This window comes from Hylobates moloch, unplaced genomic scaffold (assembly GCF_009828535.3).
Source record: "Hylobates moloch isolate HMO894 unplaced genomic scaffold, HMol_V3 SCAFFOLD_1, whole genome shotgun sequence".
Lineage (NCBI taxonomy): Eukaryota > Metazoa > Chordata > Mammalia > Primates > Hylobatidae > Hylobates > Hylobates moloch.
Genome location: NW_026652276.1, coordinates 125,504,138 through 125,576,226, shown reverse-complemented (window position 1 = coordinate 125,576,226; position 72,089 = coordinate 125,504,138). Strand labels below are relative to the sequence as shown.

General features: G+C 39.7%; 2 protein-coding genes across 5 annotated transcripts in view; one reads left to right on the top strand and one right to left on the bottom strand.

The window, feature by feature from the left end:
* The first annotated feature begins 21,592 nt into the window (after window positions 1–21,592).
* On the top strand, window positions 21,593–61,519 carry STK17A (serine/threonine kinase 17a). 2 transcript variants are annotated; one of them, XM_058445415.1, is made up of 8 exons: window positions 23,404–23,585; window positions 28,367–28,476; window positions 34,216–34,428; window positions 46,563–46,707; window positions 55,691–55,817; window positions 59,939–59,987; window positions 60,076–60,255; window positions 60,852–61,519. In XM_058445415.1, exons 2-8 carry the CDS (start codon window positions 28,403–28,405, stop codon window positions 61,174–61,176), a joined length of 1,113 nt encoding a protein of 370 aa, XP_058301398.1. In that variant the 5' UTR covers window positions 23,404–23,585; window positions 28,367–28,402; the 3' UTR covers window positions 61,177–61,519. The 2 variants fall into 2 exon arrangements, with proteins under 2 accessions (XP_032614141.1, XP_058301398.1); XM_032758250.2 differs by lacking the exons at window positions 23,404–23,585; window positions 28,367–28,476 and adding an exon at window positions 21,593–21,934.
* Window positions 61,520–71,787: 10,268 nt separating this feature from the next.
* LOC116812506 (cytochrome c oxidase assembly factor 1 homolog) overlaps window positions 71,788–72,089 on the bottom strand; it is a 94,896-nt gene continuing 94,594 nt past the window's right edge. For 2 of the 3 annotated variants that reach the window (XM_032758247.2, XM_058445419.1), the window contains exon 6: window positions 71,790–72,089. This exon is cut by the window's right edge and continues 3,762 nt beyond it. The gene's annotated coding sequence lies outside the window, so the exon portion shown is untranslated. The other variant, XM_032758249.2, reaches the window with a different exon arrangement.

Here is a 72,089-nt window from a genome sequence, read left to right as displayed (position 1 = left end):
CACTGCACTCCAGCCTGGTGACAGAGCGAGGCTCTGTGTCCAAAAAAAAAAAAAAAAGAAAAGTCGAATTAATATAATTCAATGCAATTCCAACCAAAATCCAAGTAGAATTTTTGTAGAAATTGACAAAATGCTTTTTTTTGAAATGACAAAATTTTAGAATGCTGATTCTAAAATTTATATGAAAATTCAAAGAACCTAGAAAAGCCATAAAAATCTTAAAAAGAAAAACGAAGTTAGAAGACTGAATGTACTGACTTCAAGACTTGTAAAGCTACCATGATCAAGACAGTAAAAAGACAAATAAATCAGTGGAACAGTCTAGAGCAGCACTTCCCAACAGAATTTTCTGAGATTATGGAAATGTTCTATTCTTACACTATCCAATATGATAACCATTAGTTACATACAGCTATTGGCACTTGAAATGTGGCTAGTGTGACTGAAAAGCTGAATTTTTAATTTAGTTTTAATGAACTTAAATCTAATTTAAATAGCCACATGTAGCTAGTGGCTACCATACTGAACAGTACAGGAACAGACAGTCCCATAGTAGACCTATAAATAACATGGTGAAATGGTTTATAACCAAGGTGCCAAAGCATTTTCTTATGAAAAGGAAAACTTCTTCAACAAATGGTGCTGAAAAACTGAGTAGTGATATTTAAAAAAAAAAAAAAGGACAAAGAAACTATCTCACACACCATATGCAAAAATTAACTTGAGATAGATCCTACACATAAGCCTAAAACCTAGAACTAGAAACATAGAAGATAACAGGAGAATATCTTTGCAACCATGCAGTAGACTAATATTCCCTAGAAAGGACATAGAAAGCACTACCATGAAATTACAAATCGATAAACATTATTAAAATTTAAACCTTCTGCTCATCCAAAGATGCTGTTAAGAAAAATGGATGCACAGACTAGATGTATCTAGCAACAGACTAAATGAGAATATTTACAACACATGAATCTTCCAGAAGATTTACATATCAAATATATAAACAACTCAGAAAAAAACAATTTTAAATGTGCAAAAGTCTTGAACACATACATCATGAAAAAGATGTACAAATAGCTAATAAGCACATGAGAAAGTACTCAACAGCATTAGTCGTCATGGAAATACAAATTAAAACAATAATGTGGGGCCATTATACACTCATCAGAATAGCTAAAATGTTAAAACTCAGAGAATACTAAATATTGGCAAGGATCTGGAAGTCTCATACATTGCTGGTAAGAGTGTTAAATGTTATAGTTGCTTTTTGAAACCCTTTTGCAGTATCTTAAGAATATAATTATATATCTACCCTATGACCCAGCAATTCCACTTCTAGGTATTTCCCAAGAGAGAGGAAAACATGTCCACACAAAGCTTAGTAGAAGAATTTTTGCTTTATTCATAATAGCTCAAAACTGGAAACAGTCCAGGTATCCATCAACAGGAGAATGGATAAATACCATGTGCATATATTCTGTTCTGTGCATAGAACATAACACTACTCAGCAATAAGAAGGAACTTCTGATCTATACAATCACATGGACAAATCTTAAAAACATTATGCTGAGTAAACAAGATACAAATAGCACACTACATGGCATGGGCTAAACAATATTACTCAAAGTAATCAAAGCAATGTTTTAAAAGAATACAACATTATGATGGAGTAGATTTTATCCAGGAATGCAAAGATGTTCACTACATGTTCAGATGAGAGGTAAAAAATAATAGTATCATCTTAATACATACTTGGGAAAATATTTTATGATATTCAATACCCATTCATGATCAATTTTTAAACTGTGGTAACCTGGCCAGGTGCAGTGGCTCATGCCTATAATCACAGCAGTTTAGGAGGCTGAGGTGAGAGTTTCACTTGAGCCCAGGAGTTTGAAACCAGCCTGGGCAACAAAGTGAGACCACATTTCCACAAAAAATATAAAAAATTAGCCAGGCATGGTGGCATGCACCTGTGGTCCCAGCTACATGGGAGGCTGAGGCAGGAGGATTGCTTGAGCCTAGGAGGTCGATGAAGCCACAGTGAGCCTTAATCCCACCACTGCACTCCATCCTGGGTGACAGAGTGAGACCCTGTCTCAAAAAAATGTTTTATATATATGTTATATATCTATATAAATTATGTATCTATATAAATTATATTTACACACACACATATATACAGACATATGTACATATATACATACATATATTAAGAATATACTAAGAATAGAAAAGTATTTCCTAAACTTAGTAAGTTCTACCTCTCAAAAAACTTCACAATGGAGACCATTACTTATGCTGTTTCCATAGCCATTGCAGGGTAGAGAAAGGCTGACCTTTCCTGTCCTCTCATTTCCCAAGAGAAGATCATCAGAAACAACTTCCAAAGCATACTTGTTCATCTTGTTTTCTAATCTGATGTCTTCAGACCTCAGAACTGTAAATAGTAGAAACTAATCCTAGAGTCAACCCTGTGGGAGATTTTGTTTCTTCTTATCTTCCAGAGCTCAGATGGGTATTTCTAAAGGCACGTTTTTGTTAATAATTACATGAGAAGTTATGAGAGGAGATTCCATTCACCTATGCTGCTGATGATTCTTGAGACATTCAGACTCTTTTGATGATATTGATGGCAGTGGCAGGCCATCTGGAGCAGCCACTGCTATCACTCTGGCTATAGCAGGGAGGCAGGCCAGGGCTGCAGGCTCCCTGGAGCTGGAGGGTGCTGGGGACAAGTGTGAGCCCTGCCTTTTCTGAGTTGGGACAAGGAGCTCCCTGGGTGCCACTGCAGACGCCCAAACCATGGCTGCAGACCCAGGCCTCCTGTTCCCCCAGCTGTAGCTGCCCAAACTGAGGCTGCAAACCCATGCATCCTGGCACTCTTGGGGGCCCAGGAAGGCCCCCACTTGCCTTCACAAGCTCAGAAGTACCTGCTCCCGCTGCCTGGCTTCTCCCTGCTGTCAGCATTCACCCCAATCTTGAAGAAAAGTCTGGGCAGAGCCCAGGCATGATAAATGGCAGCAGGAGGCAGACAGGTCCCTAGGTAGAAGAGGACAGGTGCCCAGTGAAGCCCCACCTTTTGGCCAGGGAAGGCCTGAAGTCTGGGGGCTGGGTTGCTGCCAGTCCTGCAGACTGGAGGGGGAACTCCTGGTGCTTTTCCTGGGACAGCCCATGGCTGCCCATGGACCAATCAGCACTTCCCCACTCTGAGGCCCATAAAATCCCCAGGCTCAGCCAGAGCAGAGGACACTCTAGGACAACCAACTGCAGAGAGTAGCCACCCACCCCAGTGCCTCCTCCTCTCTGCTAAGGGCTGAATACTTGTGGAGACACCCGGGCTGCAGAAAGGATCTACCCACAGAGGGTCTCTGAGCTGTTCTACTGCTCAACAAAACTCCTCTTTGTCTTGCCCACCCTTCACTTGTCTGCATACCTCATTCTTCCTGGTTGCAGAACAAGAACTTGGGATCCACCAAATGGCAGAGTTAAAGAGCTGTTACACAAACAGGGCTGAAATATTCCCCTTGCTCACCACGTTGTGGATGAAGAGAAGGAGAGAAGAGCTGCAGCCTCTTGGGGAGCCCAGACCTGGGAGCTCCCCAAGCCAGGGCTGTGACTTGCTCTTTGGGGTCCTGCAGTGCCTGGCATCTTTAGACTTCCAGGCACCACTGTGTTCCCCAGTGCCACCTGGGGAAGCTGTTTGTAGTACACCTGGTCCAGCCACAACCTTACAGAGAGTGAGCGCCTATGCCAGCACCTGGAGCTGCCCACCCAGCTGCAGCAGCCAGCATGTCTGACTGTGCAGTGGCCAGACCCCACACTGGCTCACACCCTCCTTGCAGCTCCACATCTGACTCTCCCTTGGCAGAGATGGGATCCAGGCTGGTAGCATGAGCCAATCGCAGCCTGCCAGGCTGAGTGGGTGGAACGAGGCCAGTGGGCCCAAGCAAAACTCAGGCAAAGGCACCACTAGCCACAGGTTTCAGGCCAGAAAAGTGACACCCCAAAGATCCCATGACAATGTCGTTGCCTCATGCTAAAAGATTTCCTGTAGTAATTTACATAACAATAAATAAAAACCCCAAATATTACAGACAGTAAAATACCAGCAATATTACATTTTCAACCAATTCAAAGTGTTCCACATTTTCTTTCTTCAGCCAACATGCTCTCCTTTTAGCACTTTCATTGTAAAACACAAAATTGCAGAGAAGTTCACTCAGTCCATGAAAATGTTTCTTATACTTTTCATTAACTCTTCTACATGTATTAAGATATTTTGGTTTCTTAATCAGTAAACATATCAGAAGTCATGTATCACATTTTAACCTGGGAACTGAGTCACACATTTATCAGTCTTTCAAAGTTGATAGATGGTGATTTATCATTTCACTGGATTCCACAACATTCTCCAAACAGTTGACATGTAACATGGTGTAGCTGCTTCACTACTTAACATCCCAGATCCCCATGCCTTCAGATCATGACCCTCAAATGTTTGTGGATTTTTATTTAGTTTCACAATAAATCTCCTCACCAGAATTGCTGTATATAATTTTGATAGAACAACTGTCATTCTTTCAAATGCTCTCTGTTTTTGTTGTTGTATTGTTTTTATTTTGAGATGGAGTCTCACTCTGTCACCAGGCTGGAGTGCAGTGGCATGATCTCGGCTCACTGCAACCTCCGCCTCCCAGGTTCAAGCAATTTTCCTGCCTCAGCCTCCCAAGTAGCTGGGACTACAGGCATGCGCCACCACGCCCAGCTAATTTTTGTATTTTTAGTAGAGATGGGGTTTTACTATGTTGGCCAGGATGGTCTCAATCTCTTGACCTCATGATCCGCCCACCTCAGTCTTCCAAAATGCTGGGATTACAGGCATGAGCCACCGCACCCGACCACTCTCTGTTTTTAGAAAGGCTAAATGGCCAGGAAAAAAAGAGAAGAGATGACCATAGTAAGCTGCCTCTTTCTTACCTAAATTCTGAAAAATAGTTACTGAAAGATAATAGTCCAGTCTTATATTTGACCCAAATACTAACTTTGGCAGGAGAATAAGAAGTACAAATCAACTTTCTTTCTCTGACAGCAGATGTCAAAGGAAATCATGATTTTTAGCTTAATTACTGATCTCAAAGGCATACTTATCCTTGAAGGGCTTAGATCTGTAACTTGCACATAATTTCCCAGAACAGTACTCCGTTATTTAAAAATAACACAGGTTTGGACATAAGACAAACTTCAACTGGAATTGATGTGGGGCAAAGAGGTTGTGACTTAAGCCCCCAACAATAAATGGAGGGATAGAGAGTAGCTAGGTGGGGGTGAGTTGTGTTTAAAATAACCACAGTCCATGCCTGGCTGGCTGGACTGTGGAGTACTTATATTAAAAACAATTTTTATTTATTTTTTTTTACTTCTACAATAAAAGTAATATATAATCATTTAAGGAAATTTGGAGAGTACAGAAAATAAAAGAAAATTACTCAACAAAGCATAGTAAAAATGATTTCAAATCATTCTTTTTTACAGTTTTTGCAAAACCAGTATCGTCCAATGTTCTTAAATCCCTTTAAAAGTATTGCATAATGGCCAGGCACGGTGGCTCATGCCTGTAATCCCAGCACTTTGGGAGGCCAAGGCAGGCAGATCACCTAAGGTGGGGAGTTCGAAACCAGCCTGACCAACATGGAGAAGCCCCGTCTCTACTAAAAATACAAAATTAGCTGGGCATGGTGGTGCACGCTTGTAATCCCAGCTACTTGGGAGGCTGAATAAAGAGCATAGCTTGCACCCAGGAGGCGGACGTTGCAGTGAGCTGAGATCACACTATTTCACTCCAGCCTGGGCAACTAAAGAGAAACTCCATCTCAAAAAAAAAAAAAAAAGTATTGCACAATAACCTATCAGGTAAATATATCAAAATTCATTTAACCATTATCTTACTCGGATAGTAAGAGTATTGCATATTCAATTCAACCACATCTATTCATCAATATGACACATCAATATGAAGTGTCACTTATACACACTGAGGATATAGAATAAATGGTCCCTTCTGATCTAACTAGGAAGAAAGAAAGTATACACTTATAATGCAATTTGATAAAGATAAACTCAGGTTGATATTAAAACAGGTGGGCCAGGTAAGAATATCTGATAAAATCAGGTATAGCACTCTATACAGAAAAACACAGATCAGAACAACACAAGGAAACAAAAAGCACTTGGGTTTTTATCTTTCCAGTCTTTCTCCCCATTATCACTAACAATGGGCATTGAATTATCCTAAAAATCTTTGCCACTTTTATTGGCAAAAATGAAACCCCATTTACATTTCTCAAGGAAATATAAATTAAATTTGAACATTTCACTATAAAAAAAATCTTTTATTTTCTTTGACCTCTTTCTAATATAGTGTTGGCACACCTCTTATTATGTGTTCTTCATTTAGGGTATGATTTTTTCTATAATGCTTTTTGCTAATATATTTCCAGCTTGTTTGCCTTCTAATTTTGCATATAACATTTTTTGATGTGCCATAATTTTTGAATTATTAGGTAGTCAAATATTTTTCTTGGAGTTTTTTTCCACTGCTTTATTTCTTAGAAGTTACTTTTTCTTTCAGAAATCAGCTAATTGTCAAGGCCAGGCAAAGTGACTAATGCCTGTAATTCCAGCACTTTGGGAGGCCAAGGAGGATGGATCATTTGAGGCCAGGAGTTCAAGACCAGCCTAGCCAACATGGCAAAAACCTGTCTCTACCAAAAATACAAAAATTAGCCAAGTATGGTGGCACATGCCTGTAATCCCAGCTACTAGGGAGGCCAAGGCAAGAGAATCACTTCAATCCAGGAGGCAGAGGTTGCAGTTAGCCAAAATGGCACCCCTCCACTCCAGTCTGGGTGACAGTGAGACCCTGTCTCAAAAAAAAAAAAGAAAAAGTCAGCTAATTGTTATATATCATTTCTTTCTAGATTTTATTGTTTTTGTTTGTTTGTTTTACATTTAATGATTTAGAAGATTTGGGGCTTATTGTGGTTTCTTAAATATTATAACTCTATTTCAAAACTATTCTGCTATGTTGAGCTATCTTATTTCATACTATTTTTTTTTAGTGTAGAAAATATATAATTTATTCTATATGTAATTCAAATTCAAGCAAAACTAATTTATTATGTAGGTCACGACGGTGATTACTTTTGTTTTGCCTGAACGGTGGTTACTTTTACATAATTAGAAGAGATCTTGAGATTTCTTTTTTTTTAATTTTATTTTATTATTATTATACTTTAAGTTTTAGGGTACATGTGCACAATGTGCACGTTTGTTACATATGTATACATGTGCCATGTTGGTGTTCTGCACCCATTAACTCGTCATTTAGCATTAGGTATATCTCCTAATGCTATCCCTCCCTGCTCCCCCAACGCCACAACAGTCCCTGGAGTGTGATGTTCCCCTTCCTGTGTCCATGTGTTCTCATTGTTCAATTCCCACCTATGAGTGAGAACATGCGGTGTTTGGTTTTTTGTCCTTGTGATAGTTTGCTGAGAATGATGGTTTCCACTTTCATCTATGTCCCTACAAAGGACATGAACTCATCATTTTTTATGGCTGCATAGTATTCCATGGTGTATATGTGCCACATTTTCTTAATCCAGTCTATCGTTGTTGGACATTTGGATTGGTTCCAAGTCTTTGCTATTGTGAATAGTGCTGCAATAAACATACATGTGCATGTGTCTTTATAGCAGCATGATTTATAATCCTTTGGGTATATACCCAGTAATGGGATGGCTGGGTCAAATGGTATTTCTAGTTCTAGAACCCTGAGGAATCGCCACACTGACTTCCACAATGGTTGAACTAGTTTACAGTCCCACCAACAGTGTAAAAGTGTTCCTATTTCTCCACATCCTCTCCAGCACCTGTTGTTTCCTGACTTTTTAATGATGGCCATTCTAACTGGTGTGAGATGGTATCTCATTGTGGTTTTGATTTGCATTTCTCTGATGGCCAGTGATGATGAGCATTTTTTTCATGTGTTTTTTGGCTGCATAAATGTCTTCTTTTGAGAAGTGTCTGTTCATGTCCTCTGCCCACTTTTTGATGGGGTTGTTTGTTTTTTTCTTGTAAATTTGTTTGAGTTCATTGTAGATTCTGGATATTAGCCCTTTGTCAGATGAGTAGGTTGCAAAAATTTTCTCCCATTTTGTAGGTTGCCTGTTCACTCTGATGGTAGTTTCTTTTGCTGTGCAGAAGTTCTTTAATTAGATCCCGTTTGTCAATTTTGGCTTTTGTTGCCATTGCTTTTGGTGTTTTAGACATGAAGTCCTTGCCCATGCCTATGTCCTGAATGGTATTGCCTAGGTTTTCTTCTAGGGTTTTTATGGTTTTAGGTCTAACATGTAAGTCTTTAATCCATCTTGAATTAATTTTTGTATAAGGTGTAAGGAAGGGATCCAGTTTCAGCTTTCTACATATAGCTAACCAGTTTTCCCAGCACCATTTATTAAATAGGGAATCCTTTCCCCATTGCTTGTTTTTGTCAGGTTTGTCAAAGATCAGATGGTTGTAGATATGCGGCATTATTTCTGAGGGTTCTGTTCTGTTCCATTGATCTATATCTCTGTTTTGGTACCAGTACCATGCTGTTTTGGTTACTGTAGCCTTGTAGTATAGTTTGAAGTCAGGTAGCGTGATGCCTCCAGCTTTGCTCTTTTGGCTTAGGATTGACTTGGCAATGCGGGCTCTTTTTTGGTTCCATATGAACTTTAAAGTAGTTTTTTTTCCAATTCTGTGAAGAAAGTCATTGGTAGCTTGATGGGGATGGCATTGAATCTATAAATTACCTTGGGCAGTATGGCCATTTTCATGATATTGATTCTTTCTACCCATGAGCATGGAATGTTCTTCCATTTGTTTGTATCCTCTTTTATTTCATTGAGCAGTGGTTTGTAGTTCTCCTTGAAGAGGTCCTTCACATCCCTTGTAAGTTGGATTCCTAGGTATTTTATTCTCTTTGAAGTGATTGTGAATGGGAGTTCTCTCATGATTTGGCTCTCTGTTTGTCTGTTATTGGTGTATAAGAATGCTGGCCGGGTGCAGTGGCTCACACCTGTAATCCCAGCACTTTGGGAGGCCGACGCGGGTGGATCACAAGGTCAGGAGATCAAGACCATCCTGGCTAACACGGTGAAACCCCGTCTCTACTAAAAATACAAAAAATTAGCCGGGCGAGGTGGCGGGCGCCTGTAGTACCAGCTACTTGGGAGGCTGAGGCAGGAGGATGGCGTGAACCCCAGGGGGCGGAGCCTGCAGTGAGCCGAGATCCTGCCACTGAACTCCAGCCTGGGTGACAGTGACACTCCATCTCAAAAAAAAAAAAAAAAAGAATGCTTGTGATTTTTGTACATTGATTTTGTATCCTGAGACTTTGCTGAAGTTGTTTATCAGCTTAAGGAGATTTTGGGCTGAGACAATGGGGTTTTCTAGATATACAATCATATCATCTGCAAACAAGGACAGTTTGACTTCCTATTTTCCTAATCGAATACCCTTTATTTCCTTCTCCTGCCTAATTGTCCTGGCCAGAACTTCCAATACTATGTTGAATAGGAGTGGTGAGAGAGGGCATCCCTGTCTTGTGCCAGTTTTCAAAGGGAATGCTTCCGGTTTTTGTCCATTCAGTATGATATTGGCGGTGGGTTTGTCATAGATAGCTCTTATTATTTTGAGATACGTCCTATCAATACCTAATTTATTGAGAGTTTTTAGCATGAAGGGTTGTTGAATTTTGTCAAAGGCCTTTCCTGCATCTATTGAGATAATCATGTGGTTTTTGTCTTGGTTCTGTTTATATGCTGGACTACATTTATTGATTTGTGTATGCTGAACCAGGCTTGCATCCCAGGGATGAAGCCCACTTGATCATGGTGGATAAGCTTTTTGATGTGCTGCTGGATTCAGTTTGCCAGTATTTTATTGAGGATTTTTGCATCAATGTTCATCAAGGATATTGGTCTAAAATTCTCTTTTTTGATTGTGTCTCTGCCACGCTTTGGTATCAGGATGATGCTGGCCACACAAAATGAGTTAGGGAGGATTCCTTCTTTTTCTATCAATTGGAATAGTTTCAGAAGGAATGGTACCAGCTCCTCCTTATACCTCTGGTAGAATTCGGCTGTGAATCCCTCTGATCCTGGACTCTTTTTGGTTGGTAAGCTATTGATTATTGCCACAATTTCAGAGCCTGTTATTGGTCTATTCAGAGATTCAACTTCTTCCTGGCTTAGTCTTGGGAGGGTGTATTTGTCGAGCAATTTATCCATTTCTTCTAGATTTTCTAGTTTATTTGCATAGAGGTGTTTGTAGTATTCTCTGATGGTAGTTTGTATTTCTGTGGGATCAGTGGTGATATTCGCTTTATCATTTTTTATTGCATGTATTTGATTCTTCTCTCTTTTCTTCTTTATTAGTCTTGCTAGCGGTCTATCAATTTTGTTGATCTTTTCAAAAAACCAGCTCCTGGATTCATTAATTTTTTGAAGGGTTTTTTGTATCTCTATTTCCTTCAGTTCTGCTCTGATTTTAGTTATTTCTTGCCTTCTGCTAGCTTTTGCATGTGTTTGCTCTTGCCTTTCTAGTTCTTTTAATTGTGATGTCAGGGTGCCAATTTTGGATCTTTCCTGCTTTCTCTTGTGGGCATTTAGTGCTATAAATTTCCCTCTACACACTGCTTTGAATATTTCCCAGAGATTCTGGTATGTTGTGTCTTTGTTCTCACTGGTTTCAAAGAACATCTTTATTTCCGCCTTCATTTCATTATGTACCCAGTAGTCACTCAGGAGCAGGTTGTTCAGTTTCCATGTAGTTGAGCGGTTTTGAGTGAGTTTCTTAATCCTGAGTTCTAGTTTGATTGCACTGTGGTCCGAGAGACAGTTTGTTATAATTTCTGTTCTTTTACATTTGCTGAGGAGTGCTTTACTTCCAACTATGTGGTCAATTTTGGAATAGGTGTGGTGTGGTGCTGAAAAGAATGTATATTCTGTTGATTTGGGGTGGAGAGTTCTGTAGATGTCTATTAGGTCCGCTTGGTGCAGAGCTGAGTTCCATTCCCAGGTATCCTTCTTAACTTTCTGTCTCGTTGATCTGTCTAATGTTGACAGTGGGGTGTTAAAGTCTCCCATTATTATTGTGTGGGAGTCTAAGTCTCTTTGTAGGTCACTAAGGACTTGCTTTATGAATCTGGGTGCTCCTGTATTGGCTGCATATATATTTAGGATAGTTAGCTCTTCTTGTTGAATTGATCCCTTTACCATTATGTAATGGCCTTCTTTGTCTCTTTTGATATTTGTTGGTTTAAAGTCTGTTTTATCAGAGACTAGGATTGCAACCTCTGCCTTTTTTTGTTTTCCATTTGCTTGGTTGATCTTCCTCCATCCCTTTATTTTGAGCCTATGTGTGTCTCTGCACGTGAGATGGGTTTCCTGAATACAGCACACTGATGGGTCTTGACTCTTTATCCAATTTGCCAGTCTGTGTCTTTTAATTGGAGCCTTTAGCCCATTTACATTTAAAGTTAATATTGTTATGTGTGAATTTTGTCCTGTCATTATGATGTTAGCTGGTTATTTTGCTCGTTAGTTGATGCAGTTTCTTCCTAGCCTTGATGGTCTTTACATTTTGGCATGTTTTTGCAGTGGCTGGTACCGGTTGTTCCTTTCCATGTTTAGTGCTTCCTTCAAGAGCTCTTTTAGGGCAGGCCTGGTGGTGACAAAATCTCTCAGCATTTGCTTGTCTGTAAAGTATTTTATTACTCCTTCACTTATGAAGCCTAGTTTGGCTGGATATGAAATTCTGGGCTGAAAATTCTTTTCTTTAAGAATGTTGAATATGGGCCCCCACGCTCTTCTGGCTTGTAGAGTTTCTGCCGAGAGATCCGCTGTTAGTCTGATGGGCCTCCCTTTGTGAGTAACCCGACCTTTCTCTCTGGCTGCCCTTAACATTTTTTCCTTCATTTCAACTTTGGTGAATCTGACAATTATGTGTCTTGGATTGCTCTTCTCGAGGAGTATCTTTGTGGCATTCTCTGTATTTCATGAATCTGAATGTTGGCCTGCCTTGCTAGATTGGGGAATTTCTCCTGGATAATATCCTGCAGAGTGTTTTGCAACTTGGTTCCATTCTCCCCGTCCCTTTCAGGTACACCAATCAGACGTAGATTTGGTCTTTTCACATAGTCCCATATTTCTTGGAGGCTTTGTTCGTTTCTTTTTATTCTTTTTTCTCTAAACTTCGCTTCTCGCTTCATTTCATTCATTTTGTCTTCCATTACTGATACCCTTTCTTCCAGTTGATCGTGTCGGCTCCTGAGGCTTCTGCATTCTTCAGGTAGTTCTCGAGCCTTGGCTTTCAGCTCCATCAGCTCCTTTAAGGACTTCTCTGCATTGGTTATCCATTCGTCTAATTTTTTTTAAAGTTTTTAACTTCTTTGCCATTGGTGTGAATTTCCTCCTGTAGCTTGGAGTAGTTTGATCGTCTGAAGCCTTCTTCTCTCAACTCGTCAAAGTCATTCTCCGTCCAGCTTTGTTCCATTGCTGGTGAGGAGCTGCATTCCTTCGGAGGAGGAGAGGCGCTCTGCTTTTTAGAGTTTCCAGTTTTTCTGCTCTGTTTTTTCCCCATCTTTGTGGTTTTATCTACTTTTGGTCTTTGATGATGGTGACGTACAGATGGGTTTTTGGTGTGGATGTCCTTTCTGTTTGTTAGTTTTCCTTCTAACAGACAGGACCCTCAGCTGCAGGTCTGTTGGAGTTTGCTAGAGGTCCACTCCGGACCTTGTTTGCCTGGGTATCAGCAGCAGTGGCTGTAGAACAGCGGATACTGGGGACCTGCAAATGCTGCTGCCTGATCATTCCTCTGGAAGTTTTGTCTCAGAGGAGTACCTGGCCATGGGAGGTGTCAGTCTGCCCCTACTTGGGGGTGCCTCCCAGTTAGGCTGCTCAGGGGTCAGGGACCCACTTGAGGAGGCAGTCTGCCCATTCTCAGATCTCCAGCTGCATGCTGGGAGAACCACTACTCTCTTCAAAGCTGTCAGACAGGGACATTTAAGTCTGCAGAGGTTACTGCTATCTTTTTGTTTGTCTGTGCCCTGTCCCCAGAGGTGGAGCCTATAGAGGCAGGCAGGCCTCCTTGAGCTGTGGTGGGCTCCACCCAGTTCGAGCTTCCAGGCTGCTTTGTTTACCTAATCAAGCCTGGGCAATGGCAGGCACCCCTCCCCCAACCTCACTGCCACCTTGCAGTTTGATCTCAGACTGCTGTGCTAGCAATCAGTGAGACTCCGTGGGCATAGGACCCTCCGAGCCAGGTGCAGGATATAATCTCCTGGTGTGCCGTTTTTTAAGCCCGTTGGAAAAGCACAGTATTAGGGTGGGAGTGACCTGATTTTCCAGGTGCTGTCTGTCACCCCTTTCTTTGACTAGGAAAGGGAACTCCCTGACCCCTTGCGCTTCCCGAGTGAGGCAATGCCTCGCCCTGCTTCGGCTTGCGCATGATGCGCTGCACCCATTGTCCTGCACCCACTGTCTGGCACTCCCTAGTGAGATGAACCCAGTACCTCAGATGGAAATGCAGAAATCACGGGTCTTCTGAGTCACTCACGCTGGGAGCTGTAGACTGGAGCTCTCATACTGTATTTTAATATGTTAGGACAGTTCTCTCCTTATGACTTTCTTTTCCAAAAATGTTCTAGCTACACTCATTTGAATATTCTTCATGATGAACTCTGAGATAATTTTAACACCTTCCAAAAGACATATTTTTAAGACTTATTAGAATTTTATTAAAGATATTGATTTATTTCCAAAGAATTACAGAATCTAATATTTTCATCTATGTACCTCTATTGAAGTATTTGTTTATGTCTCTTAGAATAACTACATTCTTTAAAATAAAATATAAGTTTTGTGCATTTTTTGTGAGGGTCATTTCTGCATGCTTTATTTTCATTTTATTGCAAATGGAATAGTTCCCCATTAGCTTTCATATCTCATTGTTATTATGTAGGAATGCTATTGATTTATTTTTATTAAACTTAATTGTCCTTTAAACTATATTAATTTTAGTATTTTTCAGTTGATTCTTTTTTATTACATTTTACTTATTTATTTATTTTGTTTTATCTTAACATTTTCTTTTTTGAGATGGGGTCTCATGCTGTCCCCCAGGCTGGAGTGCAGTGGCACTATCCTGGCTCACTGCAACCTATGCCTCCCGGATTTAAGCGATTCTTCTGCCTCAGCCTCCGGAGTAGCTGGAATTACAGATGCCCACCACCATGCCTGGCTAATTTTTGTATTTTTAGTAGAGACGGGGTTTCACCATGTTGGTCAGGCTGGTCTTGAACTCCTGACCTCAAGCAATCCACCCACCTCGGCCTCCCAAAGTGGTGCGATTACAGGCATGAGCCATCACACCCAGCCCTTTTTTATTACATTTTAAAATAGCTTTAATAGAAACAAGGTTTCACTATGTTGCCCAGGCTGCTTTCAAACTCCTAAGCTCAAGCCATCTTCCCACCTTGGCCTCCCAAAGTGTTAGGATTACAGGCATGAGCCAGGTCCAGTTTATTCTTTTGGATATTCTAGAAGTAGAATATAGAATTCTCTACATTTAACAATTGTGACTATTCCTTCATTACCATTTAAATTCTTCCTTTCCAATATTAATGTCAGTGTGTCTTACTGCACTATTTAGGTTCTCAACTGCAACACTGAATAAGAGTGGTGATAACACGTAACTTTGCTGTGCCTCTGACTTCAACGATAATACTTCTGTAGGTTTTTTAGAGATGTGTCTTCTTAAGTTTAGGAAATTCCTGTCTATTTTAATCAGTCATGAGTGGGTATTGAATATTATGCGACATTTTTTCCCAGTATTTTCTGTCAACATAGATGAGAAGTAAATTGGCCAATTTCCACCTATTTGTGATTGTGGCTTTTGGTTGTGGTTGTTGTATATCAAAATAATAGATGACATTTGGTTTCTTCCTTAATTCCACTATGATGATAGGGCATACTCCATAGAATTTCAGTCCTTTAAAATTGTTGAAAAGTGCTTTACGACCCACTACATAATCAATAAATATTCTTTTTGCAGCAAAATAATATATATTCTGTAGTGCTGTATGTGTATCATGTCAATTTTGTTCATTGTGTTGTTCAATGCTTCTATGTCCTTTCTATTTTTTTCCCTGCTTGTTCTATCAGTTACAGCGAGGAATGTGTTAAAAACCTCAGGTTGTGATGGTAGATTTGTATATTTCTCCTTTTAGTTCTGTCATTTTGCTTCACATATTTCGATACTATCTTTTAAAGATAGCATTGAATTGATTCTTTTTTCACTAATACATTTTATCTCTTATAATACTTCTTGCCTTAAAATCAACTTTGTCTAATATTTTTATAGCTACACCCAATTTTCTATTAGACACAAAAGGCATACATAACCCAGAGATATTGCAGATTCAGTTCCAGACTACTGCAGTAATAATATCATAATAAAGCAAGTCACACAAATTTTTTGGTTTCCCACTGCATATATAAGTTATGTCTACACTATTCTATGGTCTATTAAGTGAGCAATAGCATTATGTCTAGAAAAACAATATACATACATTGTACATTTTAAATGAATGTATATGCAAAATAACATACATTAATTTAAAAATACTATATTGCTAAAAAGTGCTATGGATAATCTCAGCCTTCAGGAAGTTGTAATTTTTTTGCTAGTGAGGGGTCTTGCCTCCATGCTGATGGCAACTGACTGATCAAGGTGGTGGTAGCTGAAGGTTAGGGTGGCTGTAGCAATTTCTTAAAATAAGACAAATATAATGTTTGCCACATTGATTGACTCTTTCTTTCACAAAATATTCCTCTGGAGCACGCAATGCTATTTGATAGCATTTTACCCACACAGTAGTGATGCAGGATTTTTTTGCTACTTAGCTAGGCTCCTCCCCTGCATAAGACACAAATTCCTGGTGGCTCCACCCCCTTCCCCCAGTGCTTGTGGGCCTCCAGTCACTGCAGGCATGCTCAGGCAAGTCCCCTGTGCAGCTTCCCTTATCTGCACAAAACATCTGATGTAAACACTTGTGGGGCAGGTTGGAGATTCTCCAGGGACCCTTCCCCATCTGCCTAGGCCTTTGTCTGCCTCTTGCCTCTATCAGTAGGACTTCCTTCAAAATTGGAATCAAAATTGCCACCATTTTATCAACTAAGTTTATGTAATATTCTAAATCATTTGTTGTCATTTCAACAGTGTTTATGGCATCTTCAACAGGAGTAGATTCCATCTCAGGAAACCACTTTCTTTGCTCATCCATAAGAAGCATCTTCCACTGAAGTCTTGAGCTCCTCAAAGTCATCCATGAGGATTGGAATCAATTTCCTCAAATTCCTGTTAATGCTGATATTTTTACCTCCTCCCATGAACCATGAATTCTCTTAATGACATCTAAAATGGTCAGAAGATTTTCAATTGACCTTGCCCAGATCCATCAGAAGATTCACTATCTATAGCAGCTACAGTCTTACAAAATATATTTCTGAAGTAACAAGACTTGGAAGTCAAAATTACTCCTTGATCCATGGACAGCAGAATGGATATTGTGTTAGCAGGCATCAAAACAATATTCATCTCCTTGCACATTTCCATCAGAGCTCTTAGGTTGTTGGCACATTGTCAATGAACAGTAATATTCTGAAAGGAGTCTACTTTTTTTTCTGAGCACTAGGTCTCTGAACTGGGCTTAAAATGTTCAGTAGACTATGTTGTAAACACATGTGCTGTCATCCAGACTTTGTTTTTCCATTTCTAGAGCATAGGTAGAGTGGATTTGGCATAATTCTTAAAGGCCCTAGAATTTTTAGAATGGTCAAAGAGCATTGGCTTCACCTTAGAGTCATGAGCTGCATTAGCCCCTAACAAGGGAGTCAGCTTGTCCTTTGAAGCTTTGAAGCCAAGCCTGGACTTCTACTCTCTAACTCTGAAAGTCTTAGATGGCATCTTCTTCCAATAGAAGGCCATTTCATCTACACTGAAAACCTGTTGTTTCGTATAGCTCTCTTCATCAATTACTTGAGCTAGATCTTCTAAATAAATTCCTGCAGCTTCTACATCAGCACTTAACACTTCACCTTGAACTTTTATGTTATGCAGATAGTCTCTTTCCTTAAATCTCATGAATCAACCTCTGCTAACTTCAAACTTTTCTTTGGCAGCTGCCTAACCTCTCTCAGCCTTCAGAGAATTGAAGAGAGGTAAAGCCTTGCTCTGGATTAGACTTTGGCTTAAGGGAATCTTGTGGCTGGTTTGATCTTCTATCCAGACCACTCAAACTTTCTCCATATCAGCAAGAAGGCTGTTTCACTATTTTTATCATTCCTGTGTTTACTGGAGTAGTATTTTTAATTCCCTTCCAGAACTTTTCCTTTGTATTCACAGCTTGGCTAACTGGCTCAAGAGGCCGAGCTTTCAGCCCATCTTGGCTTTCTACATGCCTTCCTCACTAAGCTTAACCATTTCGAGCTTTCATTTCAAGTAAAAGACATGAGAATCTTCCTTTCACTTGAACACTTAGAGGCCATTTTAGGGTTTTTAATTGGCCTATTTCAATATTGTTGTGTTTCAGAGAATAGGGAGGCCTGAGGAGAGGAAGAGAAATGGGGGGCTGATTGGAGCAGTTAGATCACACACAACATTTATCAATTAACTTTGCATGAGTGCAATTCATGGTACCCAAAAGCAATTGCAATAATAACATCAAAGATCAAAGATCACGGTCCACCATAACAGATATAATAGTAATAATAAAGTTTGAAACATTGTGAGAATTACCAAAATGTGACAGAAAGAAATGAAGACAGCACATACTGTTGGAAAAATGGCACTGGTAGACTTGCTTGATGCAGGGTTGCCACAAACCTTCAGTTTGTAAAAAGTGTAATATCTGCAAAGGGCAATAAAGCAAATTGCAATAAAATGAGATATGCCTGTATTTACATGGCATAATTCTTTCCATCCTTTCAATCTTTCTGTAGCCTTTTATTTGAGGTGTCTCTTAGAGGCAACATATAATTGTTATTATTTTTTAATTCTGTCCATAGCATTTGCCTTTTAATTGGAGTATAGATCCCATTTATATTTAATATAAATATATTGTAAAAAAAACCCTCCTGTTTTAAAAAGTTTACCATCTATTTGCTTCTTTGCTTTTTTTTTTTTTTCTTTTTTTTTTTTTGAGACAAGAGTTTCACTCTGCTGCCCAGGCTGGAGTGCAGTGGCACAATCTCGGCTCACTGCAGCCTCCACCTCCTGGGTTCAAGTGATTCTCCTGCCTCAGCCTCCCAAGTAGCTGGGACTACAGGTGCCCGCCACCATGCCCAGCTAGTTTTTTGTGTTTTATTTTAATAGAGATGGGGTTTCACTATGTTGACCAGGCTGGTCTCGAACTCCTGACCTCAGGTGATTTACCCTCCTCGGCCTCCCAAAGTGATCATCTATTTGTTTCTACTTGTCTGTGTTCCTTTTTTTTCCTTTCTTGCTTCTTTTAAATATTTTTTATTATTCCATTTCCCCTCTTTTTTAACATGTTATTCATTATTTTTCTATTACTTTTGCTGTTATTCTAGAGATTATAATATTCATTCTTGATGTATTAAAGCCAAGTAGTTTTATCAATTCCTATACAATCCTAGGACTTTAGAACATTTTACTTTCATCTACTCTATCTCACTTTTTTTGCTATTATTGTGTATATTTTAATTCTACATATATTTAAACCTCACATGACATTATTTTTATTGTTCTATACAAATTGTGTTTATTTGTATCTATATATATGTATTTATATCTATCCATATATAAAAGGATTGATTGCTCTTCATTCCTTTAGATGTCTCCATGATTTCATTTGGGATTATATTCCATCTGCCTGAAAAACTCCTTTTGGAATTTCCTTTAAAGTAAATCAGCTGATGATCTTAGTGTTTCTTCATTATAAAACTGTCTGTATTTTATTTTCAATTTTGAAGATCATTTTTACGGGGTATATAATATAGGTTGACAAGTAATTTCTCCTAGCGCTTTGAAGACATTTGAAGGTGTTTAGGCTTCCATTGGTTCTTTGAGAATAAGCTCTTAATTTTATTGTTGCTCATTTGCAGATTATATCTCTGTTTTCTTTGCTGATTTTAAACCTTTTCTTTTTGATTTTGTTTCTCAGTAGTTTACAATGTGCCTAGATATGGTTTTCTTTGCTTGAAATCCTGCTCTATGTTCATAATGTTTCTTGACTCTGAGAATTGTTGTTCATTAGTTTTAAAAAATTTCCAGCCATTATCTTTTCAAATACTGCTTCTTTTCCTTTTTTCTCTCACCTCTCTTCCTGATACTCCAATTACGTGTGTGTTAGAATGTTTTACCACATATCACATGTGTTATAGTATCCTTTCTGAAATCTTATCTCTGTTATATAAAGTTCTTTTATATCTCTTGTATGTCATTTTGCATATTTTGTTTTGCTTATTAGCTTCACTAATTCTTGCTTAAGTTGTATCTCATCTGTTATTAAGCCCATAATTCTGTAGTAGTTTTAGTTAGTGTGTTTTTTTCTCCAATTCCGAAATTCCATTGTATTCTTCTTTGGAGTTTCCAGTTCTCTGCTGAAAACTCTTTATCTTGTAATTTAATTTCTTGAAGATATTTAACAGAATTATTTTAAAATCTGTCTTTAAACTTTAATATCTGGATCTTCTGTGTGCTTGTTTCTGTTTTCTTTTTCCCTTAGTTTTTAAGACAATTCTGTGTCCTTTGTTTAAATTAAGTTTCAGACATGGTGTATAAAATATTATATGGATAATGTGTGGCTCTGGATGATGCTCTTTTTCTCCAGAGAGAATATTTACTGCTGCCATTTGAAGCTGGTTTTCAGCCCTTGGGTCTACTTCCCTTTCATCCACGCCCCTAGGGTACAGGCCTTTGGAATCCCAGCTGAAAGCCTAGTTACTTACCAGCCCCTCATCCTAAATAGGCCCTAAACTCCAATTTTTTTTTGTCTCCCCAACCCCATGAGATGACTGAAAGCTCTGCTTACTTTCTCACTCTTTCAGCCATTGCTCTAAAATCATCAAATACCTCATGGGAAAAGTGGTGGCTTTCTGAGCTGCCTATCTTTCCAGGATTTCAGTCATCCAAGTCCTTGCTGGGAGAGAAATTTTTTAACTTTTGTCAACTTTTCTATTTTTTCTTAGTGAGAATGTTGAACACAAATAAACTAGTATATCAGTGCCAGAAGCAAAACTCCACTGAGACAGTTTGAGCAGAGCAGTGGCGTGATTTGGTTTTGATTTTTAAAAGATCACTCTCATTGCCTTGAAAATGAACTATGTATGCGGCATTAGGGAGGAAGAAGGATGGAAGCAGGTGGTTCAGTTAGTAAACTATCATCACAATAATCCAGATAAGAGATAACGGTGGCTCAGGCCATGATGGTAAGGTGGAAATAGAGAGAAGTGATCAAATGCCGCATCTAGTTTGAAGGAAAAGACAAGAGGGTTCACTGACAAACTGGAGATGGGCATGAGAGAGGAATCAATGCTCATCCCAAGATTTTTGGCCTGAACAGCTAGAAGGAAGGAGATGAAGAAAACTGAGATGGGGAAAGCTGGGTAGGAGTGCATTCATGAAGACCAATCAGCAACTTACTTTTGTGTATGTTAAGTCTGAGATGCTAATTTGACATCTAAGTGGAGATGCCAAATGCATAGTCAAATACACCAGTCTGAAGTTCAGGGAATATTTGGAAGCTAGAGATACAAATTCTGTAGTCATGAGCATATAGATGGTAATTAAAGTCGTAAGACTGGATGAGAGGACCTCGAAAGTAAATATAGAGACGACTACAGACAATATAATAGTGTCTATTTCATAGGGCTGGCGTGCAGGGTTAATAATATTTATACAACTCCTGCCTCCAGACCCCTCGCCCGGTGTACGGAGATCAGGATCTCATCACCCCTCCCCACCACGTGAAGTCCTGCTTACAGCTCAAATGCCTTTTATTAACCGAAGTGCCTCCAGACCCCGCCCCTCCTCACCACGTGAAGTCCCGCTTACAGCTCAAATGCCTTGTATTAACCGCCCCCTCCACGCGCCGCACCTGTTGACTCTCAGACGCTCAACAGGTGCGCAACTCTGCTAACGCAGTAGGCTGTCCTGGCCAAAGGGTGGTGCTGTGAGTCGCCTCCAGCCTCCGGGCGATCCCGAAAGCTGCACCTTCTCCCCCTGAGCTGCAGAGGGCGCGCGTGAGGCATCGGGCGCTCAGGACCCCGCGGGAGCTCAGCGAGGGGGCGGGCGGCCACGGAGTGAGGCCGGGGCGGGGTCGGGTGCGGGGCGGACGTGGGGCGGGGTTGGCCGGGGCCAAAAGCAGGGTGCAGGGCAGGCGCGGGGCGGGGCCGGGGGCGGGGCCGGGCGCGGAGCGCGGGGCGGGGCCGGGCTGCCGGTAGCCTGCCTGCCGCAGTCCGAGCCCCGCGCTGGGAAGAGTGGGTGTTTGAAGGCTCCGCGGACCGGCACTAGGAGCCGGGGGCGGGTCCGTGACCCTCCGGCTGCTCGGAGCGAACAAGCGGCCAGGAAGGAAGCGGGCCTGAACACCATGATCCCTTTGGAGAAGCCGGGCAGCGGCGGCTCCTCCCCAGGCGCCACCTCAGGCTCGGGCCGGGCCGGCCGGGGTCTGAGCGGGCCGTGCCGGCCGACGCCGCCGCCCCAGGCCCGCGGGCTGCTGACAGAGATCCGCGCCGCGGTGCGCACCGAGCCCTTCCAGGACGGCTACAGCCTGTGCCCGGGCCGGGAGCTGGGCAGGTGAGGACGGGCGGGGCCCGGCGCGGAACCTTCCCGGACGCGCGGGGCGGGACGCGGGTGCCCATAAGTGCCGGGACCGCGGCGGCGAGGCTGAGGTGGCGTTGCTGCTGCCGATAACGCGCGTTGTGACTTGGCACAAACTTGGGTGCCGACGGCGACTAGGGCAGCGGAGTCGCACCAGCGCCCCCTCCACGCGCCGCGCCCAGCGAGAGAGTGATGGTAACTCGATGGCGGTCCCGGAGGCGCGGACACTTTTCTCTCCTCAGCCCTTTCGTCCTCTGTGGCGTTTCGAATGGCTATTTAACGAGAGAAGGTGCGGACCGCGCTCTGCCTTTCACCCCGAGCAGCGGGTCTGAAAACCAGAGGTCTGTGGAGCCGGCTTTGCTTTTTTCCTTCAACTCTTGCGACTTTCTTGGTCTCCCTGTGTGGTTTTAATAAAATACAGCATCCGTTGTGACAGCTTCCTTTGCTGTCTGTTACCTTGTGTCGGTCTTCTGCTGAATTCATTTTCGTGTTCTTGGTTGGTTTTGTGCCATTTTGGTTCTAAAGCATTTAGGTCCCTTTGCCTTGAGTTTAGATTGGTTTCTTTCGTGGGCGCTTGGCCCTTTTCTCGCTCTTTTTATTTTGCTGGGAACCGATTCTTGCCTTCTCCCCCCACCCCACGCTAGCCCACCCTTATTTTGTGGGAGTAGAGAGAACTTACAGCTTGGTCTCCAAAGTTGCAGGTGCAGGCTGTTCGGATGCTTTACATTTTGTGTGCTGAGGAGGGGTGATCAAATGATTTTTGTGGGGTTTGGCGACTCTTCCTTGAGAACAATTTGAAGAAGTTGTTAAATACTCTGGCATTGGGGGCAGACCTGAGTTCATATTCGTGCCCTTCTTGCTGTGTTTGCCTTTGGAGGGGTTAGACTCCCCAGCCTCACTTTCCTCATCCGTAAAATCAGTATAATGATGACAGTACCGACCTCAGAGGTGTCCTGAAGATGCCATGCCTGTCAAGAGCATACCACTGGGCTTGCCACATGGCGTTCAGTAAATGTTCGCTTTATTGCCAGCATTTGTCATGGTTGCAAAATAGCACCATGTCGTAATGGGAAAGGGCCTGACAGTTGGAACAGCTTTCAACTGGGGTCTTGGAAAGGCAAACAATGTAACATTGGTTATAATGTTAAAAACACACTGCCTTACACATATTAAGGTAACTTTTGGAAATAGTTTTTTTTTGGGGGGGTGGGGTGTAGGGAGTGTGGAATCCTACCTTAACAAAGTCTTACTTATTCCTAAATGTTAACAAAAGGAAAAACAGGAACAAGATTTACTTCATTGCTAGGCCCTAGTTGACTGGATCTGTGCATACTTTAATTGTGACAAAAGATGAAGGGAGCTATGACTTAGCTGTGTATTCTAATTTGTCGACATTCCAAACATTCTGAAGTAACCCGTATTACCTGAAAAAAGGAAAACTGGCTGGGCGCACTGGCTCACGCCCATAATCCCAGCCCTTTGGGAGGCTGAGGCGGGTGGATCACCTGAGGTCAGGAGTTCGAGACCAGCCTGGCCAACATGATGAAACCCCGTCTGTACCAAAAATACAAAAATTAGCTGGACCTGGTGGTGGGCGCCTGTAATCCCAGCTACTCGTGAGGCTGAGGTAGGCGAATCACTTGAACCTGGGAGGCGGAGGTTGCAGTGAGCCAAGATCGCGCCGTTGTACTCCAGCCTGGGTGACAGAGAGAGACTCCATCTCAAAAAAAAAAGGAAAACTACATTTTTCCATTATTTGGTTGTCTGGCTTCATTCCACAAGGAAAACCGGTGCAAATATTACAAAGCGAAATGTCTTCAGGTGGCAAGCACTGTCTTGGAGATTTTATAATCTGGAAACTGATTTGCACCCCACCAGGTGTTATGGTACTAATTCCTTCAGGAATGTTTCTGTCAACTTTTGTTTTAAACTCCATTATAAGATTAGCTTGCCGATCATGTTTTTTTTTAAGATTGTGATATCTTCTACATATCTTTTCTTACATAAATTTCTTTACAAAAGGAGTAGATTGTAAAGCAGCATAACAATGCAGTTATTAAATACTTGATATAAGAGCCTGGAACTGGAAAATAAAATTAAATCTATTCTTTTCCTTGTGGCACCCTTTTCTATCGCATAGGAGTTTAATGCAGTGCTTAAGAACATTGGCTTTGGAGTCAGACAGTGTGAGATTGAATCTTGGCTCTTACTAGTTATGTGGACTTGAGTGCATTACCTAACCGTTTATTGCCTCATAGGGTTGGTGAGAGAATTAAGTAAAACACATAGCCTTAAGGCTGTGCTTAGCTTAGGGGAAGCACTCAATAAATGTAATTCATGGTATAATTCAATAAATGTTATTATTTTAAATGTAACCAAAAAAGAAAACCTGCACAATCTCAAAAAATGTCTCTATCTCTGGCAAAAGTAATGAAGTCACAGGAACTGTTCAGAAGTCTCAGGAAGTAAAAGTTCTGTTTGTGCTATAAGCAGTCCTTGTTTAAGATTTATAAATTTTGCCTGTGTTTATGGTTTTAACATAGTTAAGTGTGTCTCTGCTTCATCTTTGATAAGATAGAAAATCTATTTTTCCAACAATTAACTCTGGTTGCATTTCTGATATAACTCTAATTAATCTCATGAAAGAACTTGCAGAATACCCGTGTTATAGTTTAATGATGTGGGAAGAAAAACAGATTTTTTTTTTCATTTTATTCTATGGCCTTTCATTTAGTAAAATGCAAAAGGGGTGTGAAGAGTTAACGGTTCAAACAAATCGATCTTTTTCAGGTGCTACTATGTTATCACAGATCTAAAACTTTCAATGAGATGACTGTTCAAAGAGAATTTTTTAAATGGTCAACATTGATTCCAGAGTAATGACAGGATGTGATATTGATAATTTTAAGAAATGTCGCGTTCTTTCATGTCTCCAGCAAAGTCCATAGCAGCGTAAATAAGGGTAAATATATGATGTAAAACATTCTTTTATTGCTTGAAGCTTGACTGGTTAAGGCTTGTTACCTTTCTTTGAGTCAGGATATATGCCAATGTAAACCACATTTAATGATTTCGTTACTGGGGCACGCAAGAGAAATGACCTTGGGTTCTGATAATTTTTTCATGTTGATTTCCCTTGAGTTTATTGATAATATAGAAACAGAAAGATGTTTCAAGGAACTTAAAGATACACCAGTTTCATAGCAAATGATTTGCCTTACATTTGTTTTCATTATCTAGTCCTCAACTTTAATGTTTTTAATATACCGATAAATTTTTTCTTAAGAAAAAAATATTTTAAGCCAAAAGAACACTTTAAAAATATTAGTACATGCTAATAGTTGGATTTTCCTCAGGCAAAAAGTTACAAATACAAGTTCCCATCTGAAACAGGTACTTTATAAATGTGCAGGCTTTACAGTTTTACAAGTGCTTTCACATGCATTATCTCATTGATTCTCACCACAAGCCTGTTTGGAAAGCCCCATTTTTCAGATGAGAAAACAGACAGATTAAGTCTTGTGAGAGATAACAGAGCTGGGACTCCCGACTTTGAAATCATTCCCATTACACTACACATGTTTTTCAAAGAATAATCTGTAGTCTGTATCTTATGACTAAAGCAATTTCCTATCATTTTAATGAAATGATACTTTTTTTTGTTTTGTTTTGTTTTGAGACGGAGTCTGGCTCTGTCGCCCAGGCTGGAGTGCAGTGGCGCAATCTCAGCTCACTGCAAGCCCTGCCTCCCGCGTTCACGCCATTCTCCTGCCTCAGCCTCTGGAGTAGCTGGGACTACAGGCGCCCCCCACCACACCCGGCTAATTTTTTGTATTTTTAGTAGAGACGGGGGAAAGGATATGTTAATGAGTTCTACATTGGAACAAACATGACCAAGCTTCAGTGTCATATAGTTAAGTCCCCACTGGGGCCTTAAAGTAAATTAGGGATGTCCTATCCATTCTCCTCAGAGCAGTCAGGGGTAACAGGGACAAGAGAGGATTTTTGTCAGAGAATAAGAGAATATTCAAACTGAAAGGGGACTCTGGGTGGGTATTTTGGGGACTGTGTGTCCTCACCTAGATTGATGGCTGTAGGTAATAGCTTCAGTTTTTGTATCTGACAACTTAAGCTCGTGTCATAAGTTATCATTTTTTAAGAAATAGACCTTTATTAAGTAATATCCATGCAGAAATTGCTTTGTTTTAACACAAATGTTATTTAAGATTTCTTGACAGCTAGTCATTAGTTTGAAGAATTTTATTTACAAACAATTTGGGGTAATCTGATACTTTGGATGGATAAAAGAAAATTGGCCATATTTGTGGTTCAACAATAAAGTTACTTGGAAAGTATGGCTTCTGCTGTCAGGCAGGTACTTTGTCAGTCAGCTGTTTAATTTTGAAAAGTTCATGCTTAAAATGTTAAAATCTTAATTTAAAATACATGAATTTAAGAATTTGAATTTTAGTCTCTTCATAAAACTATAGATGACACAATTTTATAAAATCTGATTATTGAACCAAATGCATTAGAAAGCTAAGTAGCTGTAGTCATTGAGTCACCTCTTCAGGTGAGTAAGAAGTTAACTAGATTTCTTGAGAGAATTTACACATTATATAGACTAAATAGCTCACCTCCAAAACTCCTGATTTTTTAAAATTATTATCATTGGTTATATCATAGATCTGAAATTAATGCCAAAAACAATAAAAATAGCCACTGATTACTGATCATTTGCTGAATGCTACACACTTTAAAGATGTAATTTTGTATAGTTTTCACTGCCCTGTATGGTAAAGTGCCATTGACCTCATTTTACAGATGAGAAATCCCAGGATCTAAAGGATTAACAAATTGCCCAGTATTACACACTTATTAGCCAGAATTTAAAACCAAGTTTGACTTGTAAGGCCCTGCCTTTTCTTATCACACATGCTAATGTCTTATCTGAATGGACTCACTGATTTTTACGCCTTGATCCTTTCAGCGATAAGGAAGACAAAATCCATTCTAGATTTTTCTTGAATGGAACTTCTTTACCTTTAAGACATCATTCCCAGCTGGGCGTGGTGGCTCACACCTGTAATCCCAGCACTTTAGGAGGCCAAGGTGGGCGGATCACTTGAGGTCAGAAGCTTGAGAGCAGCCCGGCCAACATGGTGAAACCTCATCTCTACTAAAATTACAAAATTAGCCGGGCTCGCACCTGTAGTCCCAGCTACTTGGGAGGCTGAGGCGGGAGAATTGCTTGAACTTGAGAGGCGGAGGTTGTGGTGAGCAGAGATAGTGCCACTGCACTCCAGCCTATGTGACAGAGCGGGACTCTGTCTCAAAAAAAGAAAAAAGACATCACTCCAGTGTAATTAGGCAAATACTGTACTTATGTATCAAGTACATAAAGGCACTACCTTAGGCTCTGGAAGCTATTCCCAAATGTAACAGATCACTGTCCCCTTTATAGGCAAGATGATATACCACTGGAAAGTCTTATGGGGGAAATAACATTTCAGTTGGGCTGTAAAGAATGGATGGAATTTCAGTAGTAGTTGCCATTGTCAATAAAACAGCAAGTCAGAGTGGTAGAAAAATTCAGTGAAGAGAGAATGGCAAGTAGTTCAGTATATTAAATGTCATGAGGTTAAGTTGCCATAAAACTTTTATTTAACAAAATAATAAGAGCAGTACATGTGCTAGGTGTGCTGATTATATTTGCACACCTGCTGTGTGCAGGGCACTATGGAGATAAAAAGATGAATAATAAGTGAGGTCCCTGAAACAGTCCAGCTGGGAGACATAGTACAACAAGTTGTAATATATAAGATTGACATAAATATAATAAAGGTACCAACAAAGCACTTTAACCTAGAATAAGATAGGACCTTTGACATTATTTTACTTCCCCTTTGTACTGCTCAAATTAGCATGTGCATTTTATGATGTTTACCTGAACGTTATATATTCTATTATCTCTTCACCTTTGCCTATAATCCAACAGTTGAATTTATATTTTGAATCCCTTCAATAAATGGGATTCTCTTTACCAAAAAAGGCAGCTCAAACTTCTGTCCAACCATAACTCATACCACATTACACAGTACTATAACTGATACCACATTTACACAGTACCTATATTAAAAATCTAAAAGTCATCCACGACTTTCACCTTTCCCTTCTCCTCTCATCTCTGCGTACAACTCACACCTGCCAGGGAGTGCTAATCTTGACTTTGAGTGTCTTTTAAACGTATTCTCTCTTCCCAGTCTCTACAGTGGTACTTGAGTGCAGACCTACTGCTTTGAATTATTTTATTGGCCTCTGTTTCTAGTTATCACTGGCAATCCACTCTTCACAACACTATTAGAATTACCTGTTTTGTTTTGTTTTGTTTTGTTTTGTTTGATACAGGGTCTCATTCTGTTGCCTAGGCTAGAGTACAGTGGCATGATCTCAGCAGCCCAGATGTCCCAGGCTCAACTGATCCTCCCATCCCAGCATCTCAAGTGCCAGGACCACAGGTGCCGACAACCACGCCCGTCTAATTTTTGTATTTTTTGTAGTGACAAGGTTTCGCCATGTTGCCCAGGCTGGTCTCGAACTCCTGGCCTCAAGCAATCCACCTACCTCAGCCTCCGAAAGTGCTGGTATTACAGGCATGAGCCACCGTGCCCAACCAGAATTATCTTTTTTAAACAATTATTTTCAGTATTCTAATAGGTTCCAATTTTAAGCCTGATGAAGCCCAAACTCCTTAGCAAACATACCTACCCAAAGATACTCACCCTGTCTCCCTAAGCACTGTTTTTAGGCACTGATAATGCAAAGGACTTAGGGAGCTCGGACTGGTGGGTCTCAATCAAATGTCACCTCCTCTTGTTATAATTGTTTATGTATCTTACCTTTCCCACCTCTCTGGAATATGTTTTCAGTGAGTAGTTCTGAAATTTATTCATTTCTGATATTCATCCCAAAATATTTAATGAAAACCTAAGTTCTCAGTTTTGTACCTAGTAGCGAAATATAGATGTTTTTGAAATGAAAAAATAAACCTGAAAATTATGGCAACTGTGTATTCCAGGAAGAAGTTTGGCTTTTGAGTCAACAAAAAAAGTAGATGCCCTTTGGACCTCATCAGCCCCAAGAGAACTGTATATAACCATGGCCCCTAATGTCAGGGAAACATCATTTTTTAAATGTTTTGTAGAGGACTCAATAACCTAAAGTTAAAGGTTGAGGTACAGTCATAATTTTTACCATAAAGTCATGGTAAAATATGCATGTTGGAGCCCTTTTGAGGTATGGAAGTTAGGGAATTCTGTCAATGTAATTCTGAGCATATACACTGGGACTTTGCAGCCTGAATGCTGAATCTCCTGTTTTCCTTATACAATGTGGCTGTATAGAACAGCCCCAAGAAATCCATTATTATCTCCTCTGACTCCTCCTTGAGTGGTTTGAAGGGTCCCCCTCCCACTGCACCAGTCATTTAGAGATGAAGGCATGCATGCTTCCTCAAATCATTGCGACCTGCTGTCACAATGTCAGTTTCAGTTGGTATGTGGTATTAGAACGATGGAAGAGTTTTATTCAGCATAGGATAGAGCAGGGGTCAGCAAACTACAGCCAGCCACCTATTTTTGAAAGCCTTGCAAGCCATTTTTACATTTTTTATGTTTTACATTTTTAATAGTTAAAAAAAATTAGAATAAGAGTAATATTTAATAACATGAAAATCTTATGAAATTAAATTTCAGTGTAAAAGGTTCATCGGAAGCCAAACATACCCATTCATTTACCTTTTTTGTATGGCTGCATTTGTTCTACAACAGTGGACTTGAGTCATTGCTGCAGAGACCCTCTGGTCCACAAAGCCAAAAATATTTACCATCTTGCTTGCCCGTTATAGACAAGTTTGCTGACCCCAGTATAGTACAGGATATGATGGAAAGAAAAGAATAAATCTAGAACTGTGAGGAATGTTTCCAGAAAAACAAAGGTGGTGTCAGAGTAGTCATTGGTATGAAAGGAGAGCCGTGGGAACTGCATTCTAGCACCTAAAGGAATGGGTGAGGAGCGTGAGCAGCAGATAAGTATGGGGAAGACGCCCCAGAATTTAGCAATGGCTGTTCTGTAACAGGGCTCTCAGAGTTCACAGGTTAGCAATGTGTGTGAGTCTGAGTTTAATTTGCCCTGTTAAATTCTAACTCCTGGATTTTGATTTTTCATTCTAGACTACTGACATAATTTTGAGTTCCAATTCTGTTTGCTGAATTAGCTGTCTTCCCATTCGGTCTTTAAAAATAGACTTTCAGGCTATGTAATAAGTAGTTTTTTACTTACTGCACAGTACTTTATTGCTTTGAATGTCAGGTGTGGCAACAGTAAACATTTGTGTGTGTGATATGTGTTTGAGGGCTGTTCTACTGAGTCATTTCTAATTTACCAGGAACATGTTTGCTGCCAATTATATGTTGAGGCTTCATTTCAGATGAATTTTTTACAAATTAAACTTTCTCTTCTCTTGAAACTTCAGACATGTAGGTATGAAAATATCAAATTAATAATAATTGTTTTCTGTCTTAAAAGAATTCAGAGATCATTGAGAACCTTTTAAAACTTGATGGAGATGTTAGCCTAATGATTTTGTGGGATAAAATGAAAGGTATTACTCTTTGAGGAATTCATTTATAGTTACTCTCTCCCATATCTGTAGAAGTCTTTCATATTTCTGTGAACAGAAGAACTTTGATCTGAATAAGGGTGCTGCTAGGTAGGTTGTTACCAAATTGAACAGCCATAGGGCTATGCCTAAGGATTTGTCATTCCACATTTATATTACTAATGATAAAAACATGGAGGACATGAAAATTATATTTGCAGTTAACAATAGCTGGGAAGGAAGAATTACTCAAAATTATGTCAGTAGTCTAGAATGCTAGATCAAAGCCTAGAAGTTAGAATTTAACAGGGCAGGCAAGGCATGGTGGCTCACGCCTATAATCCCAGCATTTTGGGAGGCCGAAGTGGGTGGATCACTTGAGGCCAGGAGTTCGAGACCAGCCTGGCAAACATGACGAAACCCCGTCTGTACTTAAAAAAAAAAAAAAAAAAAAAAAAAATCAAAAAATTAGCTGGGCATGGTGGCATGTGCTCATAATTCCAGCTATTCGGGAGGCTGTGGCATGAGAATTGCTTGAACCCAGGAGGCAGAGGTTGCAGTGAGCCGAGATCGTGCCACTGTACTCCAGCCTGGGCGACAGAACGAGACTGTCTCAAAAACAACAACAAAAAAAAATTTAAAAGGGCAATTAAAGCCTTGCACTTAATTTTTTAGAAAGCTTTTTAAAAAAATAGATTTAGGGGTACAAGGGCATCTGTGTCACATGGATATATTGGGTCATGGTGAAGTCTGAGCTTCTAGTGTGCTCATCACCTAAATAGTGTACATTGTACCCAATAGGTAGTATTTCATTCCTCACCCCCTTGCCACTCTCTCACCGTTTGGTCTGTTTTTCCACTCTGTATGCCTGTGTATCCATTTAGTTCCCACTTTAAAGTGAAAACAGGCAGTTTTTTACTTCCTGCTTGAGTCATCTCACTTAGGATAATGACATCCAGTTCCATCCATGTTACCGCAGAAGACATTATTTTTATGGCTGTGTAGTAGTCCATGATACATATACACACCATATTTTTAGTCCAGTCATCCATTGATGGACACTTAGGTTGGTATCTTTGCTATTGTGAATAGGGCTGTGATAAACATATGAGTGCAGGTGTCTTTTTCATATAATAATTTCTTTTCCTTTGGGCAGATACCCTGTAATGGGATAGCCAAGTCAAATGGTAGTTCTTTGAGAAATCTCCAAACTACTTTCCATAGTAGCTGAACTAATTTACATTTCACCAACAGTGTATAAGCGTTCCCTTTTCTTTGTATGTTTGCCAACATTTGTTATTTTTTGACTTTTTACTAATAGCCATTCAAACTGATGTAAAGCAGTACCTCATTGTGATTTTAATTTGCATTTTTCTGATGATTAGTGATGTTGAACATTTTTTCATGTGTTTGCTGCTGTTTTGAAAAAACGTCTGTTCATATAAAAAAATGGTTGTTTTTTTTTTTTTTTTTAGTTTTTTGAGTTCCTTGTAGATTCTGGTTATCAACCCTTTGTTGGAGGCATAGTTTGCAAATATTTTTTCCCATTCTGTAGGTTGTCTGTTTATGCTGTTGATTATTCCAAATTTTTTAGCAATCATTTTTAAAATACAGTATGAAGATACTGACTTGACAAAAATTCAAGGTGGGAAAAAATCTAGGTAGTTTATCAGCCCAATTTGAAATATGAAAAACATGTCAAGTTTTTTAACCATCAATCTTAGGTTGTATTGTTCCAAGAGCAACAAAAATAATAATGATGTAATGCTTTGATCGATTATACCTGGATTAGTATACCTGCTGAGCCATAATAGGGAGTCAACCTTATGGGGAGGTTGGCATGGTGGCACGCGCCTGTAATCCCAGCTATACAGGAGGCTTAGGCCGGAAGTCCGAGGCTGCAGTGAGCTATGATGGTGCCACTGCACTCCACCCTGGGCAACAGAGTGAGACCCTATCTCTTAAAGGAAAAAAAAAAAAAAACCCTATGGGGATGAGGATTGATTGCAAATTGGGAAAGGGAAGAGGGAGTGGCAACTAACAGATGGTGTTTGCTGTGTTCACTATCTGATAGACTGCCCTGTGGAAAAGAGTGAGGTCTGGTCTGTACTGCTCAGCAGAGGACGCTGACTGTAACCCTTCAACTGAAGTCAGGTTTAGGCTTGTAATGAAGACCTTATTAAGATAATATGTACCCAGTAGTGGAAAAGATTACCTCACAGTTTGAAATAAGACATTGGCATTTGGCGTTAGGTAAAATACTATATGATTTCTAAGTTGCCTTTCAACCTAAGGATTCAGTGGATATTTACGAGTGGTGGCTATCACAGGTTAATGATGTTTGTGTGATTAGTAATATTGATTGAGCACTTACTATGTGGCAAGTACCATGCTAAGCAATTGAAATATATTATTCTTTAATTCTTACAACCCTGTGAAGTAGGTGCCATTTGTGTCCCTATTATACAGATTAGAAAAATGAGACTTAGGGCATGGAGGCTCATGCCTTTAATCCTAGCAGGATCACTTGAGGCCAGGAGTTCAATACTAGCCTGAGCAACATAGAGAGACCCAGTCTCTTAAAAAAAAAAAAAAAAAAGAAAGAAAGAAAAGAAAAGAAAAATGAAACTAAAAGAAGTTAAATAAACCGCCTAAGGTTACTGTCAAGTGCCACTTACAGGGTTCAAGCCCACATAGGTTTAATTCCAGAGCTCATACCTTTAATCAGTATGCTATACTGAGTCCCCGGTTTACCCGCTTATTAGTGTGATGACAAATAGTAATGTATCGAGATAACACTTTGTTGTATCTGTCTTTATGAGAAAATACAACATTTCTAGCTGATGCTCCAGTTAAAATGATATATGAGTGAGATCCTTACCTTTAGAAAGTGATAGTGCTCTTTAGAGTCAATTAGTACAGTGAAATTCATCATATTAGGGATTCTGGTGACCAATTTCTATTAAATAGCATTTTTTTTTTTTTTTTTCCCCTGGAGACAGTCTTACTCTGTCATCCAGGCTGGAGTGCAGTGGCATGATCTCAGCTCGCTGCAACCTCCACCTCCCAGGTTCAAGCGATTCCCATGCCTCAGCCTCCTGAGTAGCTGGGATTACAGGTGTAGCACTACCATATCTGGCTAATTTTTGTATTTTTAGTAGAGACCGGGTTTCGCCATGTTGGCCAGGTTGGTCCAGAACTCCTGACCTCAAGTGAGCCACCTGCCTCAGCCTCCCAAAATGCTGAGATTACAAAGGTGACCCACTATGCCTGGCCTCAACTGGCTTTTTTAAAGACTTAAATCATTTTATGTATAAATGTGCAAAAAATTAAGTTATGTGTAACTGCAAAAAAATGGACTTTAATATTTGTTATTCTTTAGAAAATGAATTGTGCAGGTTTATACATTTTGTTTTATTTGATAAATTATAAATCTATAGATGTAGCCTATATAAATTTCTAAGTGATATTTCTACTTCTGTGATTGTATATGAGCTAAATTTGAATATCTACCAATGGGTATTTGGAAATTTCATTGAAATCTGCCATCTCTGGAAAGTTGTCAACTTTAACAGTGAATGTTTTTGTTTAATTTTAGGGGGAAATTTGCAGTGGTGAGAAAATGTATAAAGAAAGATTCTGGGAAAGAATTTGCTGCAAAATTCATGAGAAAAAGAAGAAAAGGCCAAGACTGTCGGGTGGAAATAATTCATGAGATTGCTGTACTTGAACTAGCACAGGACAATCCTTGGGTCATTAATTTACATGAAGTTTATGAGACTACATCAGAAATGATCTTAGTTCTGGAATAGTAAGTATTGTCTTTCTTAGATTAAGTTTGTTTGGTAGTCTACACTTCCTTTATGAGATGCCACTGATCTGTGATAATGTTGCCAGGCCTGGTTCTCTGGAAATCTCAGAATTTTCTAGATCATCTTCAAGTGTTCCTCTTACTAATTTAACATGTTCCAAATTTGCAAGGATGCATGTATATTAGCTTTTTTATTTCCATTCTTTAATGAAATTCTTCTCATAATAGGATAAAAGGTTATCTGATGATTTTATTAGAGGCATTCTTAACAAAGTAATACCAAACTAATACTAAAATAAAAGGCATTTTATAATCCTTACATGTTCTTATAGTCTGAGTTAATCTCCTTTCTTTTAGAAACAGTAGTCTTGATTCTTACTATGTTTTCAATTTAAGTAGGTAGATACAGCACAAAAAACAGCTTTGAAAAACGAAGGACTGTTCTTTCTCCTTAAGAAATCCTGGTTTCAGGCCAGGCGTGGTGACTCACACCTGTAATCCCGGCACTTTGGGAGGCCGAGGTGGGAGGATCACCTGAGGTCAAGAGTTCAAGACCAGTCTGGCCAATGTGGTGAAACCCAGTCTCTACTACAAATACAAAAAATTAGCCTGGCATGGTGGCATGTGCCTGTAATCCCAGCTACTCAGGAGGCTGAGGCAGGGGAATTGCTGGAACCAGGGAGGTGGAGGTTGCAGTGAGCTGAGATTGCGCCACTGCACTCTAACCTGGGTGACAAAGCGAGACTCCATCTCAAAATAAAAGCCTTATACTCATGCCTGTAATCCCAGAACTTTGGGAGGCCAAGGCAGGAAGGATTACTTGAGTCCAGGAGTTTGAGACCAGCCTGAGCAACATAACAAGACCCTGTCTCTTTTAAAAAATAATTAATTTTAAAAAACAAAAAAGACTTAATACATCAATAAATCCAAACAAAATGAAAAGACAAACTCAGAAAAATACCTCTAATATTCATCTAGCCAAAGCGGTTAAAGTTGCTTGAATATATAACCAGATCTTGAAAATACACACAAACACATGAGCCTCCCAGTTTAAAAAGGGTTTGGACCATAATCCCAAAAGATGCAATCCTAAATGTTGAAATTCCAAAAAATCAAAAACCCTAAGGTCTAAAATCTCAAAAATCACAATCCCAAAAGATCAAAATCCTGAAAATATAATTATGGAAAAAATAATCCTAAAAAATTCTCTAAAAGACATTTATTTGGCCAGGTGCGGTGGCTCATGCCTGTAATCCAGCACTTTGTTGTTTTTTTTTTTTTTTTTTTGAGATGGAGTTTCACTCTTGTTGCCCAGACTGGAGTGCAATGGCACGATCTCAGCTTACTGCAACTCATGGGTTCAAGCGATTCTCCTGCCTCAGCCCCCCAAGTAGCTGGGATTACAGGTGTCCACCTTCATGCCTGGCTAATTTTTTGTACTTTTTAGTAGAGACGGGGTTTCACTGTGTTAGCCAGGATGGTCTCGATCTCCTGACCTTGTGATCCACCTGCCTCGGCCTCCCAAAGTGCTGGGATTACAGGCGTGAGCCCAGCCAAATCCCAGCACTTTGGGCAGCCGAAGTGGAAGATTTTTTGAGCCCAGGAGTTGGAGACCACCCTGGGCAACATAGCGAAACCCTGTCTCTACAAAAAATACAAAAATTAGCTGGGTGTGGTGGTGCATGCCTGTAATCCCAGCTACTTGGGAGGCTGAGGTGGTAGGATCACCTGAGGTCAAGGCTATAGTGAGCCGAGATAGCACCACTGCACTCCAGCCTGGGTGACAGAGTAAGACCCTGTCTCAAAAAAACAAAAAAAAATGTATTTACATTTTAAAAGGGGATTTATTTAGGAAACATAAAAATAACTATGTATACCGTAAATTGTCCAATTATTATGTCAATTAAAAATAAAATTTTAGTACATGACATTTCATAGGCCACTTTATTTACATGCTAAAACAGAGAGTAATAACATACATGTTTTTACAAACATAATACTCAGATATACTAATAGTCACTCAAATGTAACAGTTAGGAGCAGATAAACCATATTTATAAAAAAAAAAGGTCAGCCAGGCGTGGTGGCTCACACCTGTAATCCCAGCACTTTGGGAGGCCAAGGCAGGTGGATCACGAGGTCAGGAGATCGAGACCATCCTGGCTAATACGGTGAAACCTCGTCTCTACTAAATATACAAAAAATTAGCTGGGCATGGTAGCAGGCGCCTATAGTCCCAGCTACTCAGGAGGCTGAGGCAGGAGAATGGCGTGAACCTGGGAGGTGGAGCTTGTAGTGAGCAGAGATCGCGCCACTGCACTCCAGCCTGGGTGACAGAGCAAGACTCCATCTCAAAAAAAAAAAAAAGAAATAGGTCAAAAAGTGAAATATATAAACATATATCCCCATAGTTGATAATTCTGTACACCTAGATTGATAACTGTGGTCATCCGAAATACCACGACAAAAAACCTAAGTCTTTTGACAAAATTGATCGAAAACCTCAATGGGTCATCACCACATATGCAGTTGCCCAAAGAGCCAAGATCTCAAGAAATTTTTTTTCACAAATGCAGATGTACAAAAAGGACATCTCTTCATTTATTAAGAAAGTTTAAATGTTTTTGTTGTTCTTTTTTTTTTGTTTTATTTTTTTTTTTTTGAGACGGAGTCTCCCTCTGTGACCCAGGCTGGAGTGCAGTGGCATGATCTTGGCTCACTGCAACCTCTGCCTCCAAGTTCAAGTAATTCTCCTGTGTCAGCCTCCTCAGTAGCTGGGATTACAGGTGCACACCACCACGCCTGGCTAATTTTTTTGTAATTTTAGTAGAGACAGGGTGTCACCATATTAGCCAGGCTGGTCTCGAACTCTTCACCTCAAGTGATCCACCCGCCTTGGCCTCCCAAAGTGCTGGGATTACAGGCATCAGCCACCAGGCCTGGCCTCAATGTTTTTACGTACACAAAATCAACATTGTGATAATATATTTTGATGGAGTCAAATTTGCAAAATATTCATAAAATGAATTAGAACTCTCCTCAAATTTTCACCCAATTCATACTTCCGTTATTGAAAATAATGCGAAGATGAAATGCATAGCATAGTGAATTGGTGCTATATGTGAAGGGGCAGAAGTTGTACATGATTGAATAATTTGGCAGGAAAGATTTCTTACATTTTTCACCCGCATTTTCACTTCTATAACCTTTGAAACACCTGCTGCGCTTGTATTTGGACAGTGGTTGTGATCTACAAATTTTGTAAGTATATGTTGTCCACCTGAAAGCCTGGTTATTGCTCAGCCATTGCAATTCAATTATTTTCTGCTTTCAAAGCACCAATAATAATTAGCTTTTAAACCATTAGGCAGCCTTGTATGCTTAACTTGATCACATCCTTTTTTGAAGGAACAATTTCATAGATCTCTTCCATTGTATTGTAAGGAATACAGTGAGAAGGAATGATATTGGGCTTCCCCAGTACCAAATCTTTATTAGGCTTCTCCAGAGAGACAGAACCAATAGGATATGTGTATAAATATGAGAAAGGACTTATTAGGAAACTGGCTTATGTGCTTATGGTGACTGAGAAGTTACACAATAGGCCTGCAAGCTGGGCACCCTGGGATGCTGGTAACATGTCTCAGTCCACGTGGAAAGGCCTCAGAACCAGGGAAACCAATCATTAACTTTCAATCCAGGCCAAAAGCCTCAGAACCCTAGGGAGTGGGAGTGTAGGGAGCAGGGGTGGTCAGGTGTAAGTCCTGGCATTTAAAGGCTGGAGTTCTGATGTCCACGGCAGCAAGAGAAAAATTGGTCCCAGCTCTGAGAGAGAGACCAACTTGCCTTCTATGTTTCTTCTAATTAGATGGTGCCTGCCAACATTGAAGGCATCTCTTTCCTACCTAGTCCACTTGGACTCCCACACTAATCTCTGGAAACACCCTCACGGACACGCCCAAAATAATACTTTCCGAAATTTCTAGGTATTCTTTAATCCAGTCAAGTCAACGACTGAAATTAAGACCATAAATCCACCCCTTGTCAGTTTGGCACCCATAATGCATCTCCTTTAAACTGTACTTAATTTCCAAATAAAGACAGTAACAAGATAATAGTTCCACCTAACATGATGCACCTACCATGATGCACCTAGCCTGCATACAACTGAAAACACAGTGGAAATCCCCTCCCTAGAATTCAATTTTCAGGATTTCAACAGTCGAGATTTTAATTGTTCAAGATTGTGATTTGGGGATTTTAGACTTTAAGGATTTTTTTATCTTTCAGGATTTTGATCTTTTGGGATTTTGACATTCTGGATCATGGCATCTGTGATTGTGTCTTTCAGGATTGTGATCAGCTCTGGTTTAAAAAAAATGAACAAATGATATGAAGAGAAATTTTCACAGACATATATGAATGTAAATTGCCTATATACAGATGAAAATATTTTTATTTTTATAATGTAAATTTTAAAATAAGTTGTGAATTTCCACCTATCAAACTGGCAGTGATTATAAACAAAAGTGATATTCATTGATTGAGCCATTTTAGTATAACTTTTCTGGAGGACAGCCTGAAGTATGTATCAAAAGCCTTAAAAAATATATTTTAACCCAGCACTTTTACTTTTAGAAAAATTTTTTAATGGTACATAATGGGGTCTCACTATGTTGACCAGGCTTGTCTCAAACTCCTGGCCTCAAGCAATCCTCCTGCCTCAGCCTCCCAAAATGGTGGGCTTATAAGCGTGAGCCACCATGCATGGCCTAATTTGACTTTTATTAATTTTTTCACAAGGAAATATTAGGCAGTTTTGCAAAGATATGTTACCAAAATGTTCCTTATGGCATTCTCTATGTAGCAAAAAGGTAGAAATAATCTAAATGTTTGTTAGAAAAAAGATTGGTTAAATAAGTGATGTCACAAAGTGGATTACTGGGCAGTCATTAAAAAGCTAAGGTAACTATAAATATATAAATATATTGTCAAAGGTTTAAAATATTAAGTTTAAAAAAGCATGTTACAAAATAATGTGTATGGCATTACATTGTTTTTATTTAAAAGTTTATAGCGGGTGAAGTCTAGATGGCTAAAATATTAAGCATGTTACTCTTGAGAGTGTAATTCAAAAACATGGTGTTCGTATATTTTAATTCAATAATTTCACTTGTAGGAATCCCTTCTAAAGAAATAATACGAACATGAGAAGCACAAAAGTATTTGTCACAATGCATTTCTAATTTATGATAGTAGAAATATCCAAAAATGGCAGAATGGTTAAAAGTTTTTTTAAAAAATAAGTTTAGGAATCTCATATGGAAGCCCGCTGCTTACCAAGGATTTGTTTTTTTTCTGTTTATTACAGATGGGGTTAAGGTAGAATTGGAAATTGATGCAGAAAAGACCACCTGAAATTTCTCTCTCCAAAATCTCCTCATTCTTGCAAAACCTGCTCTTCAGCGTTTCATCCTGGGACCCATTTCAGTTCTTCCAGTCTTCACCCGACTCCTGACTTTTTTCTTCCCTTTTCTTCCCTTCTCCTCTTTAGTAGTTAATTCAACTCCTCTCTTACCAGCACCTCACATTATTTCCCTCTTCCTCTTGGTCATCCTCTGCAACTCATTTGCCCGTTTGAAACCCAGAATGCATGCTGTGTGTCCCTCCTCCTGTGCTGCCACACATTCTTGGAAGGACTTGGATCATTTTTCATCTACTTAGTACAAGTGTAAGAGTTCCATCCTCAGCTAAGCTCATGGTATAGCTTGGCAAGTCTGTACCTAATCTCTTATGTCCTTTTAACACTCCTACCCCCTGAGCTAATCAGTATCTTTACTGTGTCACCTACTTCCTACCTTTCATGAGATACCTAGCCTTTTCTCCCCCATATGGAGAAATCAAGGCCATCAGACACACACTCCCCAAGCATCCCTCCCCTCTTCCTCTAATATCTGTCCTTGTTGCTCTCATGCCCTTCCTTGCTGTTCGATGGAAGAGATTCAGCTAATTATTTCCAAGACTGAAACCCTTATTTAAGTTCTTTAATTCTCATCCTTTCTGTTCTAGGACCTGTGTTTTGTTTTTTTCGTTAAGTTTTGTAACCTCTTCTAGAGTTTCAGTCCCTCCTCCCATGGTGGTTCTTTTCCCTTTGTCTTCTAATATTTCAGTCTCTTCTATGCTAAAATTCCTTCATCAGCTTTGACTCTTATGTCTTGCGTTTCTCTTTTCCTTACTGCTATACTTCTTGAAAAAATAGTCTGGATTTATAGCATTCCTCATCTTCCAGTTTTCTTCTACTTCATTGATCCACTCATCTGTTCATGGGCCAATACCCCATTCACTTTTTAATCTAATGCCATCTGCTCTTCTAATACTTTGATGAGGTCACCAGTCCTGTGTGCCAAAATTAGTCTCCTCATTTTAGTATTCATTCCAGTTCTTGCTCTCTTTAAACACTTGATATTATCCCTTCTTTCTGGAAATCATGTTCTTCCTTGGCTTTCACAGCCCTATTTTTTTTTTAAATCTCCTCCTCCTCTCAGAGCCTTTTATCATTTTCTACTATATAAATGTAAGTGTCCCCCACAGTTCCATCGGCGTTACTGATGTCATACGTTTATATTTTATACATTTACCCTGGATAACCATCTATTTTTGTGGCTTCAGCTATCATTTACATGCGGATTATTTCCGAATCTTTGTTTCCAACCTCAGCCTCTTTCTCAAGCTCCAGCTGCCTGTTGCGTATGCCTGTGTCCAACTGCAGATCATTATTGGTCAATATATCAGTATCAATGCAGTCCATAGCAGTCAGTATCAGTACTCCTGCATTGCCCTATTAAGGCCTGTTTTTCTTTTGTTTAGTATCCCCATCTGTTTCATTGCTCAAGCTAGAAACCTTGAAGTTATCCTTAATTCCTTTATCCTCTTTAACACTCATATACAGTATAATGAATTACCAAGTCTTCCACTTAAACCTCTCCAGTAGCTTCTCAGCTGGTCACCCTGGTTTCAATCCTGGGAAATCCCTCCTGCTACTGTTAGATAAGTAATAAAAATATAGATTTGGTGATATTATTCCTTTGCTTAGAAACGTTTGGTGGCTTCTGTTTCTTTGATGATCAGGGTTTTTTTAGAACAAAAATCAGTATGAATTGGCCAAAAATTTTTATGTTCTACATTTAGTTTGAAGAGGAAGTCTTAGAGATATACTCTGGATACTGAGATATCAAAATTCTCAGCCACATCAATAGATTGTTGTTATGGAAACAGGCAAGTTATGATCACTGCATCAATTAATCATTCCTGAAGCACCTGCCATGTGCACTATATACTAATAGGTACTGATAATATAAAAAGTGAAAAAACATAGCCCCTTATCTCCAGGTGCTAAAAGTCTAGCAAAGGAAATAGATATGGAGGTTGAACATTCTTAACCCGGAAATGAAATGTCCCAAAGTTTGAAACTTTGAGCACTAATATGATGCCACAGTAGAAAATTCCACATCTGACCTTATATATTATCCCAGAAAGACGCTGACCACAGCTGATGAGATCACCTTTATAGGAATTAAGGATGCTAAGGATAGAATAACTATGCTGGGGGCTGTGCTAATGCAGCAGGTGTGTGTAAGTGTAAACTTGCTGTGATTCCACGTGGTGGCTGAGAGTGACACCTTCACTTTCTGATGGTTCAGTGTACACAAACTTTGTTTCATGCACAAAATTATTTAAAATATTGTATAAAATTACCTTCAGGCTATGTATGTAAGTTGCATATAAAATTAAAATGTATTTTGTGTTTAGACTTGGGTCCCTTCCCCCAATATCGCTCATTATGTATATGCTAATATTTCAAAATGTGAAATCCCAAATGCTTCTGGTCCCAAACATTTAAGAGAAGGGATATTCAGCCTATAAATGATTGCAGCAATGTTGATGATTCACTAGGAGTTCTTACTAGTTGTTGTGTGAACTAGAGTATAATAGTCAAAATGTATCAAGCATTCACTATGTGCCAGGCACTATGCTAAGTCTTCCAGCTTTATATATATTACTTATATGCTTTATTTACACTGTTTATAAATTTTAGAACACAACTTTATATATAAGAAAAAAATCAACCTTAGGTTGTGCTATATTACAAATAGCAGAGCCAGAATTTAGTCCAGGAGTGTGAGATTCCAAAGCTTCTGCTTTTATCCATATACTGTGCTCCTTTACTCTGCCTGGGAGGTTAGGGAGTGCTTCCTGGAGAAGGAGGCATTTCACAGTATATATTAGGCCATCATTGTACTCTGAATTTTTTGAGTTGTTTTCCCCTCATCCTGTGCTCTTCTCCCTGACTTCTATTCTATTCTCCTTTACCTCACCCTACATTCTTGGCACACTGCTTTTTTTTTGTCATTCCATTGTCTTCTTCCATGCACTATTTACGACAAGAAGTCTGTGATCATTCTCACCTTGGTTCACCTATAAATGTGCCTTTTTAAAGATTTTCCCTTTCTCACTGGTTTTTAGCAATTTGAGTATGGTGCCTTGGTTTTATTTGTATTTACCCTGCTTGGAGTTCATTGAGCTACTTAAATTTTTTTGTTTATAGTTTTTATCAGATTTGGAAATTTTTCAGCCATTATGTTTTCTAATATTTTCCTACCCCTACCTCTCTTCTCTTATTCCTTGAATTACAGTGTATTAAACAGCTTGATGTTGTCCCATAGATCCCTGGGGTCCTGTTTGTTTTGTTCAGTCTTTTTTCCCTCCCTCTCTCTCTCTCTCTCTGTGCTTCCATAGACAGCTTATTTTGCTGCATCTTAAAATTCACTGATTCTTCTGCAGTGTCTGATCTGCTATAAAGACTATCCAATGGGTTTTTCATTTGAGATACTGTATTTTTCACCTATGAAAGTTCCTTTTGGTTCTTTTCGTAACCTCCATCTCTTATATGATTATGTTCATATTTTACTTTAAATCCTCGAGCATCTTTATAATGCCTGTTTTGAGGTCCTTATCTGCCAATTCCATCATCTCTGTCATTTCTGGGTCTGCTTTTATTATTTTTCCTATTGGCTGTGAATTGTAATTTGTGGCATTTTCAGATATCTAGAAATTTTTGGTAAAATGACATACATTTGGAATGTTGCAGGGTTGAGTAGATTTTATCCCATTAAAGAATGGTGAAGTATGTTTTGGCAGTCATTTAAATTACTTGCAGATCCGTTTGGTTAGGACAGACCCAGAACTAGGTTAGCCTTGATATAAAGGATGGCCCTCCCAAAGGAGTCTGTTCATTGCCCCAGTGTTTAGAGTGGCTTTTCTACTCTAGCTTGACAAAATTTGAATGTCTTACCTTGTTCTTTGTGAACACTGGGAATTTCTCAGCCTTATAATTTTCCAGAGTTATTTTGTCTAAGACTTCAAAGTACTATTGAGCAGATCTCTGCAGCTCCCTCCTCTCTGGTACTCACCTGCCAATTCCAGCTGTCTTAGCCTTGCCAAACTCCCAGTCTGTCTTCTCAGCTTAGCATGGCTGCTGCATTCTGCTTCTGCTTGGGTTCCTCCCCTACCCTGTACCACTGTCCATAAATTGTTACCAAGTAGGAAGATTGGAGAGCTTATCTCTTCTCACAGCTCATGGTCCTACACCTGTTGTTCTAATGCCTGAAATAGTTGGTTCATATGCTTTAATTTTCTAGTTGTTTATAGCCAGAGGGCAAGTGCCATGCCATTTGGTTGGATGAGGAAGTAGAAACTTGCCCTTTAATGAGTGTACCATGTATTTTTCACACAATGTGCCCTCACACATGTGCTCCCTCTATCTGGGATGTGCTGTTACCATTTCATCTAGTGGACTTCTAGTAATCCTTCAAGGCTCAGAATAAATGTCATCTTTCCAAGATTTTTTTTTTCTACTTCCTTTCTAATTAATTGCTCAATTGCTAAGTTATCAAGTCATTTAATATATAATTTCACATATATATTAATGCATATGTGTTTGTTATTTAAATATCTTTCATTTTTCTCTTCCCCACTAGAGCTTGAAGGACCAGACATACTTACTTGTAATTATCTTTCTATCTCTAGGACAGAGCATAGGGCCTAACATATTTGATGGTTTGTTGAATTTGAATAATGAGAAAGTAAAGATCCAAACTGGGCCTCAGAGCAGGACAGAAATGGAAATGCTAGTTTAGATAGAAAAAACAGTGTGTTTCGTTTGAGGCGGGAAGCTATGATACAGCCAAGGTGCAGGCAGCTAGGGAAACTCAGTTACTCTTAGCTTCTAAACATCAGTTATATGGTTCTGAATAATGTTGGTCAAAAGATAATCATCTCACAACTTTCCAACGACCACTAGAAAGTTGAAATTTTAAAGTTCTAAATGTTTTTTGTAAAAGTAGTTTTTTACAAAACTTTTTTTTAAACAGTTTTTTAACTAATTTCCCAGTAAAATTTTTTGGTTAAAAGTAGTGTTGCTTTAAAGATAGAAAAAGCAAAGCTATTATAGGGCTTCTCTAGCTTCCATGTGAAGGAAAGTACTTTGTGTAAAATAGTTAATATTATATTTTCTGTTACTATACTTGAGAGATGCTTTTAACATCTCAGGTTGTTCTTTAGTGAGATCACATTTAGTGATATTAGTTAATATGGTATTTAGTTTAGTTAATGGGTAAAATCCACAGTTAAGCAGGGTTATGTGATTATATGTTGTACCAAGAGAAATGTAGTCTCTTTTTTTTTTTTTTTTTTTTTGAGAGGAATGAATGTCATCTTAATGGTCACTCAATCTAGCTTTTCAATTTTCTTTTTTTTTTTTTTTGAGATGGAGTTTTGTTCTTGTTGCCCAGGCTGGAGTGCAATGGCCTGATCTCAGTTCATTGCAACTTCTGCCTCCCAGGTTCAAGTGATTCTCCTGCCTCAGCCTCCTGAGTAGCTGGGATTACAGGCATGCACTACCATGCCTGGCTAATTTTGTATTTTTAGTAGAGACAGGGCTTCTCCATGTTGGTCAGGCTGGTCTCGAATTCCTGATCTCAGGTGATCTGCCTGCCCCAGCCTCCCAAGGTGCTGGGATTACAGGTGTGAGCCACTGTGCCCAGCCTCAATTTTATTATAGTAGTCTATATTTGAAATACATACTTGAAAATTTTCACAAAACTGTAGTTAGCAGTATATTTTGTGCTTATGTAAACTACTTAAAATTGTTGAGAAAACCAAGAAGGAACCATTTGTTAAAGCAAGAATGCGGCCAGGCATGGTGGCTCACACCTGTAATCCCAGCACTTTGAGAGCCCAAGGTGGGTGGCTCACGAGGTCAAGGAGATCGAGACCATCCTGGCCAACCTGGTGAAACCCCATCTCTACTAAAATACAAAAAAATTAGCCGGGGGTGGTGGCGCACGCCTGTAGTCCCAGTTACTTGGGAGGCTGAGACAGGAGAATCACTTGAACCCAGGAGGCAGAGGTTGCAGTGAGCTGAGATTGCACCACTGCACTCCAGCCTGGTGACAGAGCAAGACTCCGTCTCAAAAAAAAAAAAAAAAAGCAAGAATGGGTAACTTTATAGTGTAAAGAGACTAATTGCTCTTAAAATTTAGGTAAAGAAATCCTTGTATTTATGTAAATTGATAGTAATGGGCTGAGGAACTCAGATGACAATAAACTGCAATTAAGAAACTGTTTCAGCCAAAATGCAGTTCTTTATTTCAATTGAGGAACACAGTTCTGTTACCAGCAAATTGTGGCCTGTATGTGCAGAGGGCTTAGTAAACTGTACATTATATTGTGGTGCATCTCGAGCTACTTGGGACTGAGTTGGCTCAGCCTATACTGTGTTTTGATTCAGGGTGTTAAATCCATACTGACAGTTATACAGGCTGGGTATGATGGCTTATACCTGTAATCCCAAAACCTTTGGAGGCCAAGGTGGGAGGATCGCTTGAGCACAGGAGTTTGAGACCAGCCTGGGCAACATAGTGAGGTCCCATCTCTATTTTTTCAAAATAAAAATGCATTTTTTAAAAAAGGTATACAGTTGCTGCCAGACTGTAATTAATTTACTCTATAGTTTTGGTGTAAGTGTTTGCCATTTCTTATGAGTTATATATTACTTCAATTTTGCCCTTCTCTAGTGCTGCTGGGGGTGAAATCTTTGACCAGTGTGTTGCAGACAGAGAAGAAGCCTTTAAAGAAAAAGATGTTCAAAGACTTATGCGACAGATTTTAGAAGGTGTTCACTTTTTACACACTCGTGATGTAGTTCATCTTGATTTGAAGGTAAGATTCAAATTACAATTTTGAGATTGCTAAAGAATGACATTCAAGACATAAAATATTTAACAGTGATTTATTCAAACATGTTTCACGTTTGTGTATTATTAGGTAACAAGGATATTAGAATTGAGTCTTTACTCCTATCCTCTAGCCAGTTAGTTTTGTCAGAGAGATAATGCACACATGTGTACATGGAAAGATACATAATAATACAATGCCAAAGAAAGGAACTCAAAATATGACAAGACAGAACTTGAACTAGATCTTTTGAAAAGTTAGGATTTAGATAAGTTGAGAAGAATAAGAGAAAATTGCCTCACAAGAGTTAGGAATATTTGTGATGTGTTTGGGAAAAAAAAATGAAATCATTTCACTGGAATTGAGAAATCAATTAGGAGATATTAAAAGCTGGGGAAAGGCTGGATTCTAGGGGTTTCATATGTCATGAAGACATAGATGATTTTTGAGCCAGGAATATTCAAGAAGCAGTGTTTTGGAAAATAGGCAGCAGTAAATAAATGAGAAAATTAAAGAGATTAGAGGCAGGTAGATTTCTAATTTAAAATCGTCAAAGACAGAGAAGAGGAAGGAAAGAAAGACAAAGGACGGTATATCAGTTATGTTCCTTTCAAGTGATCAAGGTGCCAGCTGAAACCAGGGTAAGCAAAACAAGGAAATTTTAGTGGCAAACAAGTCCAGGGATAATTCTAGCTTCAGTTACGACAATATTCAGGGCTCAAAAACTGTTGCTAGTACTCAGTTTTTCTCCAGCATTCAGCCCTGCTTTCTTTGAATGACAATAAGATGGTAATAAAGTAGATGCTAATGTTCAGCCTTGCAGCTACCTGCAGACAGCAGGAAAGTCAGTCTCTGCTCACAGCTCTGTCCAAAGTTCTGAGATTCACTCTGATTACACCAGCGTAGATCAGTATGGAACTAATAAGTGTGCTGGTGGGTATAGGGCTTTGGCTTGCCATGCCAGTGTCATCAGTGTCATAGGCTCCAACTCTGGAGGAAGAGGTATAACCCTTTCTACCATCCTAACCTTTACGTGGACTGAGTGAAGAAGGGATGGATTCTCAAATCAGTTCTGTTTCTGAAAGAACAAAGAATGGGTGCTCAGGAGACAGTAAAGGTCCACTATGATGATTCTTAGTATATTCTTGCAGGTGTCTGTGGTAGGCAAGGTTAAGATCTCTGTTGATTTTCTGATGGTTACTTTCATATCAAGTCCAGATGCAACTGTGGGAAAATGAAACATTCCTCAAACAGAGAACATGCCACAGCGACCCTAGTTCCTAGTGTTTATTCCATTTACAAAGATGGCCTTACTGGCTAGAGGAAATAGGGTTAGGAAGGATGGTAACCTGAGAAGGCTGAAGCCTCTGGACCGCCCCCAAAAAATTTTCCCATCCTGAACTGCAGGGTTATCTCACACCACGATCATCTACTGATCTACCTTGACCTCTGCTGTAATATCCCCTCTAGCAGAAAGTAGATGCTTATGGCAGTGTTCTCTGACCCAGACATGAATCAGAATCACCTGGAAGGGCTTGTTAAAACAAATTGCTAGGCCACAACCCTAAAGTTTCTGATTCAGGGTAGGGCAAGGCGAGGCTTAAACTTCAGGCCAGGGCCACTTTAAGAATTGCTATATGGCCAGGGCCGGGCGCGCGGTGGCTCACAATCCCAGCACTTTGGGAGGCCAAGGCGGGCGGATCACAAGGTCAGGAGATCGAGACCATCCTGGCTAACATGGTGAAACCCCGTCTCTACTAAAAATACAAAAAAATTAGCCAGGCATGGTGGCGGGTGCCTGTAGTCCCAGCTACTCAGGAGACTGAGGCAGGAGAATGGCGTGAACCTGGGAGGTGGAGCTTGCAGTGAGCCGAGATCGTGCCAGTGCACTCCAGCCTGCAGCCTGGGGGGCAGAGAAAGACTCCGTCTCAAAAAAAAAAAAAAACAAAAAAAACAAACTGATAATCCCAATATGTACGGTAATTTTGAATTATTAGGCTATTTAGTCTCCATGCTGGTTAAAATGGGAAACTCCTGTCCCTGTGACAGAAGTTAGTTGGAAGTTAAAATAACTGTTATAGTTGCTTCTATTAAGGATATAATTGATGCTATGGGAAATACACTGTTTGGCTTTGGTGCAGAGCCTGAATGATCAATTTGCCAAAAGACTGATTCACTGAAGACTGTCAGCCAAATATCTTAAACTGAGCTGGGAAATTTCTTGGGATGGGGGAAGGAGTAGCAGATGCAGATTTAGGAGTCTGTAAAAGTATGAGTCCATACAGCCACAAAAATAGAAAAAACAAACCATGATTAAGAGAAAGCCCATTCATTTAATATATAAAATGTTGCAGAAATTGCAAATCTGAGAAACAACAACCCTGGCAAAGTCAGAACAAAACCAACTGAAAGTACCAAAACAGTCTCAATAATTTGGTGAATTAGTCAGTCAGTAGAGTGGCCTGGTTTTAGTCCTGTCAGAGGGAGGGAGGACTGACCAAAAATAGCACAAAGAAATCTGGTCTTAAAATCCATTGCTCTTTTTTCTTCAAATGGTGTTGTACTGGTTCAGTCTTTCAGCAGTGTTAGTACAGTCAGCCCTCTGCATCCAGGGATTCAACCAACCACAGGTTGAAAATATTCAGGGGGAAGAAAATTCCACAAAGTTCCAAAAAGCTAAACTTGAATTGGCCCCCCACCGAGTATTTCATTGAATCCACACAAATGAAGTGATGTGTGGTATTATACTAGCTATTCTGAGTAACCTAGAGATGATTTAAAATTTACAGGAGGATGTGCTTAGGTTATATGCAAATACTATACCATTTCCTATCAGGAATTTGAGCATCACAGATTTTGGTATCTGCAAGGAGTCCCTGAACCAATCCCCACCAGATACCATGGGACAACTATACTAGGATTCTATCACTAACTTTTCCACCTAGTTAATGCTCATGGTTAAAAGTAGACTAGAAGGCGGCCAGGTGTGGTGGCTCACACCTGTAATCCCAGCACTTTGGGAGGCTGAGGTAGAAGGACCACATGAGCCCAGGAGTTTGAGACCAGCCCAGGCAACATAGTGAGACCTCGTCTCTACAAAAAATTTAAAAAATCAGCCAGCCATGGTGGCATGCGCCTTTAGTCCCAGCTACGGAGGAAGCTGAGGCGGGAGGATTGCCTGAGCTCAGGAGTTCGAGGCTGCAGTGAGCTATGATTGCACCCCTGCATTCCAGCTTGGGAAACAGATCCTGTCTCAAAAACTTTTTTTATTAAAACATTAATTTCTAAAAATTAATTTCAAAAAAAGTAGCCAGAAGCTGGGACTTTCCGTATGAGATTTAAATTTAAGCAGGGGTAACAAAAACATTCCTAAACAGCCCCCCAAATTAATTTAGACAGGATTATTAACCTATTTCTCTACTCTTGCCTGGGTTTTAATAGTTAATGTACTAGAACTTTAATTGTCTGATAAAATGTTCCTTAAAACCCTTTCCATGATACCCTAAGCCTTATTGAGCAGGTTAACCTCAACTTTACAATGATCTTAGCCGCTAAATCTTCTCCAGTGGTGATTGTTCAGTAAATGTAAAATGGATTATGTACAAAGATGAAGTTACTGAGATAAATAAAAGACTTCCCTACAGCCACCATCTATTTATGGACCGTCTGCAGGTTTTCTGCTTATTCCACTGTCATCACCTCTCTATTGATTGACCTTGCTTCTTTCTCTCCCTCACTACCTGGGATTCATACATTTTAAATAGAACTAGGTTTTGTGTGCCACAACTTCTTTATCATGAACTGGAAGGAAGTTTAACTAAATTGTAAATGCTGAGGTACTTAGCTTTGTTTTCAGGACATGTATTTCAGCTTATTGGAAGTAGATATATTTCACCATCGAAGAACTAACAGAGATTATAGTCCTGTAATTGTACATATATTTCATTTAGAGAAGCAAAATCTATTTTTAAAAATAGCCCTGTGGTCAAAATAGGTCACAGTTAGTTGGTAAAGGCCACATAATAAATATTAACTGAAATCCCATGAAATAGCTCTGATTTTATGAGAAATGTGTTTATTCTAGCAACCTCTCTCTCAGTTGTTTAACTTCATATTTAGAAAGTCTCTCACATTGGTGTATCATAGATGCATGTAACAGGGCCTAGACTTCTCATACAGTAAGATTTTAATAATTTGATCACGCTAATTTAGGATTTACAACATTACCATCAAACCAATTAGTTTTTGCATAGTAACTAAAGAAAGCATTTCTCAGGGAATATAAAGTGTAAACACATAAAAGGGAAAAACATTTAAAATATTTTAAGGGAACAAATGGTATTTAAGAACATTCATAGAATGTACATGTTTACTAATCACAAGAAAATCTCAAGATTTGGTGAAGATTTTCCCTAGCAGTATTTCACCTGGCATTTTGTGTGTACTCAAAAGGGCAAAACATTCAATTATGAATATGTATCACTGAACCAAACCCCTCCTTATCAAATTTGCCTGAATAACAGACATTTTGTGGTGACTATAGTTTTTGTTTTGTTTTTTGTTTTTGACAGGGTCTTACTCTGTTACCCAGATTGGAGTGCAGTGGCACTATCTCGGCTCACTGCAACCTCTGCCTCCCAGGCTCAAGTGATCCTCCCACCTCGGCCTCCCAAGTAGCTGGGACTACAGGTGTACACCACCATGCCTGGCTAATTTTTTGTATTTTTGGTGGAGACAGGTTTTCATCATGTTGCCCAGGCTGGTCTTGAACTCCTAAGCTCAAACAATCCACTCACCTCGGCCTCCCAAATTGCTGGAATTACAGATGTGAGCCACTGCACCCAGCCCTTTTGTTGTACTATAGTATTTTATTAACATATGAAAACTAAAATTGCCTTGAAAAGTCTGAGGACTCATAGTCATGATGGTACATAGGTGTTTTTTTCCTGAAGAATTAGCTAGAAGCTAATTAACAAAGAAAATGTGGCCTGCCTCCCGCCATTTACTCCAGAATAGCCTACAAAGCCCTGTGGCCTCCTAGCCATTTCCTTTCCAACCTCATGCCTCCCACCACTCGTACCCCTTTTGCCCTGTGCTGTCCTCCAGCCACACGGGATTTCCTGCAGATGCTCCACAGCAGTACGGCCTCTATACTTCTCTTCCCTCTACCTGGAGTGCTTCCTGCTTACCCCAACCCCTCCAGGACACTGAGCCGTGACTGGCTCTTTTTTAACATTGTCCTCTCCTCCTTCAGGTTGCCTTCTTAGAGAGGCCTTCTCTGACTCCCCTAAAGATAGCATGCCCATGCACACACCCCAAGCAACCACTCTCACCCATCACCCTGCTTTGAGTTCCCCATAGTGCTTAAAGTGACCTGAGGTGTACTTATTTGTCTACATTAAGATGCAGGGCTCCAAAAGAGAGGACTGGTGTCTTGTTTTCTGTTATTTCCCCAGGGCCTAGCTCATTAGGCAATCAATAAATATTTGTTGAAAAAATGAGGAAGTCTTTTTATCCTTCAGGGTCTGCTCACGTATCTCCTCTGTAATTTTCCAGGGCAGAATTAATCACTCTGATATATTTATTGCCTGAGCACTTTGTATATATTGCTCTCATGGTGCAATTCCCAGAAGAGTGACTTGAGCCTGGCAGGTCCATCTATTTTCTCTTGATTATAAACTCTGATAGTAGGGCGTTCTTATTGCTAATATTTATACTACCACTAGTCCTAACACAAAATGGACACCCTCTTAATTTTTTTAGTTATGTTTCTTCTATTCATTCACCCAACAAATATAAATGTGTGGTAGGCACTGATCACAGTGACAAAAGAGTAATCAGTGCTGTGGCTTCTGTCCTCATGAAGCTGTAGATTCTTCCCGTTCTCTGAATTCAGACTGATAAACCTACAGGCATTTTCATAATAGAAAAGGGTAGGATGGATGGTTGGGTAGAAGGTAAGACCCTTTTTAAAAAGCGGGACCGTCTGGCCGGGCACGGTGGCTCACGCCTGTAATCCCAGCACTTTGGGAGGCTGAGGCAGGTGGATCACGAGGTCAGGAGATCAAGACCATCCTGGCTAACACGGTGAAACCCCATCTCTACTAAAAATACAAAAAATTAGCCGGGTGTGGTGGCGGGCCTCTGTAGTCCCAGCTACTCGGGAGGCTGAGGCAGGAAAATGGCCTGAACCCGGGAGGTGGAGCTTGCAGTGAGCCTGAGATCACGCCACTGCACTCCAGCCTGGGCAAAAGAGCAAGACTCCGCCTCAAAAAAAGAGGGACCATCTATGCCTCAATTTCGTTTTTCATACTGTAGCCCCTCTCATCGATGGAAATTGTTGTAATCTGTTTCACTACCATCTTAGGCCTTCTCACCAAGTTGAGACTAGGCAAAGAAGAACAGAAAAAAGTGTTCTAGACTGAGGGAATACGATATACAAATTCACTCTTGTGAGAGGGAACATGGCAAGTATGAGACTGGAAAGTGTCCCGTCGGACCCAGCTTCATGGAGCCAGGGGGATCATGGCATATGATGAGTCTGGAGAGCTAGTTAGGCAGAAGCTGGACCTCAGGACATGCACACCATGCGAAGGAGTTTGGAGGTTGTCTAAGAGCAGTGGGAGGCTGTGGAAGGGTTTAGGAAAGGGGTCAACAGATCCAATTTATGTAATACAAAAGAATCTTCTGGCTGCAATGTGGGCAAAATAGATCCTAGCAAACCTTTGAAGAGGCCATTGCAATACAGCAAGAAACGTAGCTTTAATTTTTTGTAGATGGAGAGAAATAGGGAAAGTCTAGAAATGCTTGGAATTTAGTATTTAAAATAAACTGCAGTGACATGTTAGCTAAATGGAAGAGGGGGGAGGAACGGAATGGACAAGATGATTGTTAATGTTCTCTCCTATTCTGAGGTATGACCGTAGCATTCACTGAGATGCCTGTCATTGGCATAGGGAGAATCTGATTTAGGAAGGAAAATAGGAGTCTGTTTTTGGTCATGTTGAATTTGAGGTACCTTTGAGACATCAAAGGGGAGATAATAGGTAAGCAGCTGGTTGAAGAGGTCTGAAAGAGAGAAAAACATTGTGAGTCTTAAGGTGTAGGTGATATTTAAGCCTTGGGTGCAGATCATGCAAGCTGAGAGTTTGGAGTAAAAAGAGGAAAGGCCTCAAGATCAAGCCTTGAGAAACCCAGCATCCAGTGGACCGGGTAAAAGAAGGTGGCCCATCAGAGGAGATGGAAGACACAGCCAGAGATAGGAAGAAAGCCAGGACAGTGTTTTGTCATGGGGAGCCAAGAGAAAAATAATATATAAACAAGGAAGGAGTGGTTAACTTTGTCAAACACTGCTAAGGGAGTGGTCCAGAAGAAAGCATTGAAAAATATCACTGGATTTTGTGATTTGTAGTGGAATGAGAGGACAGAAGTCAGATGGAGGGGCAGAATATGAATGGAAGGAAAGGAAATGTGAACATTCATTCTATACATCTAGGGGACCAATGTGATGGAGACAGAAACAAATAGCTAACAAAACAATGGAGTAAGCATGCTGTGTATACCATGCTGTGGAGCAGGGATCGGGCAGCCATCAAGCCCTCCCTGGAAGGAGCAGGGGAGGCCAGGGCAGGCTTTACAGAGGAATTGGTTCTTTATTGAGACCCATCATGCATGGAATGAGGGATGAGAATAAATCTGTCAGGGAGAAAAGGGGAGAGGGCGTCCTGAACAAAGGCAGTACATGTGCAAAGGCATGAGATGTGGGAGTAGCTGTGTTATTTAGGGATTACAGACTGTTTGATTTGGAGCACAGATTGCCTTTGGAGCCATGACAGGAGATTAATCTTGAAAAGGAAGCAGAGGCCCAATCTTAAAACACTGGGTGTTATAGTGAAGTATTTGTAATTTACCAATGTTTCTCAGCTTACCTTTGGAAATATTCTTCATGGCAGAAAACATTAAGTGAGGACCCTTTATAATGCAAACACAAACTTTCAAATTTCGTGTTTTAAAAATTTAATGAATTTTACATTCTGGTCCATAATATATTTGCTTGTCTTTTTATGTGAAAGTATCTTAGGTTATTTTCCATTGGGTAAAAATGACTCCACGGATATGAACCTCACTGATTCTGTGGCTCTGGGGAGCTCTTTCCCATTACTGTACATGTCCTCACCCCACATGTCCCCACTCACAAGTCCAGAGAGAACTTAGGGTAAAAGTCATCAGTATGTAAGTGGCAGCTGAAGCTTTGGAAGTAGATGAAATTGCTCCAAAATAGAATGCAGAGTGGTGGGAGAAGAGGGCCATGCAGCGAGAGATCCTGAACAACACAAATATTTAAAAGGAGGACAGAAGGAAAACATTGAGAAAATAGTGAGGGATCTGTAGAAGAAGGAAGAGACCCAAGGTGGAGAAAATGGGGAGGAATTTCAACAATACAAGGATGCTTGACAGTGCCCAGTGCTACAGAAATCATTGCATGCAAAATACTCCCTGAAAGACACAGACGGGATTTGGTGGGTCTTTGATTATTGAAGTTATTGTGACCTTAATGAAGGCAGATTCAGTCAAGCGGGCAAAAGAGATTTCGTTGCACTGAGAAAACAATACCAATTGTGCTTGACCATGCTTTCAAGAAGCTGAGCTTTGAGGGAATAGTAGGAGGTAAGTGTGCTGCCTGGAAGGAGATTCAGGGTCATGGGGAATGGTTTCCATAAGGTAGGGATAGAAACATAGTTATATGCTGAGGAAGAGCCAGGGTAGGGGAAGAGATTGAAAATACAAGAGAGTACAGGCCTGCTGCCTTATACATAGGAAGTATATTGTAAAAATGTTTCTTTAACAAATGACTGTTTACTGTTAAATTCCTCAGTCTCAGTTTCACAGGTGAAATATATGTTTTATGGGCTACATGTTTTGTGTAATCATAGTTGTATTGATTTTTGGGGGGTATGTTGTTTTTTAGCCTCAGAATATTCTGTTAACAAGCGAATCTCCATTGGGTGACATTAAGATTGTTGATTTTGGCCTTTCAAGAATATTGAAGAACAGTGAAGAGCTCCGAGAAATTATGGGTACCCCTGAATATGTGGGTAAGTATTCATAAAAGTAGTTTTGCTCTGGGGTCAGGCATCACCTTCATTAGGGGACTTGTCCATGTGGCATGACTCATAGTGGAGCCAGCTATCTACTATGTTGAAATTCTACCATCAGAGATTTATTCCTTTGGATTACATTTTACAGTGGAAAACTTTCAAGAGTAAGATACCAAACTGGTGATCTCTTCACTATCTCTTCACTACAGAGCTAAGAGAATTTGAAGGGATTACTTCTAAAAGGAATAGGAGAGGATTTTCTTTTCTTTTTTTTTTTTTTTGAGACGGAGTCTTGCTCTGTCGCCCAGGCTGGAGTGCAGTGGCGCAATCTCGGCTCACTGCAAGCTCCGCCTCCCGGGTTCACGCCATTCTTTCTCAGCCTCTCCGAGTAGCTGGGACTACAGGCGCCCACCACCACGCCCGGCTAATTTTTTGTATTTTTTAGTAGAGACGGCGTTTCACCGTGGTCTCGATCTCCTGACCTCGTGATCCGCCCGCCTCAGCCTCCCAAAGTGCTGGGATTACAAGCGTGAGCCACCGTGCCCGGCCTAGGAGAGGATTTTCTTAACAAAGTAGGATATTAGCTTATCTGAGGTTGGGAGGATATTTAACAAGTAAGGACCTTTAAGGATGTTCTGGTTGATAACAAACACTGACAAAGGAATTGCCAAGTCTGAGGTTCCACAAAAGTGTGGAGCAGAGAGGGCATTTGGTTGGATCCATGGTTGAGTGCTTCTGGCAGAAAGAAAAAGGAGCTTAAACATTGAAGGTAGCGGCAAGAAAGCAGCTTTATGATGATACTCCATAGGTCTAGGCCTATCATCAAAGAAGTCAACTATTACTTTCTTTGATAAGACTGAGGAAAATTGAAGTTTGGAAGATTAATAGTTTGATGGGTTTTTTTAAGGTATCTATAGAATAAGGCTGTGAAATTGAGAGGTTGTGACCAGAGATTAGAATATTAATATTTAGGCCAGGTGCAGTGGCTCACGCCTGTAATCCCAGCACTTTGGGAGGCCAAGGTGGGCAGATCACTTGAGGCCAGGAATCTGAGACCAGCCTGGCCAACATGGCAAAACCCATCTCTACTAAAAATGCAAAAATTAGCCAGGCGTGTTGGTGCGCACCACTCGGGAGGCTGAGGCAGGAGAATGGTGTGAACCTGGGAGGCGGAGCTTGCAGTGAGCCAAGATCATGCCACTGCACTCCAGCTTGGGCAACAGAGTGAGACTCCATCTCAAAAAAAAAGAAAGAAGAATATTAATATTTAAAATTTCAGTGGTGAAATAGCTCTTTGTAATTATGAGGCCTTGGATGTAAGGCTGGACAGGCAGTTTTTTAGACCAGGGAATCAAGAAACTGTGAAGGTAGGCTGTCTGGGTCATGGACATCAGTGTGGAAGTCACCTAGGCTGCCAGCAGACTGGGAGAAGAGGAGGGCGGCCGTGGCAGGAATGGAGAAGGCTGTGGCCTGGGCCTGAGGGAAGACTCTCTGCCTGAGGGTAGAAGTGTGAAGTGAGCAAATATAGGCTAGAAGAGGGGGAATGAAGAGGGCGGGGTCTCCTTTCAGAGAAGAGGGTAAAAGGAGTGAGTAGTTCTTGAAAGACTGAGGATGTTACAAGAAAAGAGCTATCCGGAGCACAGAAAGACTCAGGAGGGCCAATAGGGTTGAAGAAAACAAACCCGTATGGCAATGGTAGTCCAAAAAATAATTCAGAGATTTTTAAAAAGATCCTTAATTAGATAATAAAAGATGACACAGGCACAGAAACAAGCTTTAAATTTTTTTATATATTTTAATGGGCCAGAATACTTAATTTTCAGTATGCTGACTAATATGCATCATGACCACTAAGTAAGTTTTTGGGAGATGACTTAATAGTGTTTCTTTAGGGAAAGCAGCAACCCAAGTGTTTTAGCCAAATTTAATGGGTACCATTATAAGCTGAAATACACAAGACTGCAGAATGTAGGTCTGTGAGCTGAAAAATCAAAATAGTAATTATTTCCCTGAATGAGGTGGGTTTTTGTTTTGTTTTAATGCTTTCTTTGTTGTTGTTTGAGAGAGTCTCACTCTGCCACCCAGGCTGGAATGCAGTGGCACCATCATAGCTTGTTGCAGCTCCCAACTTGAGCTCCTCCTGCCTCAGCCTCCCGAGTAGCTGGGACCACAGGCACGTGCCAGCACAGCGGGCCAGTTTTTTGTTTTTTTGGTAAAGAAGGGTCTCACTGTGTTGCCCAGGATAGTGATTTGTTTTAGAGCTTTCTGTTCCTTAGTAAATTTTAAATTTTCTATCAAGAGCCTTTCCCCATCTCAAAACATTATAATGGAAGTACAAGCTCAATCCAAAAAGAAAAAAACTAAAAATGATTCAAAAGTACATAATACAGAAAAACAAAGGGACTCTCCTCTTTTTCCTTCCATGACTCACCTTTTAAAAGGTGAGTTTGTGCCTCCCACAGTCATTTTACATACACACAGAAACTGGTGTGAGTTCTGACCCTGTACTTGTCATCTATGTGACCTTGGCCCTTAAATCTCTTTATATCTCAGATTCCTCTGTCCATAAAAAGGGGCTAGTAATAGTACCGACCTCATAGGGAATTTGTAAGGATTTCATTGGATTTGCTGTACAAAGCCCTTAAATCAATATTCAGCACATAATAAGCACTCAAAAAAGTAAGCTATTGGTATTTCCTGTACCCTTCCTCCCACAGTCTTGCTTTGTGGTCTCTGTTTTACTGTTTCTTCCCCGGTAATTTGGATGCTATGCATTTCATTTTTAATTTCCTAGTCATTTCTTTTGAAACTTTAACATTCACAACCTCTGTTTCTCACTCAACCATTTCAGAAATCAAAATTTAGGAGATTAGCATACCTAACATTTCCTTTCCAACCTCTTCCTCCCACTCATTCTATGGGGGTTTGTCACAAATTAGTAGTAGATATATGACCTTGAGTATTTCGTTTTTTCATAGAAATAGAACATTTTCATTCCTTTTTTAATTGTAATTACCACAGTTTTTTAGTCTTTGATCTGTTTTTCCGTGGATTCAGTACTTATTGACTGCATTTTAATAGTTTAGCCTCCTTATTTGTATAGTTTTGAAAAAAAATTATCTTAAGTGGATTGTGAGTAGATTTTTTTAAGCAGCATTTTTATAATACTTTTCCTGAATTGTTGCATATTTGACAGTGTCTTTCTATTGTGTTTATGTGTGGCAGCAATTTATATCAAAATTTTTTTTTTTTTTTTTTTTTTTTTGTGAGACACGGTCTCACCCTATCACCCAGGCTGGAGTGCACTGGCACTATCTCGGCTCACTGCAGCCTTGACCTCCCAGGCTCAAGTGATCCTCCCACCTCAGCCTCCCCAGTAGCTGGGTCTACAGGCATGCACTATGACACTCGGCTAGCTTTTGTTTATTTTTTGTAGAGACAGAGTCTCATTATGTTGCCCAGGCTGGTCTTGAACTCCTGGTTCAAGCGATCCTCCCACCTTGGCCTTGCAAAGTGCTGGGCACCCAGCCTCAAAGCATATTATTTTTCTCAATTCTATAGATGCAACTTAGTTGCCTTTGTCCCATGCCTGCAGTCTCAGAATGCCCAAATTTTTTTTTTAACCTTGTTGACTTTTTGTTAATGGGTAGATGTTTTAAAAAGCTCACTCTGACTCCAACAGAAAGAATAGATCAGAGGGGTGGGACAAGTAGTTGAAAAGGCCCAGGTGAGAGGAGAAAGTGCCACGGGTGAGGGTGACGCAATGGAGAAGGAGAAATGTCAGTGGCATTGAGAAAGTTTTAAAAGCCATGATCTGATAGAGACAATGCTTGATAACACAGAAACTGTCAGTTTATATTTGGTGTTTTTAAAATATTTATATTTGTAAAATACTAGGGACTCAACAATGGTGGGTAGAAGTGTGAAAAGTAAACAAGTTAATTACAAACATCTAGTTAGGCTTTATATTAATTCATATTAATTTATGGTAACCTTTCATTTTAGCCCAAACATTGAATAGTGCCTTATAGTTTCTAATGCTTAATTTTTTATCTCTCAGAACAAATTAGGATTTTTTTTCCACAAAACTAAATGTTTTCTTCTCTTTCTGATACTAGCTCCTGAAATTCTTAGTTATGATCCTATAAGCATGGCAACAGATATGTGGTAAGACTTATTAATGAAAAATTGATCAAATTAGTTTCAAGAAATGAGTATGGTACTAAATTTTTCTTTTATTTTCTTTCTAATTTAGGAGCATTGGAGTGTTAACATATGTCATGCTTACAGGAATATCACCTTTCTTAGGCAACGATAAACAAGAAACATTCTTAAACATCTCACAGATGAATTTAAGTTATTCTGAGGAAGAATTTGATGTTTTGTCTGAGTCGGCTGTTGATTTCATCAGGACACTTTTAGTTAAGAAACCTGAGTAAGTATTATTTTTATTAGTTTAATATTGATCTTGTCAGTTTTTTATTGAATCTCCTCCAACCACAAATAGTTCAACATCTAAAACACCAAAATGGAAACACAAAAATGTTGACATAAATCTAGGTGAAACCCTTGGCTTAATATAACTTGAAAGAAAAAGGGGCAAAAATGAAAATATTTTGAGAAAATGTGAACCATACCTCAGTATAACAGGATTTAAATATTAATTAGCAAAACTGTATTATTGCAAATGTGTCATGGCAGTAAATAGCACTCATAATTCATGGTTAGTAGAAATTGACAGTGAAATGACAGCTAATCTCTAGCAGATACTTCCCATCTGTTCTTGGTGTCTCTCAAGAGAGTGTTTCAGATATAACTTACTTAAAATATTTCAACATTTTCACAAAATTTTCAGCATTGTGGGAAATTGCACCCAAATTCCAAGACTAATAGTTTTATTCAGGAATCACAGTAAGATTTTTGCCAACTTGTCAGACTTCCCAAAATATAATACAATAAATACAGTACCTTATGCTCTAATTTTAATTGAGGTTCTAACATGTCTTAACTGTAAAACATGTATCTTTACAGAGATCGAGCCACTGCTGAAGAATGTCTAAAGCACCCCTGGTTGACACAGAGCAGTATTCAAGAGCCTTCTTTCAGGATGGAAAAGGCACAAGAAGAAGCAAATGCCCTCCAAGAAGGTCATTCTGTGCCTGAAATTAATTCAGATACCGACAAATCAGAAACCGAAGAATCCATTGTAACCGAAGAGTTAATTGTAGTTACTTCATATACTCTAGGACAATGCAGACAGTCTGAAAAAGAGAAAATGGAGCAAAAGGCCATTTCCAAACGATTTAAATTTGAGGAACCTTTGCTACAAGAAATTCCAGGAGAATTTATCTACTGAGCAGTATTTCCCTTTAGAACTTTAAGATTTCTACATTGAAAATGTTAATATTATTTATGGACCGCTGGCCAAATGGTACATGTACTGGAAGTGGATAACCAGTATCACTTACACAAACAAAAATAACTTTGTCAAATTTGTGGAGTTAGGTGGAAGCCAGATTTTAAAAGTTGCCAACCAGGAGATTTAACAGGTACAGTTACCCGTTTCAATGTTATTTTTAAGAAGGGAGATGTTGGCACCTTTTAATTCTACATCCTATTTCTCCAGAATGAGAATTTGTGTACAAAGATATTTGTATTCACTTTCTTTAAAAAATCCAAGTAAAAATGCCAAAACTACATTTCTGTAAATCTCTTGCATTATTCATATGTGTATCTATATCTGCATAATATTTGTTAATGTCTTTACTAAAATTGCTACTTTTTCACTTTGGATTTGTTTTTGGCAAAATTTTAGTTTAAACAGACATCTAAATTTTCGAGACAGAATAACATTCACTAAAGTTTGATAATGTCTTTTTTAAATATTTTCTTACTGCTTTATAGTGACTTGATTTGGTTTCTGTTGTGTTTTTGCCTAAATGCTTGTAACATATCAGTGAAAACCCCTAATTTTTTTTCTCTTCAATGTCACTAGTAAGAGAGGTGATAATTTTTCACCTCTGAAATTATTCTGGGTTTAAGTGTCAGCTCTTGAGCTGCTTCCCTCATCACACCACACTCACATGCATCTGCTCTCTCTCACACTCTATACCCCTGCCACTTCCTGGCACCTCCCCCCATGCTTCTCATTTAATTTTGGCCACTTGTAGGTATCAGTGTGATCTGATCAACACTCTGGTTACCTTGGTCAGTGAAAAGATGCTACTATATTGCTTTTGTCCCAAAGTGAGTAAAATCCCCTAGAGCAGAGAGAGAGAGCCTTCATGCCAACCACAGCCTGTTTCTGCTGAGTTTCTTACCAGCCCTCAAGCTATGCTAGGAAAAGTTATAAAATGCCAAAATATTTATAAACATTTACTTTGTCCATAAAAAATTTACATTGGATACTCTTTAATTAGGAGGTACTCTGTCCCAAAGAGATGTATAAGAATGTACTAGTAGTTTTATTTGATTAGGATTGAACAGTTCAGTTGTATCTAGGCCCCACAGTGACCAGTAAAATGGAAATGTAAAAGTGTATGCCGAATACCTTAAAGTAACTAATTATCCTTACACACAAAAGGCTCAGTGCATTAAATATTTGCCTATCACGTGTGTGCTGTGTACCGTGGCCATGCCTCGCTCTGCACTATGAACAACTCAGACCTGTCCCTTCACGGTCTGATTAGGGTGTCGCACAAAGCTCTCTCCCTAACATGGTTTCTCAACTGTCAGAATCATGAAAATGACAGCACCTAACCATTATTTTAAAGTATGTACAGTAAATACCCAAATGTGTGTAAATGTCATAGACATATACAAAGTCAGTAATCTCGCCCAGTCCTGCTGTGTGAAGCTGTCGAAGCACCTGGGAGTGCTCTTTACACCATTAGATGAAATTCATCAGGCACTTCAGACAACCAGGTTGCACTGTTTTCTCACTAAATTGGCTTTATTTATACAGTTTCTTGGAACCTAGCATTCCTAAACAAGCTCCGAAATGCAGAAGAAGAAATTGTGCCACAGTGATAAGAGTTTTTAATGAATACCCATGGCCACAGTTTGAGTCTCAGGTAAGTCTTGGAAGAAGTTAAACACAGTATTAGGCAAATTTGTATCTCTCTGAAAAAATAGGGACGAGGTGACCAGGAAAAAATACCCACTATTGAATGACACGTTTGTACTTGATGGATCTGTCATCAAGTTTTAAAATCAGAATCATTTGGGCTTTTTAAAAACCATTTTATACTCGTAATAAATATATTTAATATAATTGCGGTATTTGTGAAAAAGATCTGTTTTCTTTTAGCTGGCCACTTCAGTTTGCTGCGTATCTTTAGCTGCTGTTGTCCCTTAAATACTGAGTCATAGGGTGCTTTTTTAAGAAGCCCTTCAGAAGATACTTGTAAAGGTATATTGGCATTTTTTGGTTTATAAGATAAAAACAGGACATGAAGAGCCGTCATAATATTAGGCCAAATAAAATCTATTAATAACTGCCAGCTAGCTCTATACTTACCTAAAGCTGTTAATGTCCCTTTTTTTCTATCACCAAATTTATGAAGGACTAAACAGTACTATTGAGTTTACTTGGTTTATAAATCCAGTTTTAACTATAATCCAACAATATTTTGGTGTGATGAGAGGTTGTTTATAAAATGTACAAAATGTATAAGTAGTTTTAATCAATTGGGAAATGATATTTGATTGATCTTGTGTTTTGTTGTTTTCAAATGAAAACTAGGAGGTAATACCTTTCTGTAGTAGTGGTATAGAGGAAGGACAGATGCTCATTGTTGAATCTCTTAAATTTTTCCAGCTAACCTCAGTTTGGAAGAAAAATGTATTAAAGGGTTATAAAGATCACTTAGAGAATGTGAGACAGAACGTGAATTATCGTCCTCAGTAATGTAATGGGGGTGGCGCGTGGCTCAGTCCATAGAGGCCTATGCCTGTTTGGAAAAAATAAATACCAATCCATGGACACCAACATACATGAATATAGACAGGAGAAAGATGACTAGCATCAGCAAACTAATCCTAAATACATTTTAAACTCACACCTCAATTTGAATTAGACTGATAAAAATGAAAAATAGCCAAGTACTATATTGTCCAGGATTGGCCACCTCGTCCATTCTGTCTGTTGCGGAATTTAAAAAGCTAGATTGAACACCTTGATCTTAACCTCGAGAGTCTTAATCACTATTGTTTTGGAGAGAAGGGGATAGAATTTACATTATCATGAAATGTACAGATCTAATTCCATACAGTCTCATCAGGCTTGACAAATGTACTCACTCCTTTAACCACACTCCTGTTCTGTTGCACTAGTTTTCCTTATCCTCAAATTCATGTAGTTGGAATCATACAGCATGCACCATTTGGCTTCTGTAACTCAGCATGATGTCTCTGAGATTCATCTATGTCGATGCTTATTATCAGCAGTTTCTTCCTTTTTTTTGTTTTGTTTTTTTGAGACTGGAGTTTCGCTCGTTACCCAGGCTGGAGTGCAATGGCGGGATCTTGGCTCATTGCAACCTCCACCTCCCGGGTTCAAGGGATTCTCCTGCCTCAGCTCCCCAAGTAGCTGGGATTACAGGCATGCACCACCACACCCAGTTAATTTTTGTATTTTTTTTTAGTAGACATGGGGTTTCACCATGTTGGTCAAGCTGGTCTCGAACTCCTGACCTCAAGTGATCCACCCACCTCGGCCTCCCAAAGTGTTGGGATTACAGGCATGAGCCACCGTGCCCAGCCTGGTTTGTTCCTTTTTATTGTTGTGTCGGGCTATTTGAATGCATGACAGTTTATGTAGCTATCCTTCTGTTCATGGACCCCTGAGCTGTTTCCGTGGGGCTATTATAAATGTGCTATAAATATTCTTGTACAGGGATTTTTGTGGACATGTTTTCATTTCTCTTGGATTAAAAAGCTAGTAGTAGAATTGCTAGGTCTTATGGTAGCTGCATATTTAACTTTTTATGAAACTGCCCAACAGTTTTCTAAAACCATTGTGCTATTTTGTGTTCCTGCCAGCACATTGTACTCTGGTTGTTTTTAACATCCTTGCCGACATTTGGTATTGTCCACCTGTTGCATTTTGGCCATGCTCCTGGATATGTGGCGGTATCTCATGGTGGTTTAGTTTGCATTTCCCTGATGACTAATGGACAGTACTTTTCATGTCCTTTTTTCCTTTTAATTGGATAGGACTCCTTTGTGCATTCTGGACATAAAGGATAGTCAGATTTATGTGTCACATGTATCTTTTCCCACTCTATAGCTTGCTTGTTCTCAATAGTATCTGTTGATGAGAAGAAGGGTTTAGTTTTGGTGAAATCCAATTTATGAATTTTTGTTTTATAGTTAATGCTTTCTTTCTGCTCTTTAAGAAGTCTTTGCCTACCCAAGCTCATGAAGATACTGTCTTATTTTTCTTAGGCGTATGATAGTTGTCGCGAATATTCAGGTCTGTGATTCACCTTGAATTAGTACTTTTATATGCCATAAAGTAGGTAGGCGTCAAATACCTTTGAACATTCTACTGAATGTTCAGTGATTCCAGTACCACTTGTCAAAGATTCTCCTTTCACTGTTAAACTGTTTTGGTGCCCAGTCTAAAATCATTTGACCATATATCTGTGGACCTAGTTTTCTGTTCCATTCTGTTTATCTTTTTGTCAAAACTTGGTAAGTCTTGATCTCTGGTAAACAGACATTCTAATTTCTTCCTCTGCAAATTGCTTCGTTTATTCTAGGTCCTTTGCATTTCCAAATAAATTCTGTCGATTTCCACCAAACTATTCCCAGAAAAAGTCTTGTGGATTTTTATTAGGATTCACTGAATCTATAAATCAAGTAGTCATCCAATCCATAAACATGTTTTTCCATTTACTTCATTTTTTCTCAGCAGTGTTTCACATTTTTCAGTGCAGAGGTCCTGTATATCCTTTAACTGTATCCCTGTGTATTTCATGGTTTTTGATGCTGTTTTTTGGATAGTCTTCATATTTCAGCTTTGTTTGCTTTTAATACCCCAGCTCTCATTTTTAGCTCATCATGCCTAACCAGAACTATATTATAAATTACTTAAATGAGTCTTTTGAAACTTGTGTTGGTAACAGTGGGAGTAAGTTTGCTGAACTGAAATTTATAGTAACAAAATTGGATGGAATCCCTCCTCTACTTTTTCAAATTAGAGATGCAGTAATGGAATCGCAGAGGGAATATGTGACTTGCCCAAGAGCTCACAGCTAGTTATGGGCAGAACAAAGGACAGAATCATTCAGATTTCCTGACTGCTCGTCAAGAACTTTTACCTCAGTGGATTCTACCTTTGGCCCCATTTTAATGTCCAAAGTAGTTTTTAAAAATTACTTTTGTGTAACTTAATTTTGGGTTTCTTTTTTAATAACTAGAGGACAGTTAACCTGAGATGAGGCTAGTGCAGAGGTGAGCGTACTGCGGCCTGTGCTGCCTGTTTGGTGAGGTTTTATTGGAACAGCCACACCTGTGTGTTTACATTTTGTCTGTGGATGCCTTCACACTACACCACACGGGTGAACAGTTGTGACAGAGATCTGAAGGCCTGTACAGCCTAAGGTATTTAGTATCTGGTCCTTTACAGAAAAAGTTTGCCAACCCCCAGGCAATTATAATCTAAATATATTTAAAATAGCTATTTTCTATTTAAAACCAATCTTGACACAGTCCTTTGGGGAGCAGCTTGTTTTACATGGCAGGACAATCTTATGACATTTTCTCCTTGCCATTTTTATTGAAATAAGTGGAGATTTTATTTACTAAAAATAAAACTATTTTTCCTAAATGTTAGCAGCAGAAAAATATCTCAGTTTCAATACATTGTGATGGGTTTGCATGAAAATTAGTATCTCTTTAGTTGTCTCTATTAAGTAACCAGCTTTCTGATAAATTGTAAGAGAAGTATACCTAGAAGATTAAGAGTATTTGGGAAGAGATATGTTTAATCCTCAGCTGGAATTATTCAGGCGAGGAGGATTGTCACCTCATCCCTGCCCCTGCTTTTTTCTCTAAGCCAGTAAAACTGTACCCTGTCCCTTTTAAAGCAGCAAATTCAATACTTTCATCCTATACTTTTTAAAGCTTTTGATTTCGCAATAGTTACAGACTTACAGGGAGTTGAAAAGACAGTACAGATACATCTTTACATAACTACAGGAAATTGATATTTGCACAATGCATATCATTTTATGCCATTTTATCTTCCTACCAACACATTTGAGATATAGAACTGCTTCACTGCTATATAAAGATCTGTTGATGTCTACATTTTACCAGTTAGAGTGAAATGTAGAAAACTCTTGCCCGTCCCCTCCCCACCCCATTTATAATTGTCTTAAACATAATCTGCTACGTACACTGAGATCTATGTCAGACAATTTTGCTTCCACTACCAATTTAGAAAACTCAAGAAGGAAAGTCTGTTGTACGTACCCATATTTTTGCTGTTTCCATCGTTCTTCCTGACATCCCAAAACTTTTTTTTTTTTTTTTTTTAATGTTTCCTTTCTGGTTCAAGAACTTCCTTTAGGGTAGGTCTATTCAAGGTCTATAGGGTAGACTCATTCAACAAATTCTTTTAGTTTTCTATCAACCGAGAATGTTTTTATTACCCCATCACTCCTGAAGGATCATTTCACCAAATATGGAATTTGGAGTTGGCAGACTTTTGCTTTGAGGCAGTCTTGCTCTGTTGCCCAGGCTGGAGTGCAGTGGCAGGATCTTGGCTCACTGCAACCTCCACCTCCCAGGTTCAAGTAATTCTCAGACAGGGTTTTGCCATGTTGGCCAGCCTGGTCTCAAACTCCTGACTTCAAGTGATCTGCCCACCTTGTCTCCCAAAGTGCTGGGATTACAGGCGTGAGCCACCATGCCTAGCCACAAGTTGACAGTTCTTTTGGCACTAAAATAATTTGTCTCACTTCCTTCTGGCCTCTATGGTTTCCAAAGAGAAATCCACTGTCATCTGAGTTACTTTTCCCTCTAGTTAAGATGTCACTTCTTTCTTGATGCTTTCAAGCTTTTTTCTGTCTAGTTTTCAGAAGTCTGTCCTTTCATGGACTTCTTTGGGTTTCACTCAGCTTCTTAAATACAGGCATAACTCAGAAATATGCATCACTTTCAGTTCCAGACCACTGCAATAAACCAAATACAAGCAAGTCACATGAATTTTTTGCCTTTCCAGTGCATATAACATGGTTCATACTGTAGTTTTTTTAAATGAGCAGCAGTGTTACGCCTAAAAATGATGCGCATACATTAATTTAAAAGTACTTTTAAATGCGAGAGGAGGGTAGGAAAAGATAAGTTGCTGAAGCCTGCAGTGACTGTGGCAATTTCTTAAAGTAAGACAACAGTGAAGTATGCTGCATTGATTAACTCTTTCATGAAAGATTCCTCTGTAGCATGCAATGCTGTTTGACAGCATTTACCCACAGTAGAACTTTTCAAAATTAGGAGTCAATCCTCTCAAACCCTGGCCACTGCTAAGTTTATGAATATTCTAAATCTTTTGTTGTCATTTCAACAATGTTCATAGCATCTTCACCAGGAGTAGATTCCATCTCAAGAAATCACTTTCTCTGCTCATCCATGAGAAGCAACTTCTCATCCACACAAGTTTGATCCTGAGATTATAGCAATTCAGTTACATCTCTAGGCCCCTCCACTTCTAGTTCTCTTGCTATTTTTACCCTATCTACAGTTCCTTCCTCCTCTGAAGTCTTGAAACCCTCCAAGTCCTCCATGAGGATTGGAATCTATTTCTTCCAAACTCCAATTAATGTTGGTATTTTGACCTCCTCCCATGAATGGAATGCTCTTGATGGCATCTAGAATGGTGAATCCTTTCCAGAAGGTTTTCAACTGACTGCCCAGAACCATCAGAGAAACCACAAAATGTACTTCTTAAATAATAAGTATTGAAAGTCAAAAGTACTCCTTGATCTATCGGCAGCAGAATGGATACTGTGTTAGCAGGCACGAAAACAATATCTCCTTGTACATCTCCATCAGAGCTTGTGGGTAACCAGGTGCATTGTTAATGAGTAGCAATATTTTGGTTTTTTGGATTTGTTTTTTGAGACAGGGTTTCACCATGCTGCCCAGGCTGGTCTCGAACTCCTGGCATCAAGCAACCCACCCGCCCCAGCCTCCCAAAGTGCTGGGATTACAGGTGTAGGCCACTGCACCCAGCCATATTTTGAAAGAAATCTATTTTTTTCTGAGCACTAGGTCTCAACAGTGGGCTTATTCAGTAGACCAGGCTGTAAACAGACCCACTGTCATCCAGGCTTTGTTGTTGCATTTATACAGCATATCTTAAGGGCCCTAGGATTTTCTGAATAGTCAACGAGCATTGGTTTAACTGAAAGTCACAGCTGCACTAGCCCCTGACAAGAGTCAGCTTGTCCTTTGAAGCCAGGCATTGAGTTTTTCTAACTATGAAAGTCCTAGATGGCATCTTTTTCCAATAAAATGCTGTTTCATCTACACTTAAAATCTGCTGTTTACTGTAGCCACTTTCATCGATGATCCAAGCTAGATCTTCTGTGTTAACTTCTACAGCTTCTTCATCAGCACTTGCTGCGTCACTTTGTACTTTTATAGAGATGGCTTCCTTACTTACATCTCATGAACATTGCTAGCTTCAAATTTTCTCCTGCAGCTTCCTCGCCTCTCACATTTAGTGAGAGGCCACTGTGGGGTTATTAATTGGCCTAATTTCAATACTGTTGTGTCTCAGGGAATAGGGAGGCCTGAAAAGTGGGAGAAAGACGAGGGAATGGCCAATTAGTGGAGCAGTCAGAACACACACATTTATCAATTAAGTTCACCATCTTATGTGGGTGAGGTTCATGGTGCCCAAAACAATTACAGTAGTAACATCAAAGATCACTGACCCACAGCTCTCCATAACAGAATAATTTAAAAGTTTGAAGTATTGTGAGAATTACCAAATGTGACACAGATGCAAAGCGAGCACAAGCTGTTGAAAAAGTAGCACCAAAAGACTTGCTCGACAGTCGCCACAAACCCACAATTTCTAAAAAACACAGCATCTGCAAAGTGTAATAAAGTAAAACACAATGAAACTAGGTATATATGCCTATAAAAGGTTCATTTGTTTTTGACAAATTTGTAAACTCTCAGCCATTATTTTTTTCAAATACTTTTTCAGCCCCACCCTCTCTCTCCTCTTTCTTAGAGCCATGATTCAAATGTTAGGTCTTTAGCCAGAGGCCCACAGGTACCAACTGCAGTCTGTTTTCTCTGCTCAGATTTTTATTTCATCTTTAAATTCAGTGATTGTTTTCTCTGTACTCTTCATTCTGCTGTTTAACCCATCCAGTGAGATTTTTGTTTCATTTACTCTTTTCTCAGTTCTAAAATTTCCATTTGATTCTGCCATCTTCTAAGACTTCCTATTTTTTTCATTTATTCCAAGCATGTTCATAATTGCTCACCGAATCTTTTCTTTTAATGACGGCTGCTTCAAAATCCTTGTCAGATAATTCTAAAATCTGTGTCATCTTGGTGTTGGTGTCTGTTAACTCTCTCTTCTCATTCAGGTTGACATTTGCCTGGTTCTTGGCATAAGAGCATGGCTTTCTGTTCTATTCTGCCCATTTGAGTTTGAGATGCTAGACCTTGTTTGAATCATGTTTTCTTAGGTCTACTCTGACACCACCCAAGTGGGTGACAGGGGCATGTGGTGGGGTTAATGGTTCAGGCTCACTACTGAGCCCCTCTGAATACAGGCAGGGGGACGGGTGGCTAAGTGCAGCTTCCCACTAGAATACGTGGGCCCCACTGATACCATGAGAGTGGGGGGAGTTGTTCCTCCTGGGTCAGGGTAAAAGTCCAGGCTCCCAACATGGCCTCCACTGACACTATGGGGGTGCCTCATTACCATCCTGCAGGGACAGAAGTCTCAAGCTCCCTGCTGGGCTAGCTCTGACACCCCTCCAGCAGGGGATGGGGAGGTCTCATTACAACAGGCAAAGGAGAAGGTCTAGGCTCCCCACTTGGCTTTTGCTGATGAGGCCGTGGGATTGGGGCCATGGGTTTTTCCATGGTGTTTGCATAGAGTAGGGCAGTTACTGTCTTAGAGTTCTCCATCTTTCTAGGTTGCCCTGTCCTGATCCTTTGGCTAGAGACATCAGGCTTTGCTTAGCCGTTGGCTCCTATTGGTGTTTCTGGGGTACTGGTTTCTCCAGCGCCTATTTGCCCAATATGAGGCAAAAGAAAACCCAGGGAAGTCAATGCTGTGTTATTACTTGGGTACTGAAGTTCCTAGCCATTTGCTCTTCTCATCTTCCACAGTAGTCTGATGTTTGTTTTATGGAAGTCCAGGCTGCACTTAGTGGAGGAATAGGGAGAAGTGTGTCTACTCTTTCTTGTTTCTTCTACTTTGTTTTGAATAGTGAATTTTCTAAAAATGTGGTCCTAGAAAGTAGCTTAGTTTATAAAATATATGCTTGTAACTTTTATATAATTTTATAAATACTGTTGACTCAGTCAAACCACCAAGGACATGTTCTGCAATCAATGGTTTGTGTGTCTCTCCAATTGAATACTAAGTCCTAGATCTAAGCCATGTCTTAGGTTAAAATAATTCCAGGACTTCCTGATATTGAACCAACCTTTGCATTCCTGGAATAAACCTCTGTTAGTCACTGTTAACAGTAGGGTGCACTAGGTTAAGTTGGGGTAACAAATAGCCCCCCCATCTTAGGGGCTTGTAAGGGTTTATGTCTCTCTTATGCTCCATGTCCCACTGTGGGTCAGCTGTCCCAGCCCCCAAGCCCTTGAAGTAGCCACTATCTGGAACATTACCAATCTTAGGGACGAAGGCAAAGTGGACAGCGTGAACCAAGGGCTGGCACTTAAAACTTTTACTCAGAAGTCTTGCATGCCACTTCCACTCACAAGCCACACAGTCACACCTAAGTTCAAAGAGGCAGGGATGTATAATCCTCCCACAGGAAAGAGCACTGAGAGGGAGAAGCACCAACCTATTTCGTGAAAAATATACCACTACATATCATTGGATTCAGTTCACTAATACTTTATTTTGAATATTTGCATCAACCTTCATAAGGGAGACAGGTCTATAGTTTCTTTCTCGTTTCATAAAAATAATTTGGAAGTGAAAAATTACTTTGTCATTAAGACTACAAGGTGACTGACGTGGTAGCTCAAGTTAAAAGATAAGTGTTA

What these genes read in the sequence shown, in the direction of transcription:
- STK17A (XM_032758250.2), top strand. Translation starts at nt 21,729, where the DNA reads ATGATCCCTTTGGAGAAGCCGGGCAGCGGCGGCTCCTCCCCAGGCGCC. An exon ending in CCGGGCCGGGAGCTGGGCAG is followed by an intron (nt 21,935 to 34,215) that starts GTGAGGACGGGC and finishes GTTTAATTTTAG; the next exon opens with GGGGAAATTTGCAGTGGTGA. An exon ending in AGCATGGCAACAGATATGTG is followed by an intron (nt 59,988 to 60,075) that starts GTAAGACTTATT and finishes TTTCTAATTTAG; the next exon opens with GAGCATTGGAGTGTTAACAT.